The following is a 72,089-nucleotide window of genomic DNA, read 5'->3' as shown; positions in this document are numbered from 1 at the left end:
GAAGGGTCCTGGGGAAGGGTCGAGTCCTGTTAGGCAGGTGAGGGGGGGGGGTTACTCAAGGGGAGGAGGTGTGGTCAAGGTGAAGGACACAGAACAAGATGGAGTCGGCTGGCGTAGGCCCGCCCTTTCAATCAGAACTCTTGTGTTCAGACCCTTGAAAAGACTTTATGGCTCCCAGAACAAAAGACCCAGCCTGGCCAGGATATACAAGGCTCCACAGGAGTGACCCCCAGTTGCCTCTCTGCCTCATCATCTTCCACTTTCTCTACTCGGTGCACTGCAGTCACAACTCATCTCCTCACCAGTCTCAGAACTTTCTCCACAGATCATATATCTTTATCTATATACCCACTTGGCTAACCCCTCATTTCCTGTAGGTCTCTTCCTTGGCAACTCTATTTTTTTTATTAAATATATTTTATTGTCAAATTAGTTTCCATACAACACCCAGTGCTGCACCTTGGCAACTCTAAAATCACACACACTCACCCAGCCTACTCCCTCTGACCCCAACACTTCATAATCTCCTACCCTGCTATAGGGTTTGCTCCTTAGTGCTCCTCACTAATGTGAGAATTGCTTGTTTATCATTTTAAAAATTTTTAACGTTTATTTATTATTGAGAAACAGAGAGAGAAAAAAGCACGAGGAGGAGACAGAATCTGAAGCACACTTCAGGCTCTGAGCTGCAAGCACAGAGCCCGACACGGGACTCCAACCCACAAACCGCGAGATCATGACTTGAGCCCAAGTCAGATGCTTAACCGACTGAGCCACCCAGGCAACGCTAGAATTTATTTATCTTGATAATTGTCTCTCCCCCTTACTGTAATGTAAGTTCTATCAAGGCTGACGTTTTTATCAATCCAAAGGGGCTCAAACATTCTGCTTGAGTGGGTGGTTGGAGCACAGAGGGACTTGTCATGTCTCCTTTTCAAAGCCCAGAGAAGCACATGCAGAGGCTGAATTACATCTTTGTGCCCCTTGAGGTTGCAAGAGGCAGGAAGCAATCTTCCCAGATTCTGAGATTGCATGTTTGAAGACAGAAGCTGATGCTTCCGGGACAAATGAGAGGGAGCTTGAGAGGTGTGTTCTTTGCAGAAAATTCCTTTGTGCAATTTGCTTGTTCAACGCAGATTCAGGCTTTCTAGGAGAACTCAATGATTCTGTCTGATTGAATTCATTTTCACAGACTCCATGTGTGCCCAGAGAAAGCCACGCCGCTTCTTTCCAGTCCACACCTGCTTCTCACTGCTTCTCATGAATGGCCACCACAAGCCTTGGGGGCAGGATGGGGTGGGACCTACATGCAACATCTCAGGTCCATCTTTAGAGAATGAAAGAGGTCTGGTAAGACTGCTGCAATCATGAGGATGCCTCTCCTGGCAAGGAGGGAAAATGGCCACAGCCCAGAATGCCTGCCAAGAATGAGAGAAACTCTAAGGGCATTCATGTTTTCAGGGATGACTCTTTTTTCAGACAAACCTCAAAAACATAATGCTGTATTTATCTTTGAAAGCATACATTTAGACATCTTTATTACCAGCTTGCCTCTTTTGAGAGTTTCTGGTGAGTAACAGGAACCCAGAGTGACAGAACATTAATATTAATTATCAGCCATTTTCTTACTAATGGATTTCTTTATAGCAGCTTTGGTTTATTTTTTAAAAATGTGATATTTATACTAAGACCAAAAAGATGTATAAAAGATAGCCAGGAAGGCTGGTGGGGAAGAGTATTTCAGATAGAGGAAACACCATACAACAAGATCAGCTGTCTCCAAATTTATGACATATAGTAGCCTTTAAGAATTGGCAATGAGCCTGGGGCGCCCGAGTGGCTCAGACGGTTAAGTGTCGGACTCTTGATTTCAGCTCAGATCATGATCTCAGGGTTCGTGAGTTCCAGTGCTGCACTGGGGTCTGTGCTGACAGTGCAGAGGTTGCTTAAGATTCTCTTTCTCTCCCTCTTTTTCTGCCCCTCCCCTGCTCCTACTCTTACTCTCTCTCTCTCAAAAGCAATAAATAAACTTAAATTAGCAATAAGAAATTCAAATTCCCAGAAATTCGTGGAAATTCTCAAATCCTAAGTACATTTTTAAAATAACAATGAGTGACCACAGTGCTAAGTAGCGAACAATAAGCAGTGAACCATTTTTCAGTGGTGGAGTTACAACTAGAAGTTTCAAAGGCATTCTTCAACTTCATTCTCATAAAGTCGAACAATCTTTGAAGCTTTATACAATAGGGCTTAATAAATTTTTCAAAGAATGCCTTTAAGACATTAGGTTTTCCTGTTTAGAAACAAAACCAAAGAGAAAAAAAGAGAGACTTTCCAAAGAAATCAATACTACAACTATCAAACTATCACTAAAATTTAGGTTTTGGGGCACCTGGGAGGCTCAGTCGGTTAAGCATCTGACTGCAGCTCAGGTCACAATCTCAAGGTTTGTGGGTTTGAGCCCTGCCTTGGGCTCTGTACTTACAGCACAGAGCCTGGAGCCCGGAGTCTGCTTCAGTTTCTGTGTCTCCCTGTCTCTCTGCCCCTCCCCAACTTGTGTGTGCATGCGTGATCTCTCTCTCTCTCTCTCTCTCTCTCTCTCTCTCAAAAATAACTAAACACTAACAAAACAAAATTTTTTTAAGAATTTATGTTTCAACTGGCTGCTATTTGTAAACTCACTTTATACTTCTCTTTCAAAACAACTTGGAGATCCATAAGTGGCTCGGCACTGAGGTAAAAGGATCAAAATGACAGAAGAGCATGAGATAAAAATGACCTGAAATCTAGAATTTTATTTCCATAGGTTTAGTATTTGAAATCATAAAATAGTTTACCAACTGCTAAAGAGGGATTTCCCTCTTTTAGCTTCAGACACCATTAGTGCTTAGAAGGACACTAAATGGCTATCTTATTCATCTACTCAGACTGTATCCCAGATAAATAGAAATATGCCCTACTTTCAAATACTTGTATACAGATTCAACAGTCTGTCTCAGGAAATGATTCCAGTTAACAGCCCTTATTGTGAAGAACTATGGTATTTAGATTAAGTAATATATATGTCATTAAAATTGTAGTCTCATCCATTCCATCTATTTGGGCAGGGAGGTCAGTGACATACGAAAGTCCACATATTTGATAATGGGTTTGGGCTTTGGGGTTGCACAATGCTGAGAGGCCACCAGGGACCTGGCCCCAGCAGCTTCACTCCAGGTGAATGAGCTCAGATCTTAGCCCACCAGGAGACACCTCAGTCCTGACCACACAGTGCTAGGGAGGAAGGTCTTTCCTGACATCTGCTAGCCTAGAGATTGCAGGTAATGCGTGCCAAATGGGAATGGAAATATCAGCAGACATTTCTTAGACTCCAAAAGAAGAGAATCAACAACATTACCCGGTTCCCTTTCCCTTATCCCTAAAGTTCTTAGGGGTGTTAGGAGAAGAGAAGATTCAGGTAATGAGGTAAAGCTTCAAAGGTGATTTGTACAAGTATGGGTACATGTGTACATGTGTGCATGTACTTATCTAAGTATGTGTATTTGTAGTTTCGTATAGGTGTGTATTCCCATCCTTCTGTTTGTGTGAACATTTGCATATATCCTGTATCTGAGTAATTATATGTGCATTTGCATATGTGCTTGTGTTCATGTATATGTATGTATACATGGTTATATGTGTACTTGAGTTTATATGTGTGTGTTTGTGTGTGTACATATGCACATGTATGCATGTGTGGCAGAGAAACCAAAGACAGGGGATCTGGAAACAGCACTAATGACCAAACTAAGTGAAGGGAAGACAGAGTGACACAGGCTTACAGATTCCAATTCTTAAAAAAAAGGTTGTAAAATTCCAAAGGATATTTGGAGGAAACCACGCAAGGACTATTTCTCTAAGGTAAAGAACTATTGTTCACTTCCCTTGAACAAAGCAATATAGCCTCTGCCTTCATAACAGTTAATGTCCCTGTCTTGTGACATTAGGACCCCACCTGCTTAGACCCTCTAGCTCCATGATTAGGATGGGCTGGATCTGAACTGAGAGAACTCATTGCCAAGTCAAGAACTCAAAGAGTTTCATAAAATTCTTTCCTCCACAATTTTGAGGAATAAGCATATGATTAGTTGTACTTTTCCAAAATTATAGGATAAGAAAGGAGACACAGACAGCCAAAGATGTCTCACAGATTTACAATTATATTTTCTCTTCAAGAGAAATAATAATAAAATAATGCACTGGCCAAAAACATTTTGGCTTTATGTTGAAATTTTATTTTTTGAAGGCAAACATATTTTGGAACTGAGAGACACTAAGCTGTGTGACAATACTATAAATAATTGCAGCTTAATGTTGATAATAATATTACTATTGACGTTCAAACTACTTCATGAAGGTACATGCTAACATGATAATAGTTATTGAGCATCTACCATGTATTGAGAAAGCCAAGCATAAAACACAGTCCCTGCCCTTGGGGAGACACAGCTCAGAAGAGTCCACAGACCAGTAAACAGATAACTACTGTGTAAGGAGCTGAAGAAGCTGTCTGCATGTAGAAAGTGCAGGGGAGCATGAAACAGGAAGTGAGGAGGACAGCTTGGGAGGACTACTGAAGGTATTCCACCCATGAGGGGTTATTCCACCTGCATCTTTCTTGAAGGATGAATAAGAAACTTCACAGGCAAATGGAATGGAGCCTTCTGTATATATATATATATCACCCAACATACGTATGTGTATAAAATTGGAATTAGTACTGTATATATTACATATAGAAGATTAGTATTTATGATATATAATAGCAATTGTACATACATTATAAACTACACACACACACACATATATATGTGTATACATATATATATATATATATATATATATATATCCATTAATTCTGTATAATACGAGTCTACCTTCCTTTCAATTATAGATATTTCTATGTTGTTGCTCCTTAGGGCTTTTATATTATTCCCCACATCTACCCCTACTCCAAACCAAGGAGAAAAACATAATAACATAATTAATTAATTTCCTTAGGGACGAGAGTATTATATACAAAAATTATTAGCAGGAAATATAAACTTGTGGCTTTTAAGTTGGGACACCTCAGAGTTAATGCTAAGCCAGCCCCTGAATTTATTTGAAAACCTGCCAAAAATTCTTAAACTTTTTGTGAGAATTCAGCTGAACTATTTGTCATTTCTCTGAGTCCCTAAATTGATCCACATTATAGAAAGGGAAAATGTTCTTGCCCAGTTTTTTGAACTACCTGATATTAAACTGAACTGCAGTCTTGGGGGATTTGAGAGCCACTCCAAGCTGGCAATAAGCAACACCCTGGTTAAGGAGAACTGCAAGAAAATGCAACTCACACATCTGTAGAGAAACACAGGGATGTGATTAAGAGCCGGGTATCCCATCGGCTACATCACATACAGCTCCAATGAGCTTGGGGCATGTGCAGAGGGTCAGGAAGCAGCAAGACTGGATTCATTTCACCAGAAATGGGGGAAATAGGACATTTGGTGCCATCCACCTCCCACATTTTCATTCAGCTTCTGCAGCTGAAATGTAGTATGTTTCACAGTTGGAAGGAAAGAAAAGCTATGCCAGTGACAAAACTGGAACATTGAGGGGAAATTAATAACACTATGCACTTCAGGTTTCCTGGGAGGGTGTGCCATACATATTAAGTAATCATGACATGATTTAACAACAATAGCCTGGCTTGGCTCAAGCTGATCATTTAAAGCTCCAGGTACTGTAAGGAAGAATCGCTTTGATAGAGAGACTGTAAAGACTTTTGGGGAGAGGGGAGATGAAGAGAAACACTCTTGCAGAGAACTAGGCCTAAAATCAGAAGAGCTCATGAAGAAAGACTGTCCTGTGCACTTAGAGGACATTCATGGGAATTGTGAATGGCATTTTACAGCAGGGAATTTTTGCACAGCTGCAGTCACATCGGAGCTAGAGTTGCACTGGAATCAAGGGGCTTTGAAAGCACTGGAGTAGGTGATGCTGTTTAGAAAAATCTGGACATTTAGCAAATACACATTAAAAGCCTGTGGATTCTGCCATGCAGTGTGGTCGTTCCCCAAACAAGCACACCTAGATTTTCCTTTCTGGCTCTGCCAGAAACCTGGGAACCTGAGCCAGTTACCTCATTTTGTAGAACCTCAGTTTGCTCATCTGCCAGATAACTGCACTAGTCTCACAAGGAAGTTAGGACAATTAAATTGGGTAGCATATATAAAGAATCTAGTCTAGTGGCTTGCAGATGACAGTGAATAAAAGTCAAGCTAGACAAGCAGCAGGACACTTCCTTTTTGTGGTGTTTGTACCATTTTACTCCCAAGGTGATAGCAGAAGTGTAAGTACTATTAATCATAGTAAGAGTATTAAGTCATAGTATTAGTATCTAACAATCATATTAAATACTTGCCTATCATATTGAGTACTGACCATATTAAAGTATTGTAGGGGAGCCTCAGTGGCTCAGTCAGTTGAGTGTCCAACTTTGGCTCAGGTCATGATCTCGCAGTTCATGAGTTCGAGCCCCGCGTCAAGCTCTGTGCTGACAGCTCAGAGCCTAAAGCCTGCTTCAGATTCTGTGTCTTCCTCTCTCTCTTCCCCTCCCCAACTCATGCTCTCTCTCTCTTTCTCAAAAATAAATAAACACTTAAAATTTTTTTTAAAAAGATATTGTAGTCTTAGCTTTCTATAAATTATTCCTTTTAATATTCATATAATTTCAAATAACTGCAGATGTTATTTTTCCTTCATTTATACAGATGATCAGACTTGGAGAGATGAAGGACTTATTCGAAGTCACACAGAGCTCATAAAATTCTGAGCTCAAATTTAAACCCAGGTCTGTCTTACTCTTAAACTCAGAACTTTCATAGTTGATTCCAAACATTAGATAAACGTAGCTGGGATTAGTATAGCTTCAGACCAAGGGAGGTCAGAAAGGCAGGACCAAAGAGACAACATTTGAACAGACTCTTAAAAGATGGAGATCTTTTTTCAAGATGGGGAAGTGTCTCCCAGGCAGACAGAACTGTCTAAACATCTAACAACAGCCTCAAAGTATTTAGCATGTGCCATGTGTGAAGGTCTGGGCCTGTCAGGGGGAGCTGAAGCAGGGCCTTCAAAAGAGGTGCCACAGCAACCACCATAGTATCACAGGATACTGAATGTAACTCTTTGTTGCTTTGGAATTTTAGCAGACACGCCAAGGTCAAGAACAAAATGGTAGGCACCACTTATCTACAAAGTCTAAAGTAAGGTGCTAAATCATCTCAACAAGATTAGAAGAGGACCACCCCCAAGCTGGTGCTGCCAGAATTAGGTGATCATCCCCTCTAACCATGTAAAAAGTTAGTTGAAAAACATCAAAACAGAAATTTCTTTGGAAAAAAATTGTTGAGTATTTTACTTCTCCTTGGATGACAGTACAAAACAGCTGCAGCCTCACTTCAAACCTAGTAAAACAGGGTGAAAGAGACTAATGGGAAAGCTTGACATGTGTCTTCAGGAATCTGGGTAACACAGGGACTAGTGTCTGATGGATGTTGGGAAAATTCAAAGGAGAAAGACTAGAGAGGGAAAAAAAGGAGAGAAAAAGACTTTCTTCTTTCATAACAAAGAAAAAGAGAACTGTGTGGGAAGGGAGATGTTTTTCCACCCATGACATGGCAAAGGGGCTTTTACTTCCCTGTTTCTAGAAGTAGATCCTGTGGGGAAAATAAAGCCTCTCTGACCCAACCCAAAACAGACCCTCCTCAAGGAGAACATACAGGGCTACAAAGTGTCCCCAACAGTGAGGTGGCCCTTGAGAAGTCCACGGGATGAGGTAGTTTTAAGTGACAAGCAGGTGAGAGTTACTACTCATAACATTCACTGAAGTCTGAGATCTTCAGCAGAGAGGGATTCTAAGGATCCCACAAAAACATCCCCCAAGAGAAAGAGCCAACAGTAGTGAGTCCATCATCCAGAGGGCAGAAACGCAGAGGGCAATTGCAGCAACCTCCCTCAACTCTCCCTACTAGTTCATTGTTCTTTCTGATACCTCCAGGGCCAAGACCTATTTTTAAACTGAACTGAAGTTTTTAATTATTGAATGTAACTGGAATCTTTTTAGTAAGAGTGTCTTGGAAAGCTCTCCCATCCAGTCATGGGGAACAATGGTTTTAACATCGTCAACAATGAGCAATGAGAATGCACAAAGTTGCTTTCAGGCTTGTATCCTACTGAGACCAACTAACAAAATAAAAACCAACCAGAATTGTAGTAGCAATTAGAATAACAACAATAATAAGTCCATGCAAATTCTTCACCTACCACATATTCTTCCTCATCCTTTTGTCCGGGCTTTGAGTTTCATTTTTGTCCTTAGTCTCTCTCTTCTTGTTAGGTGTTAGAAAGTGCTGAGCCACATAGATTTTTCTCTTTTATCACCACTCAGACTAGTTTGTTTCTGCTAAATCCATACTAATGTTTGAATGGCAGGAAGGAGAAAGTGTTTTTAGGTGAGGGGCTAATCCATGAAATTGGAAAACTAGACCGGGTCTTTATTTTGAAAGGACACACCTCTCATGTTAATAAGTTCATACTTTTCCCCCCTATTTTGCAGATACAGGGAGATATCTAAGGATTTTAATCTGAGTGGTGACATATTATATTTTGGGGTTTTCATCTTTAATTATTTTTGGCAGGAAGTGTGGGGAATAGATTGAACAAGGAAGAAACTAGAGATAGGGAAATCAATTAAGAGGTAACCCTGAGATAAATAACCTATAAAGTTAGTGGAAGAAAAATTAAAATTCTCCAATGACCGATCTAAAGGCAGGTACTGAAGTGCAGTAAGCATGGAAACACTGAAAGATCAGACTAATAAATCAAGCTGGATAATCATCTGAAAATAAAGACTTTGATGGCAAATGCAAACTGTGCATTGATTGAAAAATTAGGACTATGGACCTTCTAACTATCACAAATTTTATTTTCATGCATTATCCTGGAGTCTTGGATGGTAAATTTCAAGGAGATTTTCGGTCTCATGGACTTAATTGTATGGATCTTCTTGCAAGGTTAAGAAAAGGAAAATAGCTTCCTGTCTCCTAAACATCTGCCGTCCTTAGACAAAAAGGAAATTGTCTTCCCCTCTCTCCCTTCAAGCACATCTTACATTTAAATGACAAATCCATTTTTTATAAGTAGGTTTTTTATTATTATTAAGCAAAATGGTATTTGTAGTTCACTTCCAGTCCCATCTGGAATGAGTCTTCTATTTTACATTAGCTTTAACTTTGGTCTTATTATTTTCACAAACATTTTTAAAACTTCTTTGAAAATAACATTAAATGCTTTGGGGCATTAGCCAAATTCAATTCCCTGAGAAACATCAAAAGAAAAGCTGGCGTTACTGAGAACAATTTTCCATTGTAATATACCAAAGTAACAATGAAATTTTTGTTAGAGAAAAGGCATGATAATATTCAGTGCCAATTTACATACCCTATTTCTCCTGTAATTAATGTGCCACACATTCCTGCCTCTGTCCTTAAGAGCCATCTGGTCACACACTTGACCCCTTTCCACCTTGTTTCTCTAGTCACAAATACAGGATAATTCAGCCTACACCTATTTTATTTTGGACATCCTCCATCTTTTTATCCTTTTTTTAAAAAATTATTTACTGTTTATTTATTTTTGAAAGAAACAGGGACAGAGCATGAGTGTGGGAGGAACAGAGAGAGGGAAATACAGAATCCGAAGCAGGCTCCAGATTCCGATCTGTCAGCACAGAGCCCGATGCAGGGTTTGAACCCACAAACTGTGAGATCATGACCCCAGCCAAAGTTGGATGCTTAACAGACTGAGCCACCCAGGTGCCCCAATCCTTTTTAAATCTTCATATTTATTATCAGTTTTTATTAGGATGATTCCCTTGTAAATACAGGGAATAATTCAAATAGTAATACAAATAGCAGCCATTTATGGAAAGCCTCCCATATGCCAGGTATCACAGTCAGGATTTTCTTACATTATGTCCATTTATTTGCACAAGTCCAGGATAGAGAAATACTATTTCCATTCTACAAATGATAAAACAAACTCAAAGAGGTTAAGTGATCTGTCTGAAGTCATACAACTGATGAATGAGTTTGAAAAACCAGAAAACCTTCTGATAGTTAAGAACAGAAATCAGTGGGGGAAAGAGGGGCACCAGGTAACATAGGCACTGGGATTCCACTCAAGAATATTGGGAGGAAGTGATGTTTACCTGCTACCTTCCAGCTTTGAAATTATAAAACACTAATTAGCTCTAGATGAAAAGCTTTTGACTGGGCCTTGGAAACACTAAATCCCCTTCCTGACACTGACTCATGTTGTGTCCTATGCTAGTCACATAACCTTGTTGAACCTCATTTTCTTCACTTGCAAAATGGAAATAATAATATGTATGGCACAGAGGTGGTGTGGAGTTTAATTAGCGTTTCTAAGGTACTTTGAGATGATCAGATGAAAGGTGTCCTTTACATTTACAACATTAATTATTATTTTTATTGTACATAATCATTTGAAAATACAAGAAGCTCCTGGATGTTATTTTGCCATAACATATATTATAACCCAAGACTCTTTCTGAAATCTGTGCTCTTATGGTTAATATGACCTGCTCATTCATAGATAATTCCCAAAGAAATCAACTTGGAAACAATATGCAAAATAGGGTAACTAACAGAAATAGGGAAAAGTATATCAGGTAAGTATTGGTTTGACCAATTAGAGCAGACACACCTAACTGTTGAAATCAACACAACAGTCATAGCGATAACTGAAGGAAACAAAGATATAGCTTGATTGCAAAACAATATAATGGTGCCTCTATTTGAAGTGTGCTTTTATTGTTAGGAACCCAAAGCAATTTACCAATATTATCTCCACAAGAAGGAGAGCAAAGAGGAATCCACTTTAAATATAGATGGAGACTTAGTGACTAAGTGGTTTGCCCAAGGTCACTGAGTCCATTGCTAACAGCAGGGTTTAAGCTGTCCTCTTCCTTGATGAGGTCAAAGAGTTTGAGGTGGAGCTGAAAACTGAACTCAGATGTTTTGTATCTAATAACTTGGTGATGTTACCTCTCTTCAAACAAATGGGTATAGTCTGAAGATAAAGGCATCTTTAAAAAGAATCCTCTGCAATATCAAAATAAAACCTCTTGGTGATTAGAGGCTCTAGCAAGGTTGAATAGGTCTATCCTAGATTAACAGTACCTGGGAAAGCATGTTTCTTATTCCATTGTTTAATTGCTGTGATATCTGTTTCCAGTAGTAATGGTAAATATTCCAAAGGGATGTTATTTCTTATCCTGCATTTTCCATCAGTAGGGAAGAAAATAGCCTCCTACAGAGAAGGTGATTAGGTCTTCAAAACTTGTTCAATAGATTATTTACTTCATATCAGGAAATTTTCAAAATATTTGACTCCAGCCTAAGTCTCAGGAAGCACTAGAATGTATTCATCTCCAATAAATCAGGCCTTAAAACTCTCTTTCCTCATATCTTTACTTTTTGGCCTCCTAAACATCCTTAACATAATTCTCATTCAAACTTACAAGTTACAGAATGTGAGAGAAATCCCACCGATATTTGACTTCGATGTCTTACAATATCCAGGACAACTCAAGTACCAAAAAATCACCAAAAATGTCATTACCAGGTTTTATTTTATGTCAACTTGAGTGGGGTTATTAGCAGAAATCTATGTGATTAGATCCATCATGAAATAACACATTGATGATATTTCTGCAAATTGAGCACGTATTTCTCATTGATATTCTGTTTTTAAGTTTAACAAATTTCTCCTTCTTTCTCTCTCTCTCTCTTGATAAAGGCATACTGAGTTAGAGCCTCTCATCAGGCTCTGTACTGACAGCATGGAGCCTACTTGGGACTCTCTCTCCTCGTTCTGGATCTCCCTCACTCATGCACTCCCTTTCTCTCTCTCTCTGAAAAATAAATAATAAAAAAGTAAACTGAGGGGCACCTGGGTTGCTCAGTCAATTAAATGTCCGGCTTTGGCTAAGGTCATGATCTCACAGTTCATGAGTTTGAGCCCCATCAGCACAGAGTCCCCTTCAGATCTTCTGTCCCTCTCTCTCTGCCCCTACTTCACTCTCTGTTCTCTATTTCAAAACTAAATGAAAACATGTAAAAAAATGAACTTAAAAAACAAAACAAACAACAAAGGATTAAAACAAGCAGAAAGTACCAACTTACTGAAAACTCGCCAGAAGCACAATGTATGTAAAACTTCCCTGATAAGACCAAACAAACTTATTTGAGAAAAAGGTGAGATGATGAAAAATTTGATCAAGTCTAAGAAATTATCACATTAGGGACGTTTACACATTTGCAAGTTGATACAAATAAAAACTCATAAAATTCCTTCTGTTTAATTCATTATGACTTACTTGGTATTTATTATTGAATGCATCTGTAAATATAATTGTGTTGAGTGGCACTGTCTTTAAACAAATCAGTTCTGAACTTTTGAATCATTTTCTTTTTGTGTGTGGCATCGAGATCCCAAATGGTGGTTGCGTTACATCTAGAACAGTTTTGCAGAGCAATTCTACCTGTTTGGATGTCTCTGACTCACTCCACTGAAGTTCACAGGATTCTGATTATTTAGTGGGGCAAGTTTCTACCCTGCATTATTTATCACACAATCTCCAGCTTCAAGACTTGAATCAACTCCCTGAGCCAAACAATACAACATACGGCAACTTGTGAAGAGTTCTTTTCACATAAACTTAGCTTCAAAATAACCAACACCCACACTAGTCTGCAACGGTTAGTCTTCTAACGCCCAGACACAACATCAAACTGTGCAGTGATGATATAACCAAGAGCTAATAATCCAATAGCTTGATTTCCCAAGAGATAAGTAGAAAGTATCCTTGAGTGACTTTGATTTTACCAATAATATTTCAGAACCTAGATAAGATATTATGCATTCAGCTTTTTAAAAATGTCTCTATAAATAAATAATCTTGGTCAAAAGAGTAAGTTATAATAATTGCCAAACACTCAGAATCTTCCTTCTGTCTGCCAGTTAGCATTGCTTTGGGTTTTTCTGTGACAATCCAGAACACCGATATCACCAAATGGGAGTGAGGATGTGGAACAACAGGTATTCTTTGCTGGTGGGAATAAAAAAATGGAACAGCCACTTTGGAATTTTGGCAGTTTCCTATAAAACTAAACATATCTTCCCATGTGATCTAGCAATCATGCTCCTTGGTATTTACCCAAAGATGCTGAAAACTATGTCTGCACAAAACCCAGCACACAGATGTTTACAACAGTTCTATTTATAGTTACCAAAACTTGGAAGCAACCAAGCTGTCCTTGAGTAGGTGAATGTATAAATAAACTGTGCTATATCCAGATAATGAAATATTATTCATTGCTAAAAAGAAACTATAAAGCCATGAAAAGGGGAAAACTGGAATGCATATTACTAAGCGAAAGAGGCCACTTACATGGTAATGATTCCAAATATATGGCATTCCGAGAACACAAACTATGGGGACTATAAAAAGATCAGTAACTTCCAGAGGTTGGGAGTGAAAGGAGGGATGAGTAGGCAGAGTAAAGAGGATTTTAGGGCAGTGAAAATACTCTATATAATACCATAATGATAGATACATGTCAATATACATTTCTACAAACCCAAAGAATGTACAACACCAACAGTGAACCCTAAGCTAAACTATAGACTTTGGTGATGAGATGTGTCAGTGCAGGTTCATCCATTGTAACAAGCATCCCTTTGGAGGAGGATGTTGATAATGGGAGAGGCTATGCATATGGGGTGGGGGGGGACAAAGGATGCATATCGAAAATAGATCTTTGTCCCAATTTGCTCTGGATCTAAAATTGCTCTGAAAAAAAAATTATTTAAACACATACACACATACATGCCTCTTACCCTGTTTAAGTTGAGTTAGAGAATCTGTGGTTGACAGCAGCATATAAAGGACAAAAATCAGCCTCCATTTATGAGAAACCCCAAAATACCATACTAGATAGAATCAGCATGAGCTTCCATTCCAGAGGAATAATGACGCCGCTGTTGATAAAATCTTATTGGAAACATGATGTTCTGTTTTATTTGCCTGTCTTAAAAAGGTACTCATGTTGATTTTGGAAATGGGATACAGGCACCCTAATATAATTTTAAGGGTCCTCATGCAAACAAGGTCTTGTACATAATCTGTTCTACCTGCAAAATGTTGCATGAACTGCTTCCAGAGCTGCAGCTAAGATATTTAAAAGTTCTGAGTAAAAACATCTTTCCTGAGACGTGATGAAAGCCTACCACATTGTCAGGAGAGGAGTCAGGGCTACAGTTGGAATGTATTGCATTGAAGAACAATGACTGAATTACATGCAGTTGAACAGCAGCAAGCTCTCCCAGAGACATATCCTTGGCTTCCATGCTTTTTGATTCAATACAGCCTTCCCAGGTATCTTGGATAAAGCTGCGTAAACTTCATCCTTAATGTTCATTTCATTTCTTTAATTTTCAAACATGAGTAGGGCCAGAGCCACAAGATGACAGCCTCTTTACTTATAAATGTCCTCCTCCTGGTTCAGAAGATCACACTCAGCTCTACACTAATTCAGCAACTAAAAAGGCAAGTAAAACGAATCCTAGGCCAATCTCACCCAACTCCCTGCAAAGCTGCTTTGACTCAGCTGGGTGTCCAGTGGACTGAGTCATGTAATTACCCCATGGGAAACAGAAAATAGGACTGCATTTAAATGCCACAGACTGATCCCATAAGCTCCATTATTTATTTAATAAAACATGGTTGTGCTTGTTTGGTGTTTGTATTTTTTTAATAGTGATCAAAATTTTAAGAACTCTAATTTTCCACAAATGCATCTTCATCATACAGAAAGTATAATTAATTGGTTTAGTCAAAGAAACCTCTTGCCTCCCACTCTGCTGTTTCAGACCATGAAGACATTTAATTTTTTTTAGGTTTTATTCTCTCAGCAGACATTAACTGGGACTTTTGTGGTCTCCTACAAAGAAAGAACAAAAGTAAACATTGACCATTCTATCACTTGTACTCAATGAAAGAGCCCAATATGAAGGTCTCTTGTGACTGTCCATTCAGGTTTATGAAATATTGCATATAAATCATTCCATCTAAAGTACTGTAAGGCTTATTCCAAGCATCATTGTTGCACATGTCCATGACTTAGTGCTATGTGGGCAGGAGCTTTCACTCTCTGAGGACTTCTTGGCTCAGATATTAAATCACGATCAGGCACACAGCCTGGGTGACATTTTCCTCTTCTTAATTCCCACATAAAACTCCCACTGAAGTGATGGGGAAGACTCATGTGTGTGGGAAGCTGACTGGGTATTCACACAGATTCCTAACTAGCAAAGAGGAGTTGCATTTTGTCTGCTCACAATGCGTTAAGGCATGTCATAATCTCCCCTCCTGGCATCAACAATCCAATTTCAGTTCAGAAATTAGAATGGCTAAGTATTGCACACGCTTCAGAATACAGGCATATAGCCTCTGTTAAAAACATTTTGCTTTTCTAGGATTTAACAGCACAACTCTATTAATGTGAACCAAGCTCAATATGGCAAAATCCCACGCAGCTTGAAAACTCAGCGTTAGGAGTTGAAGTCAGCCTGCCCAGCTGACAAGTGACTCAATACTGAAGTTTAATTGTCTTTGCTGTTTGCCAGTAACTGTAAGCCGGTACTTATCTTGGCCTCACTGCACTGGTTCACCAGCATTTTTCAGTTGGGAAAGTAACTACATGAACTACAGTGGTTGTGCTAGTTGAAAATAGGTGTATTATCATTGGCATTTTGGACAAGCCTTTGGCATTTCATTGTGCTGGCAAAGTACATGACAGCATTACATTGTGTATGAAGAGATCAGCCAAGGTGATGAAATGTTGGCTCTCCTCCAAAATTTCAAGAGGTTTACACCCAGTATCGGCTAGAAAGGCATTTGTTCACACATAGGTTGACACTCTCAGCTTAGAAAAGCCTGGGAACTTACCTTCTTTCACTCACTCATCCACTTTCACACATTTACAAATATAAAACTTGATGTCTAAAACTCATAGTGCTTCTAACAGAAATACAAATCACGAGGTAAACTCATAACTCAAGATTAGTGATTTATATGACTGAATAAGATTCAACATTTGAATTGTGAGTCACGAAACATTGGAGATTTTACAAGACAATGTATTTTCAGTTAAGCTTTCAAATTTTTTTATGTTCTTAATATTGTAGAATAAATAAAATCTACAAGTAGCCACCAAAACTTATTTCAATCTTTCCACCAGCCCTTTCTCTACACAACCTGTCCCCCACCCAACCACTTATAAGTGAAAGAATGACCATGTGTTTTACCTCCCTTATTTTTCTCTCTTCCCAAGAACTAACTATGTGAACAGGGAAATAAACCAAAAATGAATGGGAGGAGCCATAAGATAACTGATCACCTGAATAATCAAGAGCAAACAGTCCTTCTCGGAAGGAAGGAGCTTCACTGTGGTGGATGAGGAGGATGCTATGTTCTTGTTCTACACAATGCTTCTTGATTAGAAGGGACTCTTCTATGAAACAAGCCTTATAACCCATAAATGTTATAGTATGGGGGATGGGAGACTACTTAAGGCCATCAATGACCTTGGGCTCTTTCGGACTCAGTTTCCTCATAGGTAAAAAATTTAGTTTAATTATTTTTAAGGATCTTAATATACCTGGATTCTAAATTATAACCTTTGGACTGCCATTTATACAATGACTTCACTATTCTACTTTACTGGAAGAATGAGGGAATTAAATTCTCTCATTTTTCTCTTTGATTTTCTATCATTGTAAAAATGTAGTATTGGCACATCCAATGGTAGAGCAAAGATGGTGCTTATGCCTCTCTATGCTGCCTTCAAAGGGAAATGCACTTTCATCCCAGTCTTTCCACACTATTGAGCTCTCTTATAGCTTTACAAATATGGAGAGATGTATAAGCCATTACTAAGAAATGACTGGACAGCACTGTCATTCTCTGTCACTCCAGTTTTTTGCACCTTTTAAGATGCCATTGCCCTATAGAAACAATTATACATTATGGTTGAGGTATTTTTCTGCTAGGAAGGGACCCAAGAAGATAATTTTTCATCTTTACCAATCTAGAAGTGCCTTGATATTCTTTGCCCTGTTCCAGGTTCATAAACACAAAAATGGTTCTCTATTAAAGGAGAGAATCTCCTCCTCACCCCAACCTCAGCCCCAAGAACAAACAATTGATGACCACTTCACTTTACTTTTCAAAGCAGTCTCCTTTAATTTTATGTTAAATTTATTTATAGTGCCATCAAACAACAGCCATCTGAAGCCTTTGAAGTCCTAATGGACTTTCTTATCTCCAATCACCAAAACCTTTGCATTTTTCAGAATAAATCCTATCTGCAATAAGGAAAGAAAATTCATTGCAGGAAACCATTATTGTAAAGGAGTAGAATCCTTTAGAATAAGGTACCAATTGACGTAGGTCAAAGGATCTCAGAACTGCAATTGCAATTATTTGTTTACACAAGCACTATGCCTTTAACTCTTGCCAGCTCATACTGTGGCCAAATAAAAACAAGCTTTTAACAACCCACGTTGATTCATGGTCAGTGTCCTGGACCTGCAGGCTTTGCTTCTTCCTGGACCCTCACAACCAACACTGGTCTTGCATTCTCCTGACTCAAGGACTCTTAATTCATTTAGGAATTTTGGCTCCAGACACTTATTCCTTGGATAGTGTCATTCTCTGACACTAACTCTCAGCCTGCACTTCTAGACACAACTGGACACTCAAATTTAAGCTTCATTCTACTTCAGATCACTAGGAAAGGGGCTTTCCTAATCTAACTCCAGTCCCAGAGCCTATACCAATGACAGATCCTTTGTTTTGTGCTTTGGCAATATCTGACTGTGCCTGCTGCCAGGTCAGGGGTGGGGGGTGTTGGCCCCTGTGCAAGAGTCCACAGGCTCTGAGATCTATCAGCCCATAGAGGCTATAGCTGGCGTTGGACTCAATCTATGGACTCAGTACAACATGGCAGAGATAAGAGTGTAGTCTGGCTGAAGATTTATGAACCAGTTCTGTCAACTCACCTACTGTGCATTTGGCCTAGTCAAAAAAGAAAACAAAGCTATTCCAAAGGCAAATAGATTCATATCTGCTCCTTTACTACATATTTACCAGTCCCCAAAACCACCCCCTATTAGTTGTTCTCAGCTTTCATTACACATTGGAATCTACAGAGCTTTAAAAATTACTTAGGCCCACCCCCACCTACAGATTCTCATTTAATTTGTTTGGGAAGCAGCTCAGATACAGGAATATTTAAATGCTCAACTCTAGAATTCAAGGCTTATCAACATTTAGTTGAATAAGATTCACCTGGTAATCTTGTTAAAATTCGTAGTTTGGTACAGTAGTGAAGCCTGAGATTCTGCATTTCTAATAAACTTCCAAGTGTTGCTAACCCTGTTGGTTCATGAACAGCAGTCTGACCAGCAAGATGGAAACTAACATCTAATGCCTTAGAAAAAAACTCACCGTATTTGCTAAGTTGATTTTTCCACCTGCATGTGGTTGGCTTCTCACAACAAAAGCCAGTGAAGACCAACTTTCTCGATTTCCCTCCGCAGTTTTATAAGCTAGGTTCACAGAACACATAAGTTGCAATATTTAGGTCCATCCTGTCCATAATTACTGTTACCTACCCATCCTTCTCCCTGAAAGCCATCCCAACTGCTCCACACAACATTCGGCTGAAAGTATCCATAGTAGCAAATCCCCTCACTGCTTTTATACAAACAGAAAGTCCACCAAAGCCACATGGAAATAAACCACACTAAATACCTATTGTGCAAAGGACTACAGAAAAATGCAAAAGAATATAAGACCTCATCACTGCCCATCCTTCTCAGCTACTAACAAGGCTTTTATTAAAAAAAAAAAAAAAAGCCTATAATTCAGAGCAGAAGTGTTCAGAGTCAAATGAGTGGTACGGAAAGGAAGTGAGAGGTGAGAAGAGAGGTGAAAAATCTCCCAGGAGGCAGGGTAATTGGGGACAGGGTGGGGGAATTAGGGAATCTTCAAACAAAAGAATTTCTACCACTCAGGACAGGAAGCAAGCAAGTGGGGAGGATCCCATAACCATGGCAGAGAGGATTAAACCAGCCCTACAAAAGGACAGAAGTGGAAGAACCAAGATTGAGATCAACGATATGAGAAAGCCACTTCCAAAGGACTACAAGGAAGTCTTTCCACTAAAAGAAGAACCAAAATTTACTAAATTCTAATATATTGAAGCCTACATTTCTTTAGGGCTGGTACTTGCAACGTGCTGTCATGTTAAGGAATAAAGAGACACCACAGACACTCATAGCTTTTAAGTCTACAAAGATCAGAGTTTGGTCTAATAATAATAATACCTAGTAGATATTATGTACTTTCTATATGTCAGGCACTGTTCAAATGGCTTTAGGTACAAAGACATATTTAATCCTCACTACAATGTTAAAATAGAGATTATTATCATCACTAGAACACAACGTACATAAAAATGGGGGTTTTCGAATTTTGTTTATTACTGCAATTCCCAGTGTCAAAACAGTGATTTAATCATCAAAACCTGATTCTGCTATTGAGAATGGGAACACAGAGAGATTAAATGACATGTATAAAGTCAGACAGTCAATAAGCAGCAGAGAGGGGACTCCCACTCGGGTGGTTCAGCTCTGGTACCTATGGCATTCCAACAGGCAACATGGTTTCCAGTTTAAGAAGAGATCTGAGGAGAAATATCTAAAAAAAAGTTTCTGTAGCCAATGTCAAAGAAATTACTGCCTATGTTTTCTTCTAGGATCCTATGGTTTTAGGTCTCACATTTAGGTCTTTAATCCATTTTGAGTTTAATTTTGTGTATGGTGTATGAAAGTAGTCCACTTTCAGTTTCATTCTTTTGCTTCCCCAATACCATGTATTGAGGAGACAGTCTTTTCTCTATTGCATATTCTTTCCTCCTTTATCATAGATTTATTGACCATATAATCATGCATTTATTTATGGACTCTCTCTTCTGTTCCACTGACCTGCGTGTTTATTTGTGCCAGTGCCATATAGGTTTGATTACTATAGCTTTGTAGTATAGTCTAAAATCTAGGATTGTGATACCTCCAGATTTGTTCTTCATTCTCAAGACTTCTCTGGCTATATTAAGTCTTTTGGGATACCACAAAAATTTAAGGATTATTCGTTCTAGTTCTGTGAAAAATGTTGTTGGCATTTTGATAGAGATTGCACTAAATCTGTAGATTGCTTTGGGTAGTATGGACATTTTAACATTATTGGGCTTTAGAAACATTTTCCTAGCTATGTCTCCCAAAGCAAGGGAAATACAGTAAAACCTTGGTTTGTGAGTGTAATTCATTCCAGAAACATGCTTGTAATCCAAAGCACTTGTACATCAAAGCGAATTTCCCCACAAGAAATAATGGAAACTCAGACGATTCATTCCACAACCCAAAAATATTCATATAAAATTGATTACAATACTGTAATATGATACAAAATAATAAAGAAAATATAAAATATAAAGAAAAATAAACAAGTTAACCTACACTTACCTTTGAAAACCTTCGTGGCTCATGTGAGGGACACAAGAGAGATGAGGGTTACTGTGTAGAACGACTTTCACTATTACTAATGGAGTCATTGCTGTCTATTGGCTCAATGGAATCTTTTTCTTTTTGAGCCACTTTAATAAGGAACCTATGACACATGCTTTTGCCTCCTTTTGAGGATTTCATGGAAATGTGAACTCGCATTGTCATTAAACAGATTCATCGCTCACACTGCTACAGCCTTATTTCGTGGTGCTTTTCTATAAAATTTTGCACCGTTTCCCTTTTTACACATCTCTCTAATCTCATATGAAGGGAGAGATTCCTCCGACTTTTTCTCCTCTTCCTCTACAGATGAGATACAGACATAGTCTTCTTATAAAATCTTTCAGTTTCAGCCATTCACATACTTCATCATACTTTTCAATATGATCATCTCCTTCCACCATAATCATCTCCTTCCTCTTACCTCCTTTCTTTCAACCTTTTCTGCATGGAGGCCATTGTGTACACTCACACAGATGTTGACTACAGTACAGTATTAATAAGCTCTTGTCATATACTGTATTTAATGAGACTGGCAATAAGGCAGCAGAGGAAAGGGTCTATATCTGCAGGCAGCCTGACCTAGAATGAAGCAAAGCATTCCTAAGCTTACACTTGTATGAAAAAGCAAAGGACTTTCATAGGTGCTTTGAAGTGACAAAAAGTACACTAGTGCCAGTTGTGGGCACCTTCCAACATTCTGAAAAATCATGGATTTCTGCCAAATACCACAGCCTGAGACATGCAACTCATATTGCAAGACAATGCTTATTTATCAATTAAAAATCTATTGGAAATGTTTGCTCATCTTGCAGTACACGTGCAAAACAAGTTACTCGCAATCTAAGGTTTTACTGTTAAAGAAAAATTAAACTATTGAGACTACACCAAAATAAAAAGTTTTTGCACACTAAAGGAAAGCATCAACAAAATTACAAGCAACTTACGGAATGAGAGAAGATATTTGCAAATTATCTATTTAATAAGGGGTTAATATCAAAAATACATAAAGAATTTATATACCTCAACACCAAAAACACCACAATAATCCAATTAAAAAATGGGCAGAGGACCTGAAGAGACATTTTTCCAAAGAAGACATACAGATGGCCAATAGACACATGAAGAGATGCTCAACATCAGTAATCATCAGGGATATACAAATCAAAACCACAGTGAGATGGCACCTAACATCTGTCAGAATAGCTAGGATCAAAAGGGCAAGAAATAACTAGTATTGCCAAGGATATGGAGAAAAAGGAACCCTTGTGCACCACTGGTGGAAAGTTAAATTAGTACAACAACTGTGGAAAATAGTATGGAGGTTCCTCAAAAAATTAAAAATAGAACTACCATATGATCCATTAATTCCACTACTGGGTATTTACTTGTAGAAAATAAAAGCACTAAATCAAAAAAACGTATGCAGCATTATTTTTATTGCACTATTTTTATTGCAGCATTATTGACAATGGCCAAGATATGAAAGTAACCCAAGTGTCTACATATTGATAAATGGATAAAGAAGATGTGGTATGTATGTATGTATGTAAGTGTGTACACACACACACACACACACACACACACACACATATATATATATTTATAGTAGAATATTACTGAGTCATAAAAAATGAGATCTTGACATTTGCAACAACAAAGATATACCTAGAGTATATAATGCTAAGTGAAATAAGCCAAACAAAGAAAGACAAATACCATATATTTTCACTCATATGTGGAATTTTAAAAAATAAATAAATAAAGGAGGAAAGGCACAACAACAAAGACACACTCTTAAATACAGAGAATAAACTGATGGTTGCCAGGGGGGGCAGAGGTGAAATAGAAAAATGGAAAAAGGGAGTTAAGAATGTAATTATCATGAGGAGTGCTGAGCAATGTATAGAATTGTTGAATCACTACATTGTACACCCGAAACTAATATAATGTTGTGTGCTAATTATACTTCAATTAAAAATACACATACTTTTAAAGAAATAAATAAAAATTTTGTAAAAGTAAATAAAGGGACACATGGGTGGCCCAGTTGTTTGAGCATCCAACTCTTTATTTTGGCTCAGAGTATGATCCCAGGGTCATTGGATCCCAGGGTCATTGGTCATTGGGCTCCACACTGAGCATGGAACCTGCTTAAGATTCTCTCTTTCTATCTGCCCATCTCCCCCATGAGCATTCTCTGTCTCTAAAAAAAAAATTAAAAAATAAATAAAGGGAGATATTTTGGAATTCATCATCTTTACCATGTTAAATCTAATTCTTTCCTCCACAGATATAGCTATAATTAATTCAACAACAAAAATTCAGTGTGAATTTAGTGTGCAGACCTCAGTCTAGACCAGAAAGAGCACTGTCCTTTTGCAAACTGAAGTTTTCATTCTTGTAATGACACGGAGTGTAAGTGTAAGTAATCACCTGAAGGTAAGCAAGGTTCACCAAGCATCCAAATCACACAGCTAGTACCTGACTTAGAAGGCTTGAATTCAAGTCCTCAGATTCCAAGTCTAGTAATTTTTCATCCTAAACTTGTCTCTTAAGATATAAATCTCTCTCTCTCTCTCTTGAATTCCTGATTACTTGCTTATTTACTTAAAACTATTACTAAGATACTTCATTTTTTTCCTTCATCTCTGAATATACATTTTTTGATGTAGGGACACAGAAAGTCCATAGCCCAAAGGCCCCAAAGCCTGGGCTGGAAGGCTGAAATAAAAACAAAAAATAAGAAAATGAGATGGTGGCCCCATAGCATGATAACTGAGGCCCATCTAATACGAGCAAGAATTCTTCTTGCAAGATCTGGGCAGGTTTTTCAGGTAACATGTCTAAGGATGCTTTCATAACACTAAAGTGGGCACATGTGTGGCTGTCTTCTTCTTAGGGCCTCTGCTCATCCTGGATGCTCTTCAGTTCCTTGTCTTCCTGCATCAGATCTACTCCCAAGCAAGCTTCACCTCTTTAATGGAGACTCTCTTGAGCTACCACAATCACTCCTTCCTTTGTACCTGCACAATATCCCATCTCATATTTATATTTATAAGATACCTATAATATTTCATTTCTCTTAAATTGCTATGTGTTTGTCTCTGTCTAGAAGACTACCAGTTTCCTACAGTTAGAAACTATATCTCAATCATCTTTCCACCCTTTATGACTAGCCTTTAGCTGTTCTTGGGTGTTCTCCCAGAGGTGACAGTTTTCAGTGGTTTATTTGTTCACCAGTTTCCAAATACACATATAGGCTAATTGTCCAGAATTGAAAAGAACAGAGAATATACACTATAACAACAGTAAAGAGTCTGTATCTGTGATCAACATGGAGGATTAGAACAGAAACATTCACAGGCAGCAGCATAAATGAACATTGGTCACTGGTGAAGAAAGTGATAGAGAGATCAACAGTAATCACTCCTGGCATTCATATAGCCATTTTATTATCCAAAATCTTTCACATATTTTATTTTCTTTTATCTTTAAAATAATGATACAATGTAGGGAAAGTACTTGTCTACATTTTACAGAGGGTAAAACTGAGATATAGTGAGATTGAATGACTTATCTATTGTCTATCTATAATCAAGTAAGAACTCAAATTGAATCTCTTGACTCTAGCCCTATGTCCTTATAGTACAACATGAATGATATTATTTTGGGTTCATTTATGTATTTAATATATATGATATATGAAATGTACCATACTCATTCTGGTCCTTGAATACACAGAAATAAAAGAAAATTTATAACCCTCAAGAAATTTATAGTCCAAGTTAAAATATAAGCAGGTAACTGCATAATTACACATCAGTGTATTAGGTGTTAATGTTATGGACTAAATGTTTTGTCTCCCCAATACCCAGAACAATTCACATGTTAAAACCTAATCCTCAGGGCGCCTGGGTGGCTCAGTCGGTTCAGCATCCCACTTCTGCTCAGGTCATGAGTTTGAGTTCAACTCATGACTCAATGAACTCATTAAGTTCATGGGTTTGAGCTCAGCATTGGGCTTTGTGCTCATAGCTTGGATCCTGGAGCCTGCTCCGGATTCTGTGTCCCTCTCTCTCTCTCCCCCTCCCCCACTCACTCTCTCTCTCTGTTTCTCAAAAATAAATGTTAAAAAAATTTTTTCAACTTCTCAACAAAACAAAACAAAACACAAAAACAAAAACAAACCCTAATCCCCAACATGATGGTACTTGAAGATGCAGCCTCTGGGAGGTGACTAGGTCATGAGAGTAGAGCCTTCATGAATGAGATTAGTGCCCTTATAAAAGAGACCCAATAAGGCTCCCTCTCCTCTTTAGCCATGTGAGGACACAGGAAGAAGACAGCCATCTATGGACCAGGAAGTTGGTCCTCATCAGACAACAAATTAGCTGGTGCCTTGATCTTGGACTTCCCAGCCTCCAGAAATAAATTTCTGTTGTTTATAAGCCCCCTCCCCAAACCCCGCAGTCTCTGGTATTCTGTTACACCAGCCAAACAGACTAATAGAGTTAATAGAGTGAACATAGAAGCATGTTAAAAACATCAAGGTGACTCAAAGGATCATTTAATCAGCCAGGAAGTTTGTTAGGCAAGTAGCCTTGAGGTTGAGGGTGGTGAGAAAAAAAAAAAAAAAAAAGCTACCCTGAGAAGCCAAGGCTTATAGGACAGGTCTCAGCTAAGAAAAGAATTAAAAGTAGGTAAAAGATCATTTGGGACAGAAAAGGCAGAATGTACAAAGGCAGAGCCATGTAAAGAGATGGAACAATCCTTCTGAAAGTTTCTTCCATAAGTTCCTCAAATTGCTACTTCCCTAAAAGGATTAGCTCTCATGTCTAGATCCCTTTTCAATAGAGGACTTATTGCCCCCACTGCTTGGACAGCTGTCAGGTACCTGTTAGCTGTCAGCCCCTTCAAGAATTGTCTGGGGGATGCCTGGTGGTTCAGTCAGTTGAGCATCCAACTTCAGCTTGTGTCATGATCTCAGGGTTCATAGATTCGAGCCCTATATCAGGCTTTGCATTGACAGCATGGAGCCTGCTTCAGTTTATCTGTCTCCTGCTCTCTCTCTGCCCCTCCCCCCCGCCCCTCCCCCTCTCATATTCTCTCTCAAAAATAAATAAACTTTTTTAAAAAATTGCCTCCACTGGAGAGTTTTCATCCAAGGTAATGCCCTTTCCCTAGACCTATATCCAATGCTTGATCAACGCAGGAGTACAAATATCTGATCATCTTGGCCAAGCTCAAGACATTTATGAAGGGTCATTTCAGCCTACACGCTCTCTCTGGTGTTGGCTGAGGCTGTATTTGAGCCCTCATTTCAGTTTCTAATTAAAAACAGATCTTCCATGCCAAGATTAGGACCCGGGCTAGGAGAGAATAGGACCTTCACACAGATACTTTAGATAACTATCTAAAGTAGAGATCAACAAAAATCCTAAATCCTTAGATCCCAGACAGCCTATAAGGCTGAAAAAGTGCACCCCCACTATCAACAGCTAACACACTCTACTTTTGCAAGAAGAAAATGCAGAGGTCTCCCTCTGAAAGATAATGTTTGCTTCTTTCAGGATATATCCCTATCTCCCAATCAGGTCACTTGACCAATAGCTAAGGTTAACTTTCAGCATAACCAAGCCAAGGACATACTGGGTCCATAAGAGAAGAAAGACAGTATACTTTCTAAACCTGCAGGATTTAGAATCTTAGCAAGGACCTCAAGAGATAGTACAAAGTCACTTCTCTGCACCTAGCCATCTACTTTGTGGAGAAAGGGAAGCCACACAAGATGGGAATACATATATAGACTCATGAGTAGTGGCAATTGGCTTGGTGGGCTGATCAGGGCCTGGAAAGAAAAAAAATAGGAAAATCAGGGACAAGGAAATTCAGGGTACAGGCATGTGAATGAACATATGGAAGTGGACACAAATTATAAAAACCCTTGTATAATTTTATCAATCCCACCAAATAGCATCCAACATAGAATAGGTACTAAATAACCACATAGATAGAGCATTGAAATATCCTTCCAAAGGCACAGATGAAATTTCAACTCAGGACCAATGATTTACTAGGATGGGGTATCATCTTCCAAGGTTAGTATATTCTTTGAATCAAAGAATATGGGTCATATTCCCAAATGATAAATATATGAATCTAGGAACTAAGGCATGGAAACAAAAGTTGTCCTCTCATCTTTCCCAGTTCCATGCTTGAATCATTTGTGTGCCCTTTCTATACGACTCTGGGCTCTATGCATTTAAAGATGCTTGTTCTTAAAGGGAGAATACTTGATCCAAAGAATAGAGTATAATCCCATTATATTATAAATGTTTACTATAGCCTTGGCAGTCAGTCTCCATGTGCCTAGGAACCAGTTGGCAAGAGGAGGAGTAATCGTTTGGGCAGAGTAACTGACCAATCATCAGGTAGTAGCATTGCTATCCACTTGGTGGTCCACTTGAGAACCTCTTGGTCCTCCCCTTCCCAGTTATTATGGCAAATGGGCAAGTGCAGAAATCTTGTTTTGAGAAGGGCATGGTGAATGGGGGCTGAGACTACTTAAGCATGAGGGTATGGGTTACGCCATCAGGTAAACAACTGAGGCCAACAGAAATGCAAGGTGAGAGTGAGGAAAACAGAGAATCAATAGTAGGAGGCATTAAGTGTAAGTTGTGATACTGAGGCCAGCTATAGCATTGGACTATAGTTTGTCTCACTAACATGTTGTTCATACTTTAACCCAGGAAGAGAAGTCAACAGAATCTTAAAGAGCTGCTTCCTAAATGTAATATTGAAATGTGAATCTGAATGGAGCAGGGGGGCAGGCCTTTGTGATCACTGTGCACCATCCAGATGTTCCTTTCTTCCTGTTCCCGCTACTTAGAATTCAGCCAGCAGACATCTAAGCTGTCAGCTCGTCAGGGTTGTCTCAGCTACAGAGAGCCCTCTCAACCATGGGATGCCCTTGCTAAGGATGCCCACATCCAATGACTTATTGATGTGGTAATATTGAGGCCTGCCATCTTAGCCCAACTCAGGGCAACTATGAGGGGCCATTCTACTTTCAGACATCCCTGTGGAATTGACTAAGATTTGTTGTGTTTGTGTCTCAGCTGAGCATGTCCTTCTTTCCAATTCTGTTGCTTTTTCCAGCCCTCCAGAGGTGCTACCCCAAGAACACTCTATATTAATATTCTATCCTCAAAATTCCATTTCAGAATTTCTCAGTGTAACCCAAGCAGCAACAGATGAGAACATCTAGAAAAAGAAATAATTCTGAGCCATTTGTGTACTGGGAAAAGAAAATGCTTTTTATTTCTGAAAGCACTATGGTAGTAAGGTATTAAGGAGCCAAGAACTCTATTCTTGGCTCCTTGGAACTAGGGAGGGAGTGAAGCTGCCCAAACTTTGTGTTCCTCTACAGTAGATGTTCTGTCAAGATACAGGGGATAAGGAATGGCATGGGGGTAGTAGGAAAGAGAAAAATTGGTCATGTGACCAACCTTGTATGTTTTGTAGATCTATTGATTATTCTCATGAAGAAGGATGCCCTACAACTCAAGTCTCTGGGTTTCTGCCCAACCAAGATTTGGCAAAAGGCTTTTACTTGGAATACAGAAGAGGCTACCTTGGGTCAGCTCCAAAGTGAAGCCTGCTATTTAGATAGAAATGACATAAGTATGTCCTCTTTTCCCTACTGATAGGTCTCAGAGCAATTGACCCAAGAGGCCCCAGAGACTCAGAGAATCACAAGATCATGAATAAGCAAGTGCAGGAAAGAATGCAGCTACCGGTGCCTTAAAAGATATTGCAAATAGCCAAATTTCCAGCCCAAATGACCATAACTTTGGCAGACAAATCGAATTCTGAGGGCAGAAGGAAATCTTCAAATGTTTATGTAATTTTGTACAGGGGAAGAGATTGCTGAGTCTAGGAAGGGTGGGGCCCCCCAGGCTAGCTGCCACACTCCAGTAATTACTCTGAGCCTTAATACTTTGGAAATTCACCTTTAAATTTTCTTGTCTGAGTTTTAAGGCACAATAGGCAATTCATTCATTTCCTCCCAGAGGACCTGACACATGTGACTATCTCCTGAGAAAAGCAATTATCACCTCAAGGTGGTCTGCCTGAAACACTCTTCTTTAATACTGATTTAGAGGAAGTGAGCCCATGTGACTGCCTCAGGAGGCTAATCACAAGACTGGGAAACAAGGCACTGTGAACAATTTTTACAATATGCTTCTCAGTGAAGCACACACACAACTTAAAACCCAGCAAATATTTTCATAAATTCTCTCACTTTCATTTATTATTTTCATTATAATTTCTAGGTCAATAGAGTTTTTATCATTTTGTGATGATCATATTTAAACTCATTTCTTTGAGAGGTGAAATTATAATTACTTTCTATTATATATATACCGCACAGCTATTCATACTCAGGTGGCTCCTAGAAAACAACGTATTCTCAATTTGCAAGATATTATCTTTAGAAGCTATATTGGTGTTTAAAAGGGACATTGAAATGGTGGACCAGGGATTGGGAGAATATGGCTCAGAGTGTTTTTCTCTAGAGGCACATTTCTGCCTATCCTCTTTTCATATGATTCTAGTCCAGAGCTGCCTCCTTCACAAAGTACTCTACCCAACCCAGTCAACCTTCTAGTGTATCTGTGGCTCAGGACACTTGTTCTTTCTTTTGTCATAGTACTTAGTATAGACTGCCTCTCTGTAGGTGTCTCCCCACTCCCTCAAAGACAACTACCATTCTTCTATGTCTTATATATATTCGACTTAGAGTGACTTTCATATATTAATTATTGTATATGTGTTGTTGAAATGAATCAAAACAATGTAATTGTGTTATATAAATAGTTCCTCCAAAAGATAGAAGAATGCAAAATAGGGAGACATATTATCCTTTGTTTGTACTCAGAATTACTGTCTACTCACTAGTTGTAAGCAATTGGCCGTAACTATAATTTTTTATCTCAAAATTGAATGCTTGTCTTCCATCTATGTTTTTTAATAGAGACAACACAAAAGATGAAGGTGATAATGTTTGTGAGATGTTCTAAGGTCCTTTTATAAAACTCTTCAGATATTATTTCTTTATTGGGAATAAAAATCAGTTTCTCCTGAAGGAATTCACTTCCACAGAAGCAAATGAAAATGTGAGGTTATGGGGGAGTTTATATGTTGGTGATAAATCAAATAAGGCTGAACTATATACTGTGTTAAGAAAATATTAAAGGCCAGATAAGCCAAGAGATTAGATAAAGAAATGTGTTGCATACCTGTGTAGGTGGGAAGCACACCAACAGCAAAGGGCAACCTAGGGGAGAACAGGAAAGCAGTGGTGAATGCCATGTTACAGAACAAAGAGAAGCATTCAAATTAAGAAATAAATAATCATGGAAACGAAAAATGCGCAAGGTGAGCCAAGAACAATTCCAAGGAAGCTGAGTTGTAGGTCAAGCATCCAGGTTGGGATAACAAGAAAACAAACTCTCAGAGAGAAGGAAGAAGTAGAGAGAGGCTTAGGTAAATATTAGTCAACTCAGGAGAGTGAGATCTGACCATGGAAGATAAAAGCTGCTGTTCATCTATTCACCTGCCGAGTTCACTCCAACAAGGACGCAATACGGAAATCTTTTCATACAAGTCAACTGCAACCAGCCATTGCAAACAATGCTAAGTCCTAGCAAGAGACAAGTAAATACCATTCAGCTGTCTTTGGGCAAAGGCATACAAAGCTACTGGTGATTTTTATGAAAACCAAAATTTATGTTTGCAGTGGTAGAGATAGAAAAAAAAAGTGCCTTAACTTGAATTTGAATCCTAGCTAATTACACTTATACGAGAGACACAAACCCATGCATGAAGACATTTTCTGCAGGATGTTATCATTCTATTGTTTTGTAATTTTCATCTAACGGTATGAATCCATTCTTTCCTCCTGCATCTCACTGCAAATCATTCTTCCTCTTATCAGTCTGCACCTCAACCACAAATGAGGCTCAAATAGCATGAGTCCTCAAGACCTCTCCAAATCCCAGCTTGTTGCTGTTCTCTTGGGCATCAGAAGCAGAAGAACCTGGAAGACAGCAGCTAAGGACAAGAAAGAGATGCAGAGGTTAAGACCCCCGAAGGCCCAGGGGCACCTGGATGGCTCAGTTGGGTGAAAATCTGACTTTGGCTCAGGTCAAGATCTAACAGTGTGTGAGTTTGAGCCCCACATCAGGCTCTGTGCTGACAGCTCATAGCCTGGAGTTTGCTTCAGATTCTATGGTTCCCTCTCTCCACTCCTCCGCTGCTTGTGTGTGTGTGTGTGTGTGTGTTTTCTCTTTCTCAAAGAATAAATAAACACACACACACAAATCCTTGGAGGCCCCAATTCTTCCCATTTTAAACTGCTGAGATCTATAAAGAGATAATAATTTTCCACTGCACCAAAGTTCATGATAATAAATAGGTGATTACAGAGAAGATCAAAACTAATGACTTTCAACTCCAGGTTCTACATTCTCCTTAGTCAACTCCTGGGCCTAACAGGAATATCTCTCACAGAAATGAAAGCATGATGAGACTAATATCAGGGAATAAGCTAAATCCATTGCTGACACATTAGTGTTATATAAGTCTAAAGACAATAAACTACGTCTACTTTCCAAAATGGCAGTGTCACTGTGCCTTTATATTTTTGTCCAGATTTTTGTTCCATAGTTATCTGGAACAAAGATCATAACAAGTAAGGTGATTCACAGACTTATAATGATTTCATTTTATTTGATATGTTTGATTGCTAAGTGCTTAAATTAATTGGTATAAAGTTTTTTAAAAAACTGAAAAGGTAAAGAAAAAGAATGGCAAAGAACAGACTGAGATTTGTTATTTCATGTTCTACACAGTATATGAAACTGATTTTACTTCCTCTTCTCAGATCTAACATCCAGATGGTCCTGAGTTAAAAATCTTAAGCATGTTAACCACACCATACATCAAAGAAACAATTATTCAATATTACAGGGCTCCTTCCCACTGACTCAGCAAGCTAATTACCATCACCTATCTCACTACGCAGCTACTACCAGGTTGAAGGCATAAGTGATTAAAGAGCAAAGCATCCAAAAAGTTGACCATCAATGATTTCACTATCTGGAAATATGCCATATGAAAAGATTTCAAATGGCATAAGCTTTCTGATCCAATTTCAACAGGTAATAATGAGCAATTTTGGATAAAGTTATGTTTCTTAATTTCCCATGTACCTCAAAAGAGAGAGCTTTATTATTTTTCCCTTTTTTTTTAGATTTTAGTTTTCTGACTGCTTGAGATTGGAATGGAGCTCTCTCTTAAAAGTCATATCCTATTCTTTATTAAGGAAGCCTAATTACTGCTCCAATCTTTGGATTTAGAAAATTTAGGGATTGATGAAAAACAAAATCTTGCCACTTATAAAGTCTCACTATGAATCTGATTCTGTTGGGCACAAGTACATTCAAAACAATACCATTAGCACATAGAATAAAGTTTAGTTTTAGCCAATGGATTAGTTTATTTGAGAGTAATTAAACTACCATAAAGTACAAAAACAGGAAAGAAATACTTGGGGTATTGATTTAATCTTAGAATTCACTCTCTACAGTGAAAGGATGAAAAAACGATTGCTGGGGGGCTATGGGGGAAGGAATCATTGTATCTTCAGAACCAATTCTCATTGGCTGAAGTAGTCAGTAAGCACCGCAAGAAAAGAAATACGTTTGTTAAGCCTTCCAACATATTCTCAGCTCCTAATATACAGTAAATGCTCCACATTTTTTCAAAGTATGTATACTGTAGAGGGTCCCTTTGTCAAGATACTAGTTGTATTTATACTTTAAGTAGTGATACTTGCATATAATATATTCATAACTATTTTATGTAAATATAAATATATTAATATATAACCCTAAAAAAATAAAAGGACTATGATTATCCCATGGAACAAGGACTATAATTTATCCCACAATGAATTAGATATGTGATATTATGAATTATCCATTTATCCATTCAATAAGTATTTATGTACTATCATATGCTAGAATGTCTCTATCTTCAATGACAGATTATGGACCTGCCAAAAGCAAAAGATGTGCAGTGCACAAGACTGGAGTTAGTACATTCTTTCAAATTAGTCTTCTAGAATTGAATTTAAAGCAATTTAACTGTGTTTGAAATGAGGTATCTCTGAACAAGATTTGGTCTGCTCCATGGACCAATGGTTAGGAAATTTCTAAATTGAAAGTTTGAGATGAACAGTGTAAAGAACATCATCAGAAGGAGAGCTAATGGATTGTGACTCCATCTCCCCAGTAAAGTAGTAAAAAGGCCCTGAAAATAATTGTAGCCCTCACATTGGGCAAAAATATCCCCCTAGAAGAGACTCAAAGAGTTATTCCCATTGGGTCATTAAGAAAACACTTAGATTGAAAGTTGCCATTGAAATTGTTCTTTAGAGGAGTTCTGCTGTCGGCAGGAAGAAATGAACCATGTAATGCTTGATGCTTGGCATTTAAAAATAGAAGGAGTAAAGTACAAACAGCATGTTGCAGGGGAAGAATTCCACAATATGTTTGAACTAGATGACCTGCTATAATCTTTACCATCTCTCATTTCTATTGCAGTTAAGTACACCATAAAAACAAAGCCATGTGGGAACCAGACCATCAGTAAAAACAAAAATAATAACACTCTGAACTCCTTCCTTAGATGAAAGGCTCTATGCTTTTACAAAACACTTTGTAAACATTATCTTTCTAATTCTCACAACACCCATGATGTGTGGGAGGTAAGTATTATTATCCCATTTTGCAAATGGAGAAGTTGAGGTTCATGGAGTTTGACTGGCCCAAGGCCACAAAACCGACCAATAAGAGAACTGAATCTATTGATGCTCAGAAGTGAGCTGCTAGAAAACAAGATGACAAAATTTGGGGGATTAATATAAAATTCTCCTGGTATGTAGCAATGATATAAAAAAGAAAAATGGAATGAAGTTGCAATTCTAATAAAGGAATTAAAGCAAGATGAGGCAAGTTTTTACGAAGGTTAAAGCACATCAAAAGAAAATGAATTAAAGCACCTTCCCTAGTGATGACTTTGCAGAAGAGAAACAAGAAACACTCAGCCTTCTGAATTATGACATTATTTAGAAAAAAAATAAGAAGAAAATAAATAGAAAAAGACAGTTGCCTCCTATTCAATTGCTATAATAATCAGACTAACTGGAATTCTATGATCCTAAAATCCAGATCTAAATTCTCAATATTCAGTGTGCATGATGACACCGGTTCTGTACTTTAGCCTTAGAGCAATTACCTGTACTACCTGGCCACAAAACAAAATAGTTATTTAACTATAAGTTAAGAGTAAATGATGGAATGAATAAATAAATAGATCAAATAAAAATTTTAAAAAAGAACATATTTGGCTCATTCACATCTTTTGGGTGTGACTAAGACGTCCTAATATAGGTAATAGCTGAATCAGACCTCACTCATTGCCCAAAAACACAGGAAAGGGCTAATGGAAGAAAAATGCCAACAATGAAGGTGACTGTCATTTTAGGAGGGCCAGCATTTTCCAGATTGCCTTGGGCAGCCGTAGTTCCTAATTCAACACACAGTTCAGCTCATCCTAGGTATGCACTCCATACGATACAGCTCTATATGAACAAATTGAAGCTACTTGCCCTTTCAATCACTGTGAGCAAGTTACAAATACCCTTCAGGCACCAGCTATTAGGGACTGTGCTTCAAGGAACCACAGAAATGTGGAGCACTCTTGATTCAGACTGCTGAGTCAGTGAAAGGGATGGGCAGAGGAAAGGAGACAGCACGGCAGAGTCTCTTAAGCTTCTAAACCTAAAAGAGATGAATATGTTAGGCATCTCCTTCTTTTTGTCTTGGACGTGTGAGGATTCTCTACATTTATTGACTGTGGTTAGATATTTGCCTTCTCAGATCTCTAGTACAACTGTTCTTTAATGGGCATAGCTAACACAGGAAGAAGTTGACAAAGTGAACAGAGGCTGGGCCAATGCAGTTTCTAAGGAATTCATGTTTTTTTAAGTTTTTAACTACATAATGATTTTATTATCTGTTTGTTTTCTTGGTCTTCAGAATAAGCAAATGTGTAAAAACAGCCAATAAGCCAAGCATCATTCTCTGTACATAGTCCACATCACTTGATGGACTTACATTCTTATTATTGGTGCAGCAACAATACATCATGTGGTGGTAAGAAGCATGAGGGTCTCAAGAAGTCTCATACACTTCTGTTCCCTCTTGAACCAAAGAGGGGTACCCTGCATTTTCAGTTTGTAGGAACCACACTGTCAAACATATTAATTCTTTTTTTTTTAACGTTTATTTATTTTTGAGACAGAGAGAGACAGAGCATGAACGGGAGAGGGTCAGAGAGAGGGAGACACAGAATCTGAAATAGGCTCCAGGCTCTGAGCTGTCAGCACAGAGCCCGATGCGGGGCTTAAACTCGTGGACCGTGAGATCATGACCTGAGCCGAAGTCGGCCGCTTAACCGACTGAGCCACCCAGGCGCCCCAAACATATTAATTCTTTAAAGTCCAGCTTTCATCCTGATCCAGGTAGTTAATGCCTTAACAAGTTGTCTATAAAATATATATATATTTTTGTAATTATATGAAGTAAACATTTATTTCTATATTGCATATTTTCATATCTTTTGCCACATCTTATATATTCAATACATATATACGTTTATTGTATATACACAGATTTATGAGGAATTACATTTCTCACAGTGGTGAATGTTGTGAGGTATCACCCAGATGCCCTCTGGAGAATGAAGGACTTATTTCCCCAGCTACTGGAAGTGGTGCCACAAAACAGCCCTTGGCTGAGGGTCTTGCTCAGGGATTCCCTCACCTGAATAATAATAATTCACATGAGACTACACCTCCTTCTGGTAACTGGTCTTCTACATTCAGGAACTGATCAACATGTAGAACCTCCTTTCCCAAATCAGAACAAAAGAGGACTAGAGCCGCCAGTAAGCTCTCTAGACCCTTCATCATATTACATCACAGTTTAACTTTTTTCTCTGCTAAATTCTGCTTCCTGGCGCTATCTTCCGCAGGGCTGGTTCCCAAGAGCACTTCCTGACAAATGCCCCAAACACTTACCTCCATCTCAGTATCTGCTTTCTGAGGACCTCTCCCAACATGCAAGTCAAAGACTCAGAAAGATATGATAATAAATACATGAGTCCAAAGACTGGGTAGATCAAGGGCACCATGATTTGGCCTGAATTTTGAGAGATGTAGGGTGCAAGATCCTTATCATTCAATAGGAAAATAAACCTTCAAAATGAATTCCATGTTTTAGAAACCTGTATATAGGATTTTAGAGTGATTTTGTGTGGAAATACATCCAAATGTTATTTTAATGTTCCTGGCGAGAAAGCTGAATACTAAGTTATTCTTATTTGCACTCATCATGAGGGTTGCTTAGTGACAGGTGAAAATTGTGGCATAGTAAAAGGAGACCTACATTTAAATACCAATGCCTGCACTTGATATGCAGCCTCAGGCAAGTGACATACTCTCTCTGAGCCTCCTTTCCCTCATCTGTTACGGGAAAATTATGACAAAATAAAATACATTATGTAATCTGCCCAGTTCAACACTTTGGCACATTATGTTAGCTTAGTAAATGTTTGGTTTCCCTTGATATTGAAGGGTAGCATCACCTTTTAACTGCATAAGAAAAGTTCACATCACAGCAAGACTAGAAGGAAATGCAAAGAATGGTTAATAGGTATGTATGGTATAATAGAGATTTTTTTAAGTATCTAGAGGTTAGAGAAACTTCACTGAAACTTTCTCTGATGTTCCAAACCCATATTTTCCACCTTCTGTTTTCTGCTTATCATCTAGAACTCAATTACTCCCTAAAAGGCTCATGTGTGTTAATGTCCTCCTTTTTTTTATCAAGCCTCACCCCGGATTATAGATAAATAGCCTATAATGCCTATCAGAAACGAGCCCTTCATATTCATTCATTCTGCTAGAAATCTTTTGATGATGGATTAACTTTAGAAGCAATAACCTGAACAACATATTTGGACATTCAATTCTATTCTCAAATATAACCTCCATTTCCTCCAATTTAACCCAACAGATGGGTTTCATTAAGAATCACTCAAATCTCACTGACTCATGCCCCCATTAGCTGACATCCCTCAAGGCCCTTTGGTTCTCCTCCCATTTGTTTTTCTGGAGCCTCCAAAGGCTCTAAAGTGTTACATGCCCTCACATGCTCTCGCCAGGAGTCCTGTCCTGTGCTCCAGGCCCCCTCATGTGCTCCAGAAAATAGCTTGACAATGTTACCTAGACTGCTGTTCCTGCCATTCCTTCCATGACAACCTCAAGGCTCAGCCCAGGCAGTCTCTTCGAAAGTCTACAAGAACATCATCACTGGAGTAGCCAACACCACTCTGTGTCCCTGGCAATCTTCAGTGCACTGAAACCATGCCATGTACTGAGTTGTGGGAAATGAGTTTGGACAGGGGGGCAAAAGCCAGACAAGGCCTTATACTCCATGCTGAAAAGCTTGACCCAGGCAGGTAGTCAGCATCAAGTCATCTAAGAGCTTAAATAGGGGCTTGACATATATATTGGTATCTCAGCAACATTGCTGGCTCAAATATACAGGATGAATTGGAGGGAGACTGAGATTACAGAGTCAAGGGAAGGATTAAGAAGATTCTGTAATGGTGCCAGAAAGAGACAGCAGAGTCCTTGATCTCAGCGAGGTAGTGTCTCTGTGCTGTGTGGAAGGAAGTTTGGTGTCCTCCGTTTACTGGATTTCTATGGTGGCCTGTTCCTAATTAGTTTGGGCCAGTGGAAGTTACCAATAGGAGACTGGGAAACAGGAGGATAGAAGAATCCAGTGTGTTTCATCCTCTTTCTTGGTTGCCTCTCCTCTATGGCACGTGCACACATACCACCATTCTGGCTTCTGCCCAAGGGTCCGCCCACCAGAGGTTCTGGGAACCCTATTTCCTTCTTTTGTCCCTCCCGTGCAAGGTTGATTGTGGCTTCCTGCTATTGCTAACATCTGAGTTGCTGCATTGTCTCCTTCGGCTTCTGATCTCTTTCATCACCTGTGTAACTGATTCCTTGTATAAAATTCTTTTAAATATTTGAGGATGTTTCTCTTTTCCTGGTTGGACTCTGACTGATACAGGAGAGGATACATCTGAGAAATATTTAAGAGGCAGAACCATTGGAACTGTATGAAGATAACGCTTATTGCCTAACTCAAAGTTGTTCTCACTTTTTTGCACATTCTGAACTGAACTGGTGTTTATTGTCTTGGTTCCTCAGCCAGCTGTCTATATCCTGTTTCTGGGAAGCTATTTGCAGCATGGCAGATTGAGAGTGTTCAAACTCCTTATAACAATAAGAAAAGATAAAAAAAACAATGGGATACTGAATGTGTGGACCAGGCAAGTCTCTGTTTGGGTCTCCCAGGCTTTTGTCTGACAGCTTCCACAAGCATGGAAGGAGAAACATGCAAGGGAAGGCCACATCTGATGCCCCAGATATCAGTACTTGATTTAGAACCAGCCACATGAAGACCCCACAAAGTTGTGAAGACATGATTTTTTTGGATGTAGTCAGGATAGGAACTAAGGATCCAGTGACCAATAAGGAAAAGGGCAAGGAGAGGATGCTGAGATGTGGATATGCAGGTTACAGAGGATGGCATGGCATGAATGCAGAGCATGCCCAGCCTGGCCAAGAAAGAGACCTGGAAACAGATGCACAAATGCTCTGGCTGATGCTGAAGATGCCACGCTGTCTACATAGTAGAGGGAGGACATCAGAGAGGAGGCACCACTATCGTAGAGAACTCGCAAGTTTGCAACTAATAAAAGCTCAGGTTGGGGGAGGGAGGGATTGGCGTTTTATTTTATTTTTTCATTATGTAAACTCATTTTAGAACACTTTAAGATTTTAAGAAAAGTTTCAAAGAGAGCACAGACAGTCCCTGCATAACCCTCACCCATTTTTCCCTATTACCAGCTTACATTACTATGGTACATTAGTCAATGAAACCAACATTGATACATTATAGCAAACTAAAGTCCACATTTTATTTGAATTTCACTAGTTTTTTTTTCCTAGTATCTCCCACCATGATACCAATGCATTACATTTATAGGCATTTATTTAATACTTATTTTTGAGAGAGAGAATGTGTGTGCATGTGAATGGGGGGAGGGGCAGAGAGAAATGGGGACAGAGGATCTGAAGCGGGGTCTATGCTGACAGCAGAGAGCCCAATGTGGGTCTCTAACTCACGAACCATGAGATCATTACCTTAGCTGAAGTCAGAGGCTTAACCAACGGGGCCACCTAGGTGCCCCAGAGAGGCATTTTATTTTTATTTTCAATCTAGTTTCTTTCTTAAAGAGAAAAATATTTGTTCTCGTTTCTTTTATTAAAGGAGTACACAAAAAAAATTTATATATATATATATATATATATATATATATATATATATATACACACACACACATACATACACACACACACGTTTCAAACTTTAATAAATATATCCAAGGAAGACCAGGGTCAATTCTCTTACTTAGGAGAGTGTATTTAGGCATGAAGCACAGGACTCAAAGCACATGGGTTCAAATCCCAGTTGGCTCTTTTCTTTTTTTGAGAGAGAGAGAGAGAGAGATCATGAGCAGGGGAGAGGGGCAGAGAGAGAGAGACAGACACAGAGACAGAGACAGAGAATATTAAGCAGGTTCCACACTCAGGGCAGAGCCTAATGCAGGGCTTGATCTCACGACCCTGGTGAGCTAAAATAAAGAGTCAGACATTCAACCCACTGAACCACCCAGGCACCACTCAGTCAGCTCTTTTCTCTTGTGCAGACTTGAAAAAGTTCTTCAGCGTTTAATAAGTTTGGGGTTAGCTTCGTAATCTATAAAATGGAAATAGTGATAGTACCCTACATCATGGGTAGCATATGGGAATTAAAATTAATAGTACATATAAATCATTTAGAATAGTAAGCAATGAGTTAATCTTAGTTGCTGGTACTGTTATTATTGCTATATGATTCCAAAGTGCCCTTCATATCTCTTTTCTTGACACACACTATACATTTAATTACATGTTTCATATTCGTCTTTACTTCTACACTGGAATATTCATGAGTTCAAGGACATTCCTGTCTAACTCAAAGTAGGTGTAAAAGTATTGTATTCAAAAAAAGTATTGTATTATCAAAGTATTGTAAAACAATAATCACTTGTTTTACATGCTGAATGAAGAGCCATCCACCAACTGTTTGAAATGAAATGTAAAAGCTTGAAGGAAGAGAAAGTGAATGAGATGCAGTGAGACAGAAGATACACATACATGCATAGGTCAAACTGAAGCAAAATAAACTTTGCTTCTAAGACATTGGTGTAGGACGTTCTGTACCTACTAGCACTGAAGCTCAATTTCTCTTCACGTGCTATGTGATACTGAAAGGCATATGTTTTTCTGAGATTAACAATTAAAAATTCAGCAAGAGACACTGCTCTTTCAAGGCATTGGTAATGAAGAAAGGCAGAGGGAATTCTGGACGTAATTCCTAGCTACAGCTTTCAGGTAACATTGGCACAGCTAGTGCACATGAGATGAACAAGCAATGTATTCAAATGGTCAATATTCAATTGTCTTGCCAGGTGCCCTGAAAATCTGAGTGCTCCATGTATAAATGCACACTTGGGCTGCGGGAATCCCAGGCACAGATGTCTGTAAGGCTACATATATTTCTGCCATAAATACAGCTTTCAAATGTGCTCAAGTCTTATCCAGACCTCCAGACAAGGAAGTTGTTAAATGCAGTTTTTCCCTCCTTTCCTGTAAGTTGCCTTCGCCTTTGAAATATTGCTAAGCAGCTGTCCCTGAGGGTGGAGGTGGAATTAGCAGCTGCAGCATTTCTTCCAGCGTCATCTCTTTGGTATGTCGCTTCCTTTCACTCTCATGCTGGGGAAGATCCCACCCCTCCTTTGCATTCCTCCTGAGCAAGTTGTGTCAAGGCGAGGCAAGAAAGGAAGCGATTCCCATCCTCCAGGGTGCAATCAAAAAGGAAGATTTTAATTAGTTTCTCAGGATGTTCTCAGTTTCTGCACAGAGCAGCCCTTCCCTTCCTTGGCATCAGAGCACTTCCTGGATTCTTCAAGAAACAAAGTTTTACTCCCTCAGGTGCGAGACTGTGTACCGAAATGTAACAAGGAGTCATGAAGCCTGCCTTTGCTAGCCCTTACCGCAAGTGCAATCCTCTATTTATTTGTGTAAATAATTGATGAGTGACTGTCTCTCCCATGTTGCTGAGGATTCTGTGCAGGAACGGGTGTGTCTGATTTGGGTCTCCATGATATCCTGAGCACCGAGCAGTAGGTCTGGCACATAGTAGACACCGCATAAATGGTTGCAAAATAAAGTGATGAGCATGTGATTGAAGAAGCTTCTGCTCCAGGAAGCAACATAGCACCTGAAGCATATGTGGCCCTCAGAGGTTGCTTCTTCATGAGCTTCTTAGAGAGAGCAGTGTTGATGAGTCTTTTCTGTGCACCAGACACTTTATTTTTGTGCATCATATCTGTTTTATCTATTAACTCAAATAATCCTCCTAACAACACAGTGAACTAGATTCTGTGATTTTCCCTATTTTACAGATTAGAAATATGAAACAGGGAGACAGCGTTAGTAAAATGTCTCAAGGTCACACAGCAGCTCCTGGCAGAGCCTGGAATAGAACAAGCCCTATTGGCTCCAGGCTCAGTACACCAACTCACTATTCAGCCTCCTAGGAGACTGTATAGTTAGTGCCTTTCACCCACCAACTACATGCAGCCTAAGTGATAATCATCCTAACTGGCCAAGAAAAAAACAAAAAAAGACTTTCGGTCTAGACAGATGTGGATAAATTTATAAACCATCTTTGATATTTAAGGGAGCCCCCAAAACAAACACACTCTTCAGATTTAACAAGTTCAAGGGCTGTGTACCATCACTGGCAAGAATAAATATGGTCAAAAAAGACCTCTCGAATGCCTTAAAGTCAAGTATATTCTTAGATATCTAGTCAATCAAAAGTCTGCCTTATTTTTTTTTCCTAAAATATCACTTGAGGATATTTATGTGAACATACAAATTAACTGTTCACTCCACGACTTCATGGAATCCCACGTGGCCAAAGAATAGAGGTTAAACCCCATTAAATTAAGATTTCTTTAAGAAATGTGTCTACAGTACTGAAAGGCATATACTTCAATTCCAAATGGAGTTTTAGACACAAAGAAGTGGGCAGGAAAACAGATCTTTCTCCTCTAAATTCCCATTGCACACTGAGCCATTTTTCTTGTTCTTGACATTGAATGCATTGTATTCTTATGTCTGCACATTTGTCTTATCTCCCTGCAAAAACTGTAAACTCCTTAAAACAGGAACTGTGTCTTGCAGTAAAAGGCAGTGTGCTAGAAAGAGCAAGAATTTATTGGTAAGTGGAATTGCCACTTACTATTTATACAACCTTGAACAAGTTGCTTAACTTCTCTCATCTTTGATTTATTCATCTATAAAATGAGGTTAATAAAGGTATGTAGTATGAGTAACTAAAATTTTAAAAGATTATTTGGGACTTTGTTTTCATACAGCACATTGAAACAGATATGCTTTACTCCAGAAACACATTACAATTTTAGTAAATAAATAAAATCTTCTTAAACCCATAAGGGCAAAGAAAGCAAGGGAAGAGAGATAAGACAGAAAGACACGTACATATGGAAAGCAGTGGACTGAAGCAGTAAATGATTTGGCAGACCAGCAACATGGAAACCCTCCAGTGAATGAAGTCATGAAGAAGGCTCATTTGCATTTCAGAATCTCAGAAGGCTCAGGAGTTGGAGGCAGGAGGCACTATGGAAGTGGGTGCTGGTGGGATGAAAGCAAGAACACCATTGAAAGTCTTTGTAAGGAATAACGAAGTCCTGGGATCCCTTCCCTTCCCCACAGGCCAGGTTGTCTACATGGCTTAACTGTGAATAATGTTGATGTAAACAAAGCAATATGTAGCTGAATATTAATATGCCAAAAATTATAATTTAAATTCAATTATAAAAATAGAGAAAGAAGTGTGTGTTTGGGGTGAGAGGAGTTGTTTAAGGAAGCTAAATCATGGTCTCCCATTGTTCTGAGGGAGGATCTAAAATCAACAAGTTAAAAAGGGACAGTAGAGTACATTATGTAAAACAATGAAGGCAAATACCAGAAGAAACAGCTAAAAGGATTAAAAGTTATTTCCCCTAGGGGATGAGAAGTGAAGTTGGCTGGGTGAGACAGGGGCTAATATTCTGCATTCTAAGCCTTGAAAAATGATTTGACTTTTTTATCTATGTACATTTTCAATCATAAAAATATTTTTAAAAAATGAATGCTGGGCTACAGAAGGCAGTCAATAAATACCGCTGCCGGCTCTCTTAATCCCTGTTCATTTTATTTATTTATGTTCATATTTACTACCCTGTAGATTCTCCTTAAATGTTTACCTAATAACTGAGCAAATGCACCATCAAGATGCACATACTGAATCACCAACAAAATCTTCAGAAGGGAAAAAAGGAAGGGACACATTTATTACCTCAGAGTTTATAATGTAAGGAAGGAACTGTCACCTAGGAACAAAGTTTTGAACAATGTATGATCAATCTTCTTGGCACTTTTTATGGGAGGGACAGACTATCAATAGGAAATCAGGTACCTGTTCCAAAGGCATGACCTGACAAATAGGAGAATTATGTTTAACTTAAAAACTTCCTTAAAATATTGCAAGCTACCTAAAACATGACTAGTAAATTAATCTGACAGCCTCAACTCTTAAAATGACCTTTGCTGTCACCACTGTTCTATGGGCTCACATTTCCCTGCACCTCCTCCCCAACCACACAAGCATGGTGGTGATTGATTTCTCACTAGTAGTGACCAGATGACATGATCCCTGAGTCCGGGTATATTTACTCTTGGGGAGCCTGGCACATATTAGCATATTCACACATACTCAGGACTTACATGGCACAAATAAGCAACTATCACCTTTACTAGCCTATGTCACGTTTTGGTTGTATATCCACTCTTCTCTCCAGGAAGAGTCTCCTTCCTGGAGTTTTCCATCTTTGCATTTCACCCCTCCAGCATGTTTTCATCAGGATTAATGAGCAGAAAGAGATTAGGTAGGAAGAAAGAAACAGATCCACATGGGCGTGTTGTTTATTCCTCTTCTACTCTACTGTTCCATTTCTTTTGTGACTCCTTTCTGCCATGGCCACAACTTCTTCACTGAAGGACAGATCAATGAAAGTCAAAGTCTGGACTTCAACCAAGGAGAAATTTCACAGGTCCATCACTCGGCTTGCATGTTTGCTTGTTTGTTGAGATGCATGAAGCAAGAATAGCATGGGGGGACCGCCCAGATCATTTCTTCTCCAAAATAATTGCTTCTGAAAATCCAGATGACATGTACTTTGGAAGATTTTTTTTTATTACATTTCCAGTAGCAACAATAAATTAAACTCTCTCTCCCAACAACCACACATACAGCTCAGCAGAGCTGGTGATTTATGATTAATAATCCCCTCAGAAATACAAAACCCAGTCAAACAACAAAGGTTCAGATTAAATCCAAGTGAAATCAACAGATGCCTGGCACCATAAATACCACCAACTGGAGCCTCCCATGGAATGCATGAAGGAGGGAATTCCAGAGACACTGAGTCAGTCTTAGAGCTAATGTGCCATTCTTGGCAATGGCAAGGGACACGGGAAAGTCCCAGGTGAAGAGTTCAAGTTTTGTCAAATCCATTTTGTTACTGAAAATTTCCAATGGTATAAGATTCCTGAGCATGAAATAATTAACTCATTATGACAACATGAGGAAACTAATACACCATGGAATATGGCATATGTATTTCCAACTAGGACCACCAGCAACTGCAGGAAACAGAAACTAACCACTACAGACATCCCAATGTTAATGCTGAAGTACTTCAAAGTAAATTATAGGCAACATGACAATATACTATGTTGAAGTAGATACAGTAGCATCTATAAGAGTAGAATTGCCAAATATAAGTTTTTAACAACTCTATTTTTGAACAGCTATACAAGGCAGCTAAAGGCTCACAAAAGACACAGATCACCTTCATACCCTTGAGCCTGCAGATCCATCTGAGTTTTCTTAGACTTAGAAGACAGGGTGGTTTCTATCTCTTCTATTCCAAGAAGTTTTGGAGCCTTTGTAGGGCATGGCTCATTCACAGGCATAGTTTGCTAATGGTCAACAGACATCATTTGTGCCAATATAAGAAACCAAATCCAATATATAAAACATCACCTATCTTTTGTTTAATGCTTATTTATTTGAGAGAGAGAGAGAGAGAGAGTGAGCAAGAGAATGCAAGCAGGAGAGGGGCAGAGAGAGAGGGAGAGAGAGAGAATCCCAAGCAGCCTGTGCAGCGGTCAGCATGGAGTCCAATACTGGGTTCAATCTCACAAACTGTGGGATTATGACCTGAGCCTAGATCAAGAGTCAGCCGCTTAACCCACTGAGCCACCCAATTGCCCCAAAACATCACCTATCTGGATGAGAAGTTTTGTTTTTTGAGATGAAAATAAGAAAATTTGCAAAAATCTTTTGTGATTTTTTTCTCTAATGCAGGAGCATCAAAAAAGGAAATAAAAGAGGATCATACAGTTTATTGTAATTTATTCAAATTACTTGTGTTTTTTCAGCACATGCATATTTTATTCAAATCCTTGTATTTTTGCGACTGTTGACTTTGTGGTGCTAAATCATCCTGAGTATAAATCTTAGTTCTGAAACTTCTTGTTCGTGTGACCTGGAGAAAGTCTTTGTTTGATATCTGCACAAACCATGATAATGTGCACCTCAGAAGCTTATAATGAGGATCCAATGAAACTAGATATGTCACATATGAATTCCATGAAGTGTATAATGCTAGATAAATATGTGCTTCTTCCCCCATTGACAAAGATCTTGCATTTTCTGTTAGACCTCATTTGCTCCAGTATGGAACCCACCATTTTCTGTTATGGGATCCAGGCATAAGTGATAGGCATAAAAGTTCACATGCTCATTCCAAGTTTGCCTACAGAATCCAGAGTGGTATGGATCAAGAAGAAGCAGACCCCTGCAGAGAGGAACGTCAGTGTGACTTTTGCTCCAGGCACTTTCTCCTGCAGATTGATAGTGGCTAGAAGAGCTTTCAGCTGGAATACATTTGGGACAAGCTGAGCTCCATCTGTCAAGTACACCCCTACACCACCACCACTGCAACAGCATCCCTAGACCTACACTTTTAGGACCCAAACTAGAATTAGCTGAATGTGCTAAACATGAGGCACCACCATTCATATTAATGACCACAGCACTGTCTTGCCTCAGGGGAAAGCACATGAATTTGGGAACCTGAATGAGTGGGTCTGAATCCAGAAGCCACCTTTTACTACCTGGGTCATCTTGGGAAACTTAATTTTAAGTTCCTCAGCCTTAACTTCTCACTTGGAAAAATGGAGTTCTTACTTCCCCTGTTATTGATTTGCAGTGAAGATTAAATAAGATAATATGCGTAAAGTCCTTTGCATAGTGCCTGACTCAGAACTGGTTTCCAACAAACAATTGTCCCCCACCCCAACCTTCTATATATACTCCTCTATTCACTGTGCCTTCCCTCCTCTATTACTCTCATGGAAATATTCTTCACTCAATGTCTGGCTTCACACAACTTCTTTCAACTTCTTTCTTTACCTTCATGCTCAGTGAACTCTTCCTATACCACTTCTCCTGCTCTTACTTCCAATGGTAACTAGAGATCCCAGGTTTTTGAGCCTTACCATGTGCCAAGAACTCCATAAATGCTCTCAGATTCTCACCGCAACCTTCCAACATAGGTCATACTTTCCTTAATTTACATAAAGGAAAATCACAGCTAGGAAAGATTAAATTCACCAAGCTAACAAGTGAGTGATTCAAATCTCATGTGTCTAACTACACAACTCCTACATTTCATCATCTGTAAATTTATTTCATCCATACCGCCTGTCATATTTTAGGCAGGCAATGTACCTATCAACTGACAATATGCATGAAGGCAGGTTTAATACCATGTTTAGCCTATAGGAAATACCAAATACATGTTGGTTAATTATTACTAAAAAAAAAAAAAAAAAAAACAGTTAATTGGTAATTCACTAACTGATGATGATTAAATAATTGTGAAGGTGCTTCTTATCTCAAAGACATTTTCAGGCAATAGAAAATCCTGAAAGAAGGAATGATTCTTTCTATTTCTTCAGGAAAGAGGATTTTTTCTTTATTTTAGAGATAATGCACATTAGTGGGGGAGAGAAGCAAACAGAGGTGGAGGGAGGAATCTTAAGCAGGCTTCATGCTCAGCACAGAGCCCAACTCAGGGCTCGATCTCTCAACCCTGTGATCATTACCTGAGCTTAATCAAGAGACAAATGCTCAACCAACTGAGCCACTCAGGTGCCCCAAGGAATATTTTTAATCTAGTCATTAAAAAAGAGAGAGAGAAAAAAAAAGATGGTTTAAAAAAAATTAGGAAGGTGGGCACCTGGGCAGCTCAGTCAGTTAAGCCTCCAGCTTCTGCTCTGGACATGATCTTGTGCTTTATCAGTTTGAGCCCCATGTCAGGCTCTACCCTGACAGTGCGGAGCCTGGTTTGGATTCTCTATCTCTCCCTCTCTCTCTGCCCCTACCCTGCTCATGTACTCTCTCTCTCTCTCCCTCTCTCTCTCTCTCTCTCTTTCTCTCTCTCAAAAACAAATAAATAAGTAAGCATTTAAAAAAAAAATTAGGAACTATAACAAGATCCATTCCAGAACTATAATAAGGCTCTTCCTCAGCATAATCTTCAATAATATTTTTAAAGGAGGTATGTTGATGTATCAACATGACAGTTGTTAAGGCTATGATGAAAAGATATTAAAAGGAGAAGGGTAAAAATAAGACCAGGAGCCATGTAGAGATGGTAATCAAGACAAAGCCCATTTTTATGTACTTGCTTATCTCCCTGACCAACAGTGAAGGCCCCATCCCATCCTCCTTCACTCCATGTTATAATCCACCTATACCATAGCCATGAGTTAGAGTAACACAAAAGTAATTCATTCATACTGATGAGAATCAGATTCCTTTAACCCTAGTTATAATGAAAGACTTCTTATTATCCATCAATTTCAGCCAGATTATTTCAATCTGATTTTGTTATATGTATCTTGAGAATTTGGCTTCATGTCCTAATTCTAGGAGGGATTGCTAAGTTTTCCCACTCACTTTTAAAAATCAAGTGGCCAACAGTGGAGGAAACCAAGATCTCTGCCTCAGATCTTACAGAGGAACACCTCTGGGTCAGTGCCTAGGACTCCTGCCATTTCAATTAAGAAAAGCCCAAAACAGTATCTATGCCCATGTGAGGAAGGAGCTGGTTACGCTGATAGAAATCTTACCAGTGATTTCCTGAGAATGGAAAAGTGAGATATAATGTGTCTGGCAGGGCTATTGATGCTGAGTGGTCATAGGCCGTTGTTATTGTTTTGTTTTGTTTCCCCGAAGGAGGAGGTGAACACATGTTTTGGCTTTACATCTGGCACCCAGCCTTCTCCAAGGAAGGATTTATGACTCTTGCCAGCAATAGACTTAGTTGCTTTCGGCTGGATTTTATTAATCTGGATGGTCATGCATCCAAATCACAAACAGAAAGGCAGTTTTCCCCAAGCCAGAGCCAGGTGCAGAATAACCACACACTGACCCTCACTGTAATGTGTGATGACAGTCTGAAACAGCCTTGACCTGTGTCCAGTGGGAACAAGATGCAATTCTCTGTAACACGGTCACAATTGGACTTTCCCAGACTTCCCAAGTTCATAGATCCAATAACAGTGAAAACAATTCCTGCTCAGAACAACCATTAAAAACAAAATTTCTAAAACCTACCATTGCCTAACTACCATTATTTCATAAAATAAGGATATTTAACAGCAAAACAAGTAGGACAATCATAGTCTCAGAATAAAGGAGTCTTCTAAATTATTAATTTAGCATTATGTTTTTAAAAAGTATTCTGATTGTTCTTGTGAAACTATTAACCAAGGAAAATGTAAAAAAAAAAAAAAAAAAACAGAATGTTTCCCATATTCTGAAAAATCCTTAAACATGACCAATTGATCCTAGAGAGGCACATATCATCAATTACACACATTTTATACATGTAAGAGTTTCGCTATGAAAAACATGAAACATGATAAGTTTGGGTTAATGGAATCCTGAAAATAACTTAACAAAATCCTGAAGACAGATTTGTAGCTGAGACCAGAGATGAGTCTCAGCCCTCCCATTGTGCCATCCTGATGCCACCAAACACACTGCTCACTTCTGCCCCTAAACTCTCCCATGGGGTCATGATTATCCTCTTGGCATTTAATCCCACATCTCTGATATTGACGGCTCATGGCACTAACTGGCTACATTACATTCCATATATACTTTCTAGATGAATAGAATATCTTCCACATTCAAGGGCAAGAAAGTCCCTGGCAAAGCGCAGGGCTGAAACATAAATATAGTAGCCTGTGTAATAAGATTACTAGTATCAAATATCTACATGAGCAGGAAGATTACACGAAAATTGGAATTCTGTAGACACATAAAGTCCAATTTAAAAAAATTACTGAAGCATCTCAAAAGAAAATCTGGGAGTTAAAACCAGGTTTTCCAGGCATCACATCTTTTCTTAAGCCACTTTTTCTACCATGTTTCCACTTAAGAAGGCTTAGTCCTTCTTTTCAAGTCTACCTCTCTTCTCAGAAGTCTTTCCACCTATCCCAAACTTGGAAGATTTTTCCCACCTATGAGTTCCTGGAGTGTTTCCTATCTCTTTTCTCCCTCAAAGCAAAAATTTAAGCTTATTATAGACTCAATGAGGGGTAAATAACAGACCTTTTTCGATCCTACCTTCCTCTATGCGCACTAAGCAAGATATATCCACCCCACCTTCTACATACAACGGAGTCCTATGGATCCCTCAAGGTAAGATCAGAAGAGTTGCTTCCTCCTCATTTATACCTGCCTGGACTCTCTTCCCTCCTACCCTAATGAATTAGTTCCTTCTCCAAGCCTCCATGTGAACTTTTTCCATTGAGCAAAAAGAGCACTTATGTTACTGTGAAATTGTTGAGATTAAAAGTCAAATGGCCCACTAATACTGTTGGACATTGCCTTCAGTTTCTCAATCCAATCCACAATGACAAATTAAACCTTCTCCTCTCCCTTCAATCTTCTAAAACAGTCTTGATCCTCTTGGTTTTTAGCTTATAAACTTGCCTCTTAAACAGAAGATAGGGATTACCTGATATGAATTCCCAAACACCAATTATTTCTCTAATATTACCTATATCAAATAACCCACACTGAACCCTCACTATCCTCCTCTTTTTCTGTTAAAGGATATTCCTCTTCTATTACCTAAGATTAACCTCTTTGGATCCACCATTTTTTATCTTCTCATGAGCTATAAATATTTGTTATCCCTTTTTTCCCTTTGTGTAATCAAACTCTCAACTGGATTCTATCAGTTGGTTGTTGCTGTGGTCTGAATGTCCAACTGCCCCACAAAATTCCTATGGTGAAATCCTAATGCCAAATGTGATGGGATGAAGATGTGGGGCCTTTGAGAGGTACTTAGGTCAGAGGATGGCATGGACTAAGACATCTATTAAATATACACAAATCTCTCCCATTTCAAAAACAGAAATATGAAAAAAAATGCATCCTCACTCAACCCTTCATTCCTCCATTTCTACCCCAGCTCCTGCAGCATCCGTCTTATACCTTTTATAGCTAAATTGCTGTAGGGCTGTCTATAACTGCTGTCACCATTTCCACGTCCCTATAAACTCAATCTGCCATGGAGTAGCCTCTCCATTCCTCCTTCCCATCACCTTCTACCATGAGTCATGGGTTGTAAAATTTAGCCAGTAAAACTACATAGCGTGCTCAAATAAATTTGAATTTCAGGAAACAAATAATTTTAGCAGATTTTTAGATGAGGCATACTTATACAAAAAAAAGTATTTGTTGTCTATCTGAAATTCAAACTAGTTCTGGTATTATATCCAGCAACCCTATCTCTCCCACATAGTACAATCCAACCTGGATGTCTTCCGGTCCTTTGATTTTGGAATGTTTTTCATTGCCACAGACTTTTATAAATGCTGGGTATTTTCATTTCCTAAGGTTGCTGTAATGAAGACCCACCAACTAGGTGGCTTAAAACTATAGAAATACATTGTCTCATAATTCTGGATATTAGAAGTCTAAAGTCAAGGTGCTTCCAGGGCTATGCTTTTCCTAGTTCCTTCCTTCTGGCAGCACCAGATGACCCTTGGCTGGTAGCAGGATGACTTCACTCTCTGGGTCAGTCTTCATGTAGCCATCTTCTCTTTCTGTGACTTTTACTCTTTTTATAAGGACACCAGTCATATTGGGTTAAGGACCCAATCTACTCCACTATGGCCTCAATTTAATTAATTACATTGGCAATGACCATATTTCCAAGTTAAGATTACATTCTGAAGGAATGGAGGCTGGGACTTCAACACATCTTTTGGGGAGACACAAGTCAACCCTAACACTAGTTCTTGTGCTAGGAATACACAGTTTTCTCTTATTTCCCTATGCACTCCTACTTACTTCTACACACATTTTAGATTTCAGATGAACAATTCTCTGGCTTTCTTGAGTACTATCCTCCAGTTTTTGTACTTTAAAAGGACCATATGCTTCTCTTCATTGAACGTTTAGATTCTGTGTGATGAGTCCATATGTGCTACCTTGATACTGTGATGAATGTCTGTGAACTCCATTGGACTGCACTCCATGAAGGCAAAAACAATTCCTGTTTGGTTCATTAGTACCACCTTAGCTGTAAGCCTTACACTTAGTAGTGTTTAATGAAGATTTGTCCTATGAATGAATAAATAAATCATGATTTTGATGAATTATTTTACAGCACAAATGGCTTAAGGACAAAACAGAATCTTTATAAAGATCTTTACAAAGCCTAGAAGAGGCCTAATAGAAAATGTGTGTTCAGTAACAAATTTCTGAGTAAGTAGTTGTTTTCATTCCTACTCTTTTGTTGTTTTTATCCTGAAAAGAAATCAGGAAGACAATTACCAGGCAAAACAGAGATATGTAGTTGTTTATTAAATATATAAAATACTTAATTCATTTTTTCTATTTGAGTTTCCTTTTTTGACAGAGGTGTAACTAACATAACATTATATTAGTTTCAAATGTACAACAGAATGATTCAATTTTTGTATATACTGCAAAATTTATATATGTTGCAAAATGAGTTTCTTAGATCCAGATTTGTCACCAAAAGACCATGTCTCACCTGTGTTTGAATAACAAGAGTAAAAGTTGATTCACTTTTGAACACATATAGGAAAAGTTATCCCCAACAAGTTAGTTTAAACATGTTTACTGAGCTTTATACTATTCTTCAATACTAAAATAGACTTTAAATATTTTTAATGTAGTCTGATGCTTTAATATGCTCCAGAGCAGTTGATTTCAAATATGTTTTTTTTTAACGTTTATTTATTTTTGAGACAGAGAGAGACAGAGCATGAACGGGGGAGGGGCAGAGAGAGAGGGAGACACAGAATCGGAAGCAGGTTCCAGGCTCTGAGGCATCAGCCCAGAGCCTGACGCGGGGCTCGAACTCACGGACCGCGAGATCGTGACCTGGCTGAAGTCGGACGCTTAACCGACTGCGCCAACCAGGCGCCCCTCAAATATGTTTAATAGATACTTGCTAGCTTCCTACTATTTGTGATAACATGCTATTGCATGTTTAATAATTTGATAGGTGAGTAGAGAATCCTACTTTTTTTCCTTTTGTAAACCCTTTGCTCTTACACTACTACCACACTCCCAACACTTCTGACACCAGATGTGTGCATTTTCCCCACACCAAGCAATTCTGTGACATCAGCTGGGTATCATACAATTTAATTCAATTCTGACACTATCTACCTAGAAATAGCATTTCATCCCACAGATTAAGAGCTCAGTCCCAGAACACAGCTCCCCACTTCAGATGCCAATCACACTTAATAGATCCCAGGTTGCCCACAACTTCTGTCCAATTAGGCTATAAAATAGAGGCTACCATGACCTCCTCCTCAGATTTGGTTAATTTCCTGGAATGGCTCCCAGAACTTGAAGAAACTCTTACTTATGTTTACCAGTTTATTAACGGATATGATAAAGGAAACAGATAAAGAGTGAGATGAAGAGATACATAGCATAAGGTCTGGGAGGGTTTCGAGTATGGGGGCTTCTGTTCCAGTGGAGAAGGGGCATGTCAGTCTGCCAGTATATGGATATGTTCACTAACTCACAATCTTCCTGAACCCCATACTATTGGGATTTTATGGAGGCTTCCTTAACTTCATTTCCAACTCTTCTCCACTCTGTGCAGAAGCTGGGAGTGAGGGGAAGAGTTGAAAATTGCAAGCTTCTAATCATGGCTTGGTCTTTCTGATGACCAGTCTGCATCCAACAGCCCATCCAGCATCACCTGGTTAGAACAAAAGATAATCCTAGTGCTCTTATCATTTAGGAATTTACAAGGGTTTTAGGAGCTCTCTGTTAGGGACAAGGTCAAAGATCACATGTTAAAACAAGAGATGCTCCTTATTCTTAGGAATTTACAAGAGCTTTAGAAGATTTATGTCAGGAACTGGAGAGCAGAGACCAATACATATATTTTCTGTTATCTCACAATGAGGAAGCAAATCTTTCAGGTAGGCCTTCTTATGTAAGTATCTAATTTTCCAATGGAATTAGAATAATCATTTTATCCCCTTATAAGAATTTCATTGATGAGTCAGTTTCCTTCAAATGGCCTCACTTGAAGAACACCCTAGGATTTGCTTTGTTTTATGAATCTTCAAATTATATCCATGTTTTAAGACAAATTTCATTGTTTTATCCATTTTTTCTCCAATACTTTGTTAATAACTAATCTAGCTTGTTTGATTCATCCACATTTTCAATAAATTCCAGTAGTAGTACAAATTGTTTTCAGATGGACATAGTAAGTTACTTCAATCCATTTTCCCTTTGTTTATAAACAAAGTGTTTCAACTGTAGAGGTATTTAAAAGCTTCTTATTAAATCACAAAAGCAAAAATTATCTCACCTGCACCAAAGTAAAGGGGAGAAAAGAAACATTTACAATAAGAGATATTTTAAAATCTGACTTCTATTCAGAAAGCCTCTGGGTAAAGGCTGCGGTGGTGATGGGTGCTCTCAGGTGGGTATTCTTGGTAGCTGGCATGGTCCCTCAAGGAGAGCCTAAGCCCCATAAATAGTTGTTAAAAAAATGTGTAAATCAAAGTGCAAATAGAAGCAAATATTAGACTTTCTAGAATTAGAGCCTCTAAGAAGATAAAACCTTTTTTTAAAATTTTTTTAACGTTTATTTATTTTTGAGACAGAGCATGAATGGGGGAGGGGCAGAGAGAGAGGGAGACACAGAATCAGAAGCAGGCTCCAGGCTCTGAGCCATCAGCCCAGAGCCCGACACGGGGCTTGAACTCACAGACCGTGAGATGGTGACCTGAGCTGAAGTCGGACACTTAACTGACTGAGCCACCCAGGTGCCCCAAGAAGATAAAACCTTAAGTAGACAAACCGGCAGTGCTATTTGATAAGATCTTCTAAGCAAAGATGTTCTTTCTAAATATTGCTCTATTCATTCTTATTTTTTAATGAAAATAGGAAGTTGTTGGGTTAGAGAATAAAAGAGGGTATGACTAACCTCAAGGATGCAGAGATGATCCCGAAGAGGTTTAAGACGAGGTTAGGCTGTACACTTCCTTTCTCACATAATGTAACATGAAAAGGCAAATGGATACAGAGCTGAAGTTGGCATTCAGCTCTGGCCTGGATGGAGAAAAAGAGCAACAAGTATCCTCATATCCATTTACCAAAGCATGGTAAACTCAGGGAGGTCCAGGATACTAATCTTGTTCAATGTTTTGTCACCAGCACAATATAATGGCTTCAAATTAAATTCAAATAGCATGGGCATTAATTATTCAGGAATAGCACCACCAAGCTTTGAATGAAGCTAGATCCTCTTCAGACTGTTGAAGAAGACTAGATAAACACCTACAGCTACTCATATAGAGCCACTAGTTCTCAGTTCTCCTCAGAGAGAACACTGGGGAGGGCCTCGTGGGTCTTCTCTGAATGCTGATTATCTGAATAAATGCATAAATGTGCGCTCTTGCATAAAGCACCTGAAGGTGAAATGTGTTTCAACACCAGGCAGAGGTGTTTTCTCTAACATAGGACTAAGAAACTTGATACAGGTATGGATTTGCTCTCTTGTGTGCATGCAGACAGGTGACAAGAAGGCTAAGTAGTTATTTGAGAGCTTCTTCTGGAATACAATTCACTAAGTTCTCAGGAGAAGATGGGTTGGAACATCTGCTTTGCTATTAACTCTTTAATTTTATTGGAAATACCGATCATTACATACTGTGTTGTGTTAAAGTAATTATTGAGAAGCAACACGTAGATTAGGTCATCTACTTTATGAGTCACAGGGTAAAGAGGACAGGGAAGGATCCAAGACAGACTGGAGAAGCATTCTAAGTGCAGCCAAGTAAGGGGTATGCAGACAAATAGAACTGTCATCTTGTGTCTACCACTTCCTGGCTAAATGACCTATAGCAAACTATTCAGCTCTTGGAAGTTGTCTTACTCCATTGGTCAAATGGACATAAAAATATCTACTGTAAAGACTACTGATGTGGGATAAATGAGATAAATAATGACTATTACTTGGTACATAGGGCAAGGGTCTACTCAGGTAAAAAGAAATACAGTTGATGAAGCAAGCAAGTATGGGGTGGTTGGACAAAATATCTCTATCAGCTTCAGACAGTAGAAATAGTTATAAAATGACCCATTTCAGCAGACTCACCAGCAACTGGTTTCCAACTTCTAAAAACTATACTTTGTCATGCATTCATGAATTATGCTAAAAGCAAGCCATACCCAACTGGCAACTGTGGAGAAAAAGGATTGGTCAGAAAATGCTTTCATATGAATGCCCTCATATTTTCCCAAGTGTTTTGTCACTAATAGCAAGTAGTTCTTGATATTTTTTGTTTGTGCTTACATTTAATAGTGTTGAACTAATACCAAATGGAGGGGAAGATTTGGTAGGAGTGCTTCTCCTCATACTCTGTCTCTCCAATGTACACCACCCCCTCAAAGACACAGTGTCATGGATGCAATACACACAGACATTCACAGCTACCTATAAGACTATCTTAACCCAACACATAATCTCATTTAAATTATTAGGAGCTATGAGGGATTTCAAATAACTTCCATAAGATTACCAGCCATACTCGATTTTAAAAAAAATAAAAATCATTTTTTTCAATGTTTAGGAAAAATTTTTGGAATCCAGCTATGCTTCTGTTCCTATTTGACATTTACACACAGAAAATGAATCATAGATATCGCATGACTTACTTGATTCAAATTTGGTAAATTTTTGTAGCTATTAGGACAGTCAACAAGAGAATGGTCTGCTCAAAACTGGATATTTACCAATTTATTTTAATAAAATAATAGATCTGTAACTATAGTCTATAGCTGGGTAGCATTTGGATGATTATAAAGAGGAAAAAAATCCTGCATCTCCTCTATGATCTAAGACAGTGAAAATATGTCAGGGAAACAAACAAGACAGAGTACTTTCCTTATATAGAGAGTAGAGACAATGGAATGAGGCAGAGATGATAATGACTGAGTGAGCAATGCTATGGACAGAATGACTCTCAAGCGAATCATGCCAACAAGGTAGCAGCCCACTGAATGGAGAGCACCACCTTGAACCACAAAGCTTTCATATTTGCATGGTAAGAAAGAATCAAGATGTGATGACAGAACTTGGAAAGACTAGGACACAGGTAAACAAAGAAGTACAAGAGTTTAGTCAAATGCCACGTATTGTATCTGACTCATGACTTTATAAACGTCTGAGGAAAGTCCCATCCCTGCATTTGACTGCTTCTCTTGACACTAAGAGAAGAGCATATCTGTGAACATTCAGGAGAAAATATTGTTTTATTGATTCCTACTCTGTCTTCTCCCAGTTACATAATGATGTTTATCCTTGCAACGATTACGCCCCCAAACACTGTACATCCTGCCTTTCCTAGTTCATAGCTCCACACAGTTTCTCTGTAATGCTATAAGGGGCAATGTATTCCACTTACCGCAGTTGTTACGTGGAAAAGATCAGTGTTCACAGTGAACATAGGAAAGATTGGCAACTGGAAATAATCTTATAGAACCAAGCAGGAGCTTTGAGCCAATATCAACATGTTAGGAGGATTAAATGAGATAATGTCTATGAAAGTGCTTATAAACTGTACAACACTTTTTGAAGATACAGTAGGTGAAATCTAAAAGATGCAAATTCATGCATCCACAGGACAATAAATCCATTGTGTGAGTGTCAAATGAGAGAAACCTGGTTAGAGAACATTTTGATAGAAACCAGGAGTCTGACTTGGCTGCTGGAAAGTCTTACATCATCTGCAATTACAGGTAAGTAGATCACATCTGTCTATGGTGTTTATTTCTGGAAGTCACATTTTAATGGCATATGGATAAACTGGACCCTGCCCCTGCCACAGAACAGAGTATTCAATTAATGAGAGGTTAGAAACTTTGTCATTTGAGCAATAAATATTTATTCTCAAAAGTTTGGAAAGAACATTTAGAGTGAAATATGAGAAAAACAAAAGAGGGGGCAGAAGATATATAGAGGCAGATTTCAGCTCAACATAAAGAAAAACATTCTCATCATGAGAACTCTCTTGAACTATGTAATGGGCTGCCCCTTTCCTTGTTTTTATTTATTTATTTTTAATCACTACACTGAGAAGCCTATAATGAGGTTTTCAGAGAAGCCTCTAAGTGGCTACTATGTCATAAAAGGAACCTTATCCACAGAGCTCCTATGCTCTGTGGCACATGTCAATGGCCATGGCTGATCGGAACAGGGAAGGATGTCTAACCCAAAGGTCCCAACCAGTGAGGTGACTGAGCCTGATATACCAGTCTAACGGGGCCCTCTATTTAGGATAATGGTTAATAAAGCCCATCAGATCCTATCTGTTTGAAAGTATGATGTTTATAGGTTAAAAAAAAAAAAGCATCTGCTAGGTGGTAGTAAGAGGTGTCAAAGCAGAGACATGAGAGCAAGAGAAGAGGAAGAAAAAAATCGAGGGAAAAGCTGAAGCCATAGGGGCCTAGGTAGAGGTGAAAAGTCAGGATCAATGACCCAGAGCAGGCATTGAACAACTGTTGGTTTAATCTTTTAGGTTAGTGGATGTTACAGCAGGGCTGTGTCAGGACTAATATTTGATTGATGAGGAGGCATGGCTATGATGTTGCCTCTACCATCCATGGTTCAGCTGAGAAGACCTTCCTTTCCTCCCTGCTTTCCTGTGTGTTCTTATTTTCAGTTCCCAGTCACAGAGGTGACATGAGAATGTTTCAAGGTAACCTTGCAAGTCAGGAAGCCTAACACTATTACAATATTACGATATAAACAAAGAAAAAGAAAAGAAATAAAAATCATCAAAAACCGAAACTAAATAAAAAAAAAACTGCTAGTATTTGCCATATGCATCCTTGGGTCTTTATATACATGTGTTGCTTCATGCAACACTCACACAAATGCAAACACACACAAACACATGTACAAAGGGGTCATATAATGCATACAGTCTGGAATGTGAAATTTTTTTTACTCAAGCTAATATGATAATCTTTATTTTGAAAAGTATCTTTTAAAATAATTGTAGGGTATTTCCTTATATTATTGTATCACAATCTGTTCTTTCTTATTTGAATATAGGTGACCCCCAATGTTATGTTAGTTTCAGGCATAAAACTTAGTCACTTGACAAATTTATATATTATGCTATGCTCACCACAAGTTAGCTATGACTTGTCCTGTTACATCACTATTATATCATTGACTGTGATCCTTATGTTGTGCCTTTTATTTCTATGTATCACAATTTATTTTTAAATCCATTTTTTCAATGTTTAAGTTGTTTCTAATTTTTCTTATTATAAGAAGCTTTGTGTTGAATATTCATAAAGGTCAACTCTGTAAACTCATTGACAATTTTTTAAGATACTATCAAAAGATATGAGTATGTTTAAGACTTTCATGATTCAGACTGCCAAAATGACCTTCAAAAGATTTTATCAGGGCACCTGGGTGGCTCAGTCAGTTAACCATTGGACTTTGGCTCAGGTCATGATCTCATTGTTCATGGGTTCAAGCCCTGTGTCAGGCTCTGTACTTACAGCTCAGAGCCTGGAGCCTGCTTTGGATTCTGTGTCTCCCTCTCCCTCTGCCCCTCTCCCACTTGCGTTCTGTCTCTCTCTCAAAAATAAATTTAAAGAACATTTAAAACATTAAAAAAATTTATCAATTTCCATTTCCAATTGTGGGTGTTCTTTGAACTAGAGTATCCATTACTTGAAGAAGAAGAAGAAGAAGAAGAAGAAGAAGAAGAAGAAGAAGAAGAGAAGGAGGAGGAGGAGGAGGGAGGAAAATAAGAGGAGAAGGAGGAAGAGAAGAAGACAACAACTAAAGCGATGATCACTTTTAGAAAATTTTAGAAAAACTATAGGATTTTTCTCAATTTGCATGATAGTTGATATAATTAATATCCACACACTAAATATTTTACTACAAAATATCATACAGCTAAAAATATGATTTAAAATATAATCAATGACTCAATGTTGATATTTTTTTTCAACAATATTCTTGGAAGTAATGAGCTTCAGTGTTGATATTCTAGAGTTTTCTTATCATTCCTTAAGATTTCAACACTATAAATATCTGAGAGTAGAATTCAGGTTAGATTGCCTTGTATCTAAAGGTACCAAAGAGTTTCACAGGCACAATTCTATTATTAAATAATCATTATAATAGATGTCTCAGCTCAGATTTTGATTGACCTAAAAACATTGTTAACAATAATTATGAACAGTAACGAAGATTATATCCAAGATCATGCATGTACCACAATACGTAATCAATAAGCACATGTTGAATAGAAAAATGGATGATTAAATTAGTATTATTACTTGAGATGTGGAACGTGTGTACATGTAATGATTATATTTTTTCAAGTAAAAAAAAATTCTGTAGTGTATAAAATGAAATGAAATGAAATGTATTTGTCTTTGATTACATTCCACAAAAAGCTAAGGTGGTGGTCTAACTATCTAAGCAAATTTGAAAGACACTAATTTAACTATTTACTAATAGGCGAATAAGACTTGTCAGTTCCTTTAAGAGATAATGAATGGTTTAGATTTGAAAGCAGAAAGCAACAAACCAGCTCTTTTGGAAGAATAAATGTACACAGATATAAAGGTTGTAGGCTCAAGGAAATAAAATTCAAAAGAGATCTTGCAGTAGCTCTGATATTGATGAATGCATACAGTAAGAAATGCACACTCTTGTTATTTTCTAAAATCAAATTAATTTCTTTGTTTCTGGATTTACTCTTATTCCTAAAACATTCAAAGAAACAAGACAAAATGTTTGAAACAATGGTTTTCAAGACACTGGATACCAGGCAGCATAGGTAGGTGATCCCTGAGACATGGGAAACAAGCAAGATGAGCCCAGCTCAGTATCTTGAGTGAATTTCCAGGCTATGGTACAGTTATGAGCCTGGGATCTCTTATGTAAATGGATATTGCTGAAAGTCCAGAGAGACCAAGATGGCTAGAATCACAGAACACAGTATCAGAGAGGAGATAGCTGTATGCAGAACACTGGAGATCTATAAAAAGCTCCACTTGGGTATTCGGTGGAGTAATGATGGTGCATCAACTCTGGAAAAACAATCATCCAAAAGGATTAAAAGGAATAGTATTTGATACTTACACAACATTGAGGAAAGTGGCTTCTCCACAAGTATAGTTAAGAGTATTTACAAGGGTCTTGCCTCTGTAGTGTAGGATAATTAACCCTAGATTCAATGCTGCCTCATTCGTACCTAACAAGACCAAAAACTGAACTAAAATAAAAATTTCCAAGTAACTTAACTGTCTGTCAGAACAAAGCTTGAGGTATCTAAAAGTACAAAAAGATATAACAGTTAAATAGATTAAACTCACAATATGTAACACCCAATTAAAGATTAACAGGAATGAAAGAAGAAATAAGATGACCAATGGTGGAGGGGAGCGGATTTTAAATGATCCAAACCAACCTAAAATTGACACAGATGATAGAATTATTGGACAAAAAACATTAAAACAGTAAGTATAGCTTATTTTTTATATTCAAACAGTTAAGTAAGGATATGGAAAATACAGAGTCCCAAACTTCTACAGATGAATACTATAATGCCTTAAAGAAAAATCCATTGGATAGGATTAATAGCAGATTAATCATTACAGAAGAAAAAAGTAGTAAACTTGAAGATAATATAACCTATCCAATTTGAAAAACACATAGAAAAAAATTTATGAATTGAAAACCTCGGGGTGCCTAGGTGGCTCAGTCGGTTAAGCATCCGACTTCAGCTCAGGTCATGATCTCACAGTCTGTGAGTTCGAACCCTACGTCGGGCTCTGTGCTGACAGCTCAGAGCCTGGAGACTGCTTCAGATTCTGTGTCTCACTCTCTCTCTGCCCCTCCCTCCACTTGAACTCTGTTTCTCTCTCAAAATAAGATAAAGACATAAAAAAAAAGACAAAATCACCAGTAAACTTGGGAAAATTTCAAGCAGCCTAATGTAATATAATTGGAGTCCCCAAAGGAGAAGTGAGAGAAACAAGACTGAAAATATTTGAAGAAATAATGACCAAAAAAATCTTCAAATTTTAGAGAAATACTTGCTTTTTTTATTTCTAATTTAATTCCACTGTGGTCAAATAGCACACTGTGATTGAACAACTTTTATATTTATTTAGACTTATTTTATGGCCCGTCCAGAATATGTCTTTCTAGATAAAGGTTTCAAGTGTGTTCTAAGAGCATTTGTTTTATGCTTTTTGGGGATATAGTATCCTATAAATGACAATTAGGTCAAGTTGTGTTGAAGTTATCTATACTTATTTGTGTATGACATGATCATCTTTGTAAAAGAATCCAATGTAATCTATAAAAAGCCACTGGAACAAATAAGCGAATTTAAGAGAGCTTACAGATACAAAATCAATATCAAAATCCACCATATTTTTATACGCTAGCAATGAACCATGTAACATTAAAATTTTTTAAAGATATCATCCATAAGAACATCAAGCTATTTAGGGATAAATTGGACAAAAGGTGTACAAGACCTAAATACTAAAGCTGTAAAATATTGCTGGGAGAAATTTTATAAGTTCTAAATAAGAGAAACCTTATTCATAATTTAAAGTACTCAATCTTGTTCAAATGTCAATTCTCCTCAAATACCTATAGAATCCATAAAGCCCTAGCAGGCACTTAGAAATATTCATTTGGAAATGTAAAGTATCTAGAGTAGTCAAAACAACTTTGAAAAAAAAAGAAAAAAAGAACTAAACTGGAGGATTAAAACAATCTGACTTCAAGACTTACTATAAAGCTACAATAAAAAAAGGTAGTGTGGCTTTGACACCAAAATAGCTAAATAGATCAATGGTACATAGCAGAGAATCCAGAAATACACTCATTTATATACACAGACAAATGACTTTTGACCACACTGCAAAGGCAATTCTGTGGAGACAGAATAGTCCTTTCAACAAATCATGCTTGAACAACTCAATATCTATATTAAAAAATGAAAATACGTTTTGATGAGTCCCTCCAACATATAATTAATTAATTTAAAATGGGTGACAGAGCTAACTTTCAAACCTAAAACTATACAACTTCTAGAAAAAATATAAGAAAACTTTTGTGACCTTGGATTGATGAAAGATTTGTTATATATATAGAATTCCAAAAACCAAAATACAATTAAAAAATGATAATTCGGACTTTTTCAAAATTTAAAGCTACTACTGTTTGAAAGATTCTGATAGGGGGTGGAGATGATATTTGCAAATCCCTTATCTGATGAATCTACATCTATAAGAACTTCTATAGTGTCCAGTTAAGAGTATAGTTTCCAAAATCAGACTGCTTACGTGATATCATTATTTGCTGCTATTTAACCCCTTACAGTTTTCTTAAGCTCTCAATGCTTCAGTTTTATTATGTGAAAAAAAAGAATGAAATTTACACTACCTACAGCAAAGGATTGTTGCAAGGATTAATTAGTATAGAGCTCATTGATTAGTATCTAATACATAGTGTTCAAGAAGTAGAGGAGTGTGGGAAGGGGGAAAGGGAGAAAAGATTAATTATTTACCTCTACAATATTGGAAGGACTAGAATTATAACTACCTCTGGCTGTTGTACTTTTAAACATTGGCCTGAAAATTAGTTTCTCTCAAACATAAGTGAGGACACCTATTGTACTAACACTTATGACACAAAAATGAAATCTGCATCCAAGAAGCACCATTTTGTCTTGAGAAGAAAAAAAGAAAAAAAAAAAAACTAGGGTCAGCATTTCTATTTTCTGCAATCAGCACAGCTATTCTGTGTGGCTGAGAAATCACTTAATATCTTCCTAATAAAAGGGAGATCAAACCTCTGCTTCCAAATGGAGTTGAAACTGGGGAGGAAGACAGCAGCAAATCTTGGTCAGAGATGACAGATATGCCAGAAAATTAATCCTCAACAAAAATGCAAAATACGATTCTGTGAATTTCTACTTGGGCTATGAGTTGACCAAAAGACACTGCTGTCTGTGCCAAAAAAAAAAAAAAAAAAAAGCCAAAAGCAAAATTCATCCCAAATAAAATGTTGGACTGATCTACTTCTTTATCAACTGCCTTTTCTCCTAAAAGGAGATTACAGATTTTCAACTGGCCTTCATGGTTCCTGACTTTACAAGTGATGCACAGATTGACAAGGCTTCAAACTTTTCTAATAATGAAGCTCTGGTAAGGGGTATCTGGAGACATACTACTTACCATGTCCTGAGTCTACTACACTTTCACCCTCAGGGACCCTTTCCTGAACAGCAACATCCCATGTCATCAAAGGATTATCACATCACAAAGGTGGATGTCACCAATTGTCTCTGCAGTTAGTAGGTTTATAATAGCACTAACACCTTGGTTTTGAGGAGCGGAGCTAGAAGTTGAGCACAGAACAAAGAGAATAGGACATTTAAAAAGGAAGTAACAGAAGCCTATGTCACTTCTGGAGTCATTTTGGGGGAAGCAATAGATTGCTCTGGAAAAAATATATTCCCATATGCAACCCATTTTCAGCGTGGCTACTGAATTTCAGCATGAGGCACTCTGTAAGCTCAGAAGTGAAGACTGTTCATACATTTCAGCATTGGAAAGCATTTCTTTCCTTTATTCCCAAGCTGTTCACGAATCTCTTGTTTCTTATGGGTTAGACCTGATACATCCCTTCAAAGCAGAAATGGGAACATTTTCAAGGACAGAGAATTTGTGAATCTGTTGTTTATTTGGAAAACTGGTATTGCAGCTTCCAAACAAATAGCCCTGGCTCTCTTTGGGACCATTCCCTACTATGCTCTTAAAAGCATTTACAACAGTTTGGAGACAGAGAGAGTGAGCTTTATAGCTCAGACATGCAAAGGAAGCACTCTCCTTCCACATATAAAATGTCTAGACGCAGCAGGATATTCTCACTTGTAACAGCAGTCTAGTTCTGCTACAAAGTTTTTCTTCAGTAGAGACTGTCCTTCAGATGACACAAAATCCCAAACCAAGACTACCAGTGTGAACGGCATGCCAACCACATTCTTTTAGCTCAAATCTGGCACACTTTGTACAGCTGTACTCATTTAAAACTGCAACATAGCAACTGTTTCTCATTTATTCAGTACATCAACAAATATTAAGTACCCACTAAGTGCCCTGAACCATTCTTCAACAATGTATAATTCAACAATGTTAACTCTCAAGGAGCTCCTGATCAATGGCAGTGATTTTTAAGGGCTGGCCTTCCTCTGACAGGGGATTTACATTATTCTCGAGAGTGTTAAAAAACAGACAGAGAGAGGTTGAGAAAGACCGACCACTTGTGATGCCTAGATCCCAAGAGAATGTCAGTGGGTCTTCAAGATGGAGATAAGACTAGTTCTACTCTGTCCATTCTTTGAGAAATGCACAGGATACTAAAGAGAAGGAGGGGCAGTGTCAGGCCACTTTGAAAATTTGCAAGTGGACCAGTCTCTGCAAGAGTCTTTCCACCTCCCTGCATAAACATATACAGAAGCCCTGACCAGCTTCCCTTTCTTTGGGTGTGATGACTGAAGTCAGTATTATAGTGTCTCTGGAATTTTGAATTGGCAGAAATGGCCAGGGAAACCACCACAGAGATTTCACAGTTGCATGACTATTGCCAGTGAAGTGACTCACTCACCTCAGAATGCATTGCAAATCATGAGGTCAACTTCAGAGCAGGCAACAGCAGTCAGCCAGAGAACCAATCAGTGGGAGATAAATTCTTCAAAGGGTGAATCTTTCCAGGGAAACACAGTAAAAGAAAAATACAGCCAGAGAAAATATATCAGACCTTTACCACAGACGTACAAATAGAGCTGACTTAGCTGCTCTAGGCAAGCTCATAAGGGCTTAAAGAGCTTGAATAAAAATAAACATATTTGTTTTTTCCTCTACAGATATAAATAAGTTTATGGGAAGAAAGCAAACAGAGACTATAAAAGAAACTGAATGACCTTATGGAGAAACTCTGATTTTCTCTTATGCTCTTAAGCACCATTTGTTTTGCTGTTCCAGCAATTGAAATGTTTTAACCAGTTCAATATGGTTTATCACTACCATTGTTAAGCTATGCCTCAGTAATTCCACCCTCCTAATTCTTCTCTTCCAAATCATTACATCAAATGTCTGATGCCACTTTGGGGTCAATTCAACTTCACTGACTACTGGAAGGCTGTACTTTATGGAAAAATGAGACAGCATTTGCCATAAGACTATACCAGGAAGATTCTTGAGGTCCTCCTATGTTGTTCTTTGAGATACTTCCTTAATTGACGAATCACAATTTTTGGATAACTGAGATAGAGGAAGCTTTTATGATAAAATAATTTCAAAATAAAATAAAAGGGAAAATAATATGTTTCCCCAGTTGTCAGACTGGAGGTGGCAGGCTTCAGTGAACACTAGGGACATCAACCTTTAAAAAAATAATGGTAATGGCCTCTATTATTTGAAGTTTGCTTTTCTTAACCAGATCTTGTCGGTACAGGCTCTTCATGCCCACTAAGCACCATTACCAAGTAAGGAGACAAAAAATTGTTCACTACATGTTCCACCCACTAGAGGATAGATTTCATGTAGGCAGAGGTTTTGATTGTTTCATACACTCAGGATCTAGAACAATGCACATCACACAGTATGTACACAATAAATATTTAGGAATGCAATGAATCAATTAAGTGCAAGTTTGTACCTGTGACTTAATTTGCTGAAGAAATATGCAGGAATTTAACTTCTATCTAACTGATGCCTCTTAGAAATTTGAAAGATTCACAGATTCAATCTGCTTTAACACAGAGTTTCTCTGCTAATTTACACATTTCCTTTTGGTCATATGCACATAGGACTTTTATTACCAAGTTTGGCATGGAAAATAGGGAAGCCTAAGCTAAAAACACTCCTTGGGAATTTTAAATTGACGTCAGCAGGTCAGCAAAGAGGTCAGAAGGAAAATCAGAGAGGACTTTAATAAATCTAGGCCAGAAGTAGAGTCAGTAGAATCGAAATTAAATCAAAAGGTGAGGCCAAAAGGTGAATTTGGGCTTCTTCTTTGTCGAAGCCTTAGATCATTTGGGTTAAGGATGAGAGAGAGCCTCTCATTACTTCCTTTTTAAGAGGAAGGGACTAAAAACTGGCCACTGGAACTGGGTCATGGGGCATAGCAATCCAGGTAAAACAATTACCTAATAGGAGCTAGTATAAAACAACTCTAAGCTGAACCTTTATTTTTTGTAGCAATTTGAGTCTTGAGAAAAATGGTCATGCATGAATTTCAAGTTTTCTATTAGAAATAAGCTTGGAAGTAATGTATTCCACAAAAGTAGATAATTTTATAGAATAAAATAAACGTTAAACACATACACACACACATGTGAAACCTATAAATTCTACAAGGTATATTTCCTTTCTAATCTATGGCTTTACTAAGAGTGATCACTTATACCAAAATTAATTTAGAGGCAAAAGTCTCCAGCTATTGAATGATCCATTTTGGGATTTCCAACTAAAAGTTCCTAGTACATTATCTAAGCTTCCAGCTCATTTACTCCCTGTATGAAATTTTTCCTATTCATTCCATCAGCCCACTGACCAACTCTCAAACCCCCTTCCTAAAATTTTGAGGCAGAACATTAAAGAAAGGATAATAGATGAGGCCTATATAAAATCTGTTGCATGCATCTATAGTAATTCTACCAATTAGGAAATACCTATTCAAATGAAAAAATCCACAAAGAAGTCCACATCAGAACTTTGATCTCCCTCTGTCCTCCATCCTCCATGACGGCCTTTAAAAACACATCATGGGGCACCTACATAGCTCACTTGGTTAAGTGTCCGACTCTGGCTCAGGTCATAATCTCACAGTTTGAGTTCAAGCCCCACATTGGGCTCTGTGCTGTCTGAACGGAGCCTGCTTCAGATCCTCTGTTCTCTTCTATCTCTCTGCCCTTCCCCAACTTGCACTCTTTCTCTCTCTCAAAAATAATAAACATTTTAAAAAATAAAATTAAAATAAAAACAGCATCTATTTGAAGTATCTACTTAGTTACTTGTCAGTTAACAATTCTTAGTTGGTTCCCCTTAGCAACTACATCTTTAAGCACATAGACTAGACAGTTGAAGAACACACAAAGCAGCAAACTAAAGAGGAAGTCATTTTATCAAATGTAATTATTTTTAAAAACCCTGGAAAATAATATAGACACCATAGATATATTTTAAAAAAAGTTAAAGCCAACGGTCACGCATGTAACCTACTGTCCTTCCTGAGCAAAAATAGCTATAGTTACATTACATTTTAAAAAATTTACTCTCTGGTTTGTTTTTTTTTTACTCCCCTAAACTCTTATATTCTTTTTTAAAGATTTGGAAGCAAAATTTTCCCCCCAGCCTTAACCTGTAATATTTCAAAATATTGAGTTAATCTTTGATCTTCACCTGAAAAGTGAGAAACTAATCACAAGTAGTTATGTGGTTGTCTTAAGAGATGGAAAAATGATTTTTCTTCTGAGCAATGGCACACAGTCTGTAATACTTTCAAAGCTTTCTTTTCAACACAGCAGGCTCCAAACTCATATATATATGTATGTATAGATATATAATACATATTATCCATAATATATATTATATACACACAATTATATATATAAAACTTTCCCTTTATGTGTATATATATTCTATGTGTGTATATATACATATATTTATATGTGGAGATATATATATATGTTATATATATATACATAAATATTTCCAACAGTAAAAAGAATCACTCAGAAAAGGAGTTGCAAAACTCTAGTCTCACAAACTAGCCAGTGTTTTGTTTTCCCATCCATGGTAATGACAACTGCTAGATTTTCTCAAGGCTCCTCTGGATTTTCCCAGTATGTTTATTTCATTTAATGTTACGTATGTAGGAAAGAAAACTTGGTACATAGTGTGAATGTAAAACCACACACAGATTTTTAAAAATCATTTAAGTGAGCCTATAGCACAGAAGCAAGACATTGATCAGATTTCCAATTGTGAACAAAAGCATCTAAGGATAAGAATTCTTTCCAACTGTCTTCTCAAGAGTCCCATAACAAATAAGACTTACTGGATTCACACATAATGTTTTCTCCTGTATCTTTTCTGGTTTTAAAAAGAGCTATATCGTAATGTGAGACATGAGCCAGGTACTTTGTATTTCAGGAAATTATGTGGAATGATTTCCAACACAATTCCAACAGATGTAAGAGACTTTAAATGACCGTCCTTAGTGGCAGTGTCCTTTCCCTCCCCCAAACCCATCTACTTATTTCTCTTCATGGACAATATCTTTCTTCCTCTTATTTATTTTTTCTTTCAACTCAATTCAGCCTAATTCTCAATTATTTATTAAGTACTTCTGTGTAAGACAACTGTAAGGATTTCAAATACTAACAAAGCATCATGTCTCCACTGGAATTAGAAACTCTTTCAAAGGCAAATTCAGTGAATACCATAGAGATGGAAATGAAAGGATCACAACCAGAATCTTCTTGTTTATTTGTAGGGCCTGAGAATATAAAAGTTAATAAATTACACTCTCAAATGGAGATTTAATATACTTTCTATCCTTTTACCTTGACATATTTACCTTTAAACAAAAAAACTGAAAAAATATTAAATTTATGCTTTTATAACTTCAGGTTTCTAAAACAAAGTTATATATGTTTATGAAAACATAGGTATGTTTTTATATGACTAAAATTGAGCAAAACTTAAAAAAGTTTATTAAATTTACTTATTATTGTACATATCTGCATAATTTGTTAGTGGGTCAGCAATTAGATGAGTAATAAAGTAAAAAATATTTAGTATAATTTATAAACTATATATGTTTCTTGAAATAAATTTATCTTTGTTGCCTTTATCTCAACAAGAATTATGTTGATCGATATCTCCTTTTTACATTATTTGTCTCCTATTGACATCAATGGTCTAAATGGTTAAGAATATAAATATAGTTTTCACAATTCAAATGTATTTTGTCAAAATTACATATGAAAACAAATATAAAAAAGTGAAGGTATTTCTCACATATAATTTCAGAAATGTTAGTTTTTCTTTTAAAATATTCAAAAAACATAAAATACTATAATTAGTTAACATCAAATTTTAAAATTGATAATTTTAATAAAGCTAGAGATTTTCATTTAATTTTGAAAACCATGTAATTCCGTTTTATTTATCCTTATAAAGTATTTTTATAAAAATAAGACTATTTGAAATTCTAGGGATCAACCTTCATCTAGTTGCTAATATAAAGAATTGGCTTCATATGTTATAGCTAGAACTGTAAGTATACTCACTTAGGAGTAATATGAATTATTTAATATTATAAAAGATTCTTTATTCCCTTATGTCCAACTGTGATAAATAATGTGTTAACTTAAGAGTACCTCCCAAACCATGAATTATAAATGATAAGAAGTAGAAAAAAATGATTGCTCAGCACTACCGGGAAAAAAATAGTATTAAAATTTATTGCATTCATGATGAGGAAAAAAATATGACAACTTAAAATAATTTGTATTTTTCATTCTTAAGATTTCACTGCTCAAATCCTCCCCATACTCCAAAGGAGTGTCCATATTCAACATAAGAGGGGCACAGTACACCAAATTTGGGGGCTTTAGTACACTTTTCCTTCCAAGGAAATAGGGTAGGATATGTTAAGAAGCATTTCTTCGAGCCACAAAAATATCTGTGTCAGTGCTGAACTCTGGACGCCTAGGAGTTTTAAGTAATTCTGAATATGGATTTATGACACACAGGGTTCTCAAAAGCTTAAGGGCTCAAGGCAGAAATATCCGTAACTCAAGTCCAAGGGCATTACTATCCAGTACCTACATACTGTCTCATTCACATGGTAGGGTGTAATTAATGTTGTAGTCATTAAAGAAGCTGGTGACTGGGGCGCCTGGGTGCCTCAGTCGTTTAAGCATCTGACTTCAGCTCAGGTCATGATCACGCGGTCCGTGAGTTCGAGCCCCGCGTCGGGCTCTGTGCTGACCACTCAGAGCCTGGAGCCTGTTTCAGATTCTGTGTCTCCCTCTCTCTCTGACCCTCCCCCATTCATGCTCTGTCTCTCTCTGTCTCAAAAATAAATAAACGTTAAAAAAAAATAAAAAAAAAAAAGAAGTTGGTAACTAATTACACAGGTGTGGGGTAAGGAACATGTAGAAGAGTAAAACACAGTGGTAATGTCTGAAGTCTGCTGATAGGAAGTTTTCATAATTCTAGAAAAACACGGTATAGTGAGAGAAGAGGATAAATTTATCTCTAAACAATTTAAATGTGAGGTATTAGAATTGCTCGGAAGAAGTTCTGTTAAGTAACTGGACATCTTGAACTGGATCAAAATAAAACAAATGATAAAGGCTGAAATCTCAAGGACCATGCCTTCATTTTTTTTTTTTTGGAAAAGTTAAGAAATTACAAAATATCCCAAAAAGTAATACAAAGGATGCTCAATTTAATAATGTGGAAAGGTAAAGATGTGGCAATTCCTTTTTAGGTCTACTTGGAAAGAGACCCCTAAGAATGAAAACAGATTGCAAAATATTCAAAGGAGCAAAATCCCAATCTTTTGCGGCTTTTCTAATAGGATCATACACATAACAATCGTTGAACAACAGGATATTTTATGCTAGGATGACGATCTTAATATGGGGATTCAAGCAAGGGCAAACACTTACGAAGAGTGGTTAGAAGTTTAATGCGAAGTTGTTATGAGTTTTTTTATATCAAGGACATTTCTGGTTTTAATATATGAGAAGTAAATTTGTAAAGATTGATTTGATGTTTTGTGTGTGTGGGTTTATGATGGTAAGTCTGGTGATACAAGAAATTCATGGGTGGGAGGATGCATGAATGTGGGGGGTTGATACATTTTGTGTGTGTTTAGGATATGACATTCTGATTATGGGGATGTTAGGAGTGAGGAAGAGGGTAAATTTTTGATGTTGTGGTGTAAGTTATTTAGATTAGGTCGTAAAAGTAGACAGGGGTGTGTTGGTTGTCAGAGTGTGGTTGGAAATATTGAATTGGTGAGGTTTTTGTTGTAATGGGTGGAGGGTTTTGTTGGTATTAGAAGAATGATATAAATGGGGATTGATGTTA

General features: G+C 37.8%; 1 long non-coding RNA gene across 1 annotated transcript; it reads right to left on the bottom strand.

Moving 5' to 3' along the window:
- Positions 1-25,921: 25,921 nt before the first annotated feature.
- Positions 25,922-66,234, bottom strand: LOC113603459 (uncharacterized). The gene is made up of 3 exons (XR_003425055.2): positions 65,584-66,234; positions 30,102-30,139; positions 25,922-26,647 (listed from the first exon to the last, which is right to left on the bottom strand). It is a non-coding gene; the product is annotated as an uncharacterized LOC113603459 (long non-coding RNA).
- Between the last annotated feature and the right edge of the window lie 5,855 nt (positions 66,235-72,089).

This window comes from Acinonyx jubatus, chromosome A1 (genome assembly GCF_027475565.1).
Source record: "Acinonyx jubatus isolate Ajub_Pintada_27869175 chromosome A1, VMU_Ajub_asm_v1.0, whole genome shotgun sequence".
Lineage (NCBI taxonomy): Eukaryota > Metazoa > Chordata > Mammalia > Carnivora > Felidae > Acinonyx > Acinonyx jubatus.
The sequence above is the reverse complement of the archived record's forward strand: the minus strand, read 5'-3'. Positions and strand labels throughout refer to the sequence as shown.